The sequence below is a fragment of the Rhagoletis zephyria genome, unplaced genomic scaffold (assembly GCF_001687245.7).
Source record: "Rhagoletis zephyria isolate East Lansing unplaced genomic scaffold, Rhagoletis_zephyria_1.1 Rzeph_scaffold_02342, whole genome shotgun sequence".
Lineage (NCBI taxonomy): Eukaryota > Metazoa > Arthropoda > Insecta > Diptera > Tephritidae > Rhagoletis > Rhagoletis zephyria.
In genome coordinates, this window is record NW_016159426.1 from 1,153 (window position 1) to 65,259 (window position 64,107).

Below are 64,107 nucleotides of genomic sequence, written 5' to 3' on the forward strand. Positions count from 1 at the left end.
CATTCCGCCCCAGACAATGACCCTGAAATTGTTGAGCAGTGTAATTAGAGCGTAAAAACAAGTTACTCTATCACATGTGTTAAAAATGACGTCTGTCAAGTTAGCACTACTACACTTTTCGTAATTAGTTAACTATGACATTAATTGTAGCGTTTTTGTTGTAAATTTGTTATGGAAAAAAATTTCTAGCTTCGTTATTTAAGAAAAACTGGTATGTAGTATATGACACCATACACCTAGTCGATAGAATCGAGATATCCAATATGCCATTAATTAACGCTTTTGGCTTTAAAATTTGTTGTGAGAAGAAAAAATTTGTAGCTTTCGTTTTTCTTGAAAAAATTGAGGTGGCCTTTTCTCGAACAAAATTTAGTATGAGTGCTAACTTGACACCATGCACCATTTAAGACAGAATTGCGATATTGAAAAGGTTACAACGGAATTAATTGTAGATTTTTTGTTGTGGAAAAAAATTTTAGTTTTCGTTTTTTAAGAAAAAATGGTATGTAGTACTAACTTGACACCATACACCTAGTCAATAAAATTGAAATATTGAAAATGTTTCAACGGCATTAATGGTAGCTTTTTTGTTGTAAATTTGTTGTGGAAAGAAAAAATATGTAGCTTTAATTTTTTAAGAAAAAATGGTATGTATTGCTAACTTGACCCATACACCTAGTCGATAGAATTGAGATATCCAATATGTTATAATGCCATTAATTGTTTTGACTTGAAAATTTGTTGTGAAATGGAAAAATTTGGAGTTTTCGTTTTTCTGAAAAAGTTGAGTTGACCGTTTTTCGAACAAAATTTAGTATGTAGTGCTAACTTGACACCATGCCCCACTGTCGATTAAATTATGATAGCAAACATGGGATAACGGCATTTATTGTAGCCTGCTTGTCGTAAATTTGTTGTGGAAAGAAAACATTTGTAGCTTTCGTTTGTTAAGAAAAAAAAATGGCATGTAGTGCTAACTTGAGACCTAGTCGATTATCCAGCAATTATTTTTAAAATGGGTGACAGGTAATAAGATCAACGGAAATAAGGTCAATTGACTTTATTTTCCACCCTGGTGCGAAATAAAGTCAATTGACATTATTACCTTTTTAAAAACGAAATAAAATCCATTGCCATTATTTCTCTTTCAAACATTAAATTTGCTTAGCTTCGCGGCGGCCCCGTCAGCGCGCTACACCGCGCGACCGGCGCGCACACCACGTCACGCTACGCCGTGAGATTCTGACATAAAAATCCACCTAAGCTTTAACTGTCATCAGTGATATTAATGCTACCTTATATAACGACAGGTAATAAGTCCCAGATGGTTTCTAAAATCACAAATTAGTTTTTGTGCAAATTGCAGATAGAGGGTATTAATGAATTCAAGCCCTCGATATTTCACATTTTTATATTTGTAAGTTATTAGAAGCAGGGATGCCAACTTGGCTCAAACCGTGCCATTTGTCCCTATTTTACTTCAAATGGCACTTAATTTTTCAATTATTTGGCACAAAGTGCCAAAATGGCACTTTTGTAAAAAAATTACATTTCAATAAATTTTTGTGAAATCCTTTGCGTGCACTTCTTTTTCTCAACTAAAATTTTCTAATTTATAAAGGCTATTCAACTGGTTTATCTTATTTTATCATTGCACTTTTGTTTGGAAAATGTGGCTTTTTTTATTGCTAAATGTGAATGATTAAAAGGAATGACACCATTTTTGGCACTTTTATTTTTCTATTTGGCACATTTATAGAAAGGTTGGTTTCTTTTCCACCTTAGACATTCCGAATTCGTTCAAAATATGCTAATTTAAAACAGAATTCTTTCAGGGTTCCTCCGGGGTTTTTGGTCATGGACTGTTTCTTCAACATGTATTGCAAGTTATGGATCATTTCTACACTCTTTCTTCAAATATTTCTCGTGTTCCAGCTGTGCGTTTAGTTTTTCGCATCGTGTTTTTACATATTCGTAATTTAAATTGTTTTAATACAATCATTTTGTGGTAGTTCATGATTGTGTGTGGATTAATATCACAACACTGAGGATTTGGCAATAACCTTTTTCATTTATTCAAAAACAACACTTAAAGTGTTCTTACACGATATGTATTTGCGTGTGTACATGCCATTTTTTACATATGGAAATGCCAACATATCGTGTAAAGGCAAATTAGATTTGTTTCTGTAAAAAGCAGATGCAAGTACATACGAAATAGAAATGTTTCTATTTTCATCTGAAACTTAAATAGAATCATCTGAGTTCAGTTTATTTCGTTTTCAAAGAACGTATTTTTAAATAGTTAAATAAAGACTGCGAATTTGATAGACATTCGCAATTACATATGTATTGAAAAAGTCACATTACAGATGCAAATACATATTGTGTAAGAACACCTTTACGGGGCAATGTTTATTGTAAGAACAACATTTTTTTCTATGCATCGACATACTTTAAGCATTGTTGACGCTATTTCCATTTGAATGAGGAAATAGCGTCAATGACTTTATTTCAAAATTTTTGTTGACTTTATTTCGCTTTTGAAAAGGTAATAATGTCAATTGACTTTATTTCGCACCAGGGTGGGAAATAAAGTAAATTGACCATATTTCGCACCAGGGTGGGAAATAAAGTCAATTGACCTTATTTCCATTGACCTTATTACCTGTCACCATTTTAGAAGCAAGCGCAACAGCTGGTGGACCTAACAAAGTTGGTATTGCATTGACTGGAATGAGAACCAGTTATTCAGACATAGGAGGAGTTCTGGCTTGCGGTTCAACAATTCAACCAGAAGCTGACATAGATGCGGCCATGGTTACTATGCCCGACAGCTCCGCATATCATTGTGAAATCATTCCCATAACGCGCTCTTACTCCGCTGCTATAATTGCAAATGCTATAGAATCCATCGTTTCTTTCAAAACATGTAAAATCAAACAATGTTACTATAAATAAGCACTTGATGAGTGTTTTTTTAACTAAATTGTATTTCTCAATTTGATTTCTAGCATTGTTTATCATTTGAAACTAAACGTTTTCTCAAATTTTTATCAAACATTATTTATCAATTTAAGTTAAGAACGGTTTGCGAAACATTTGAGAAAAGTTTGTTAGCATTCCGTTCCGTTCCATCAATGTCAACTTGGCACAGATGTCGAAGTCCATCGGTAGTCTGCTACATCAGTCGCAAAATGGCTCTTTGACCACGCGGTCGCTGTTATTCGCAATTTGTGTAATTTAAAAAAAAAAAAAAAGTATGCAACAAATTGTTTACATCAACGGTATTTTTCTTTGTTAAACTAACTGAATAAATAAGCTATTAAATAAACTGTTAAACTGCACAAATAAAAATTACTTTCCTGTAAAAACTGTGTTTATCTTACATGTGTCATTGGCAACACTATACAAATGTTTCAATCGGTTTTACGTTTTTCGTAACGTAGCTACGAATTACGAATTTCGAAAATTCGGGTTCTAGAATAGGGGATATGAATAGACTTTTATAATATAATTCTGAAAATAAAAGTCTTTGAAGAGTTAAAAATATATGTATATCTTGCTGATAATTATTATCAAAAGACTTTTACTATATAAGTCTTAAAATAATAGTTATCGATGGCTTAAAAAAGTCTATCAAAATACTTTTATAATTCTTACGAAAATTTGGATGACTTTTTCAAAACTCCCCCATGAAATAATTATTATTCTAGGTCTCTGGTTATTTCACCTCAACTTACCTTACCCCACCTCAGCTCAACTCACGTCATTTATCTAAACTCACTTCACCTTCCACTTAAATTAACTTCACCTTACCTTAACTCAACTTAACTCAGTTGAACACACATGTATGAAAGTCTAAGTTCGGGCGGAGTCGAACATTAGACACCCGGCGCAAGTATTAAATATATGATTTTCACCTTTCTGAAAGCTACCGCTACATGGTAAGCCGGGGCGTATAAATTTTGAGTAAATCAGCGTCCTTAGTTTGAAGCGTTTCTGAATTTTACCGTTATATCAAAAGCGTTCAACGTTTTGCTTTTATGTGGTTACCGAGATACATATATGTGATCATAAGTGGGCGGTGCTACGCCCATTTTCCAAAATGTTATCATAAACGTATTTGTTGGTAAAGAATTGTTGAAAGCATCAATTTTGAATAAATTATCTTTAATATTTACTGATTTGTCCGAAGATTTCGTATTTCTCCAAATTACCGTTACATGGGATGTGGGCGTGGTTATTGTCCGATTTTAAAAAATTTCGGCCATTACATATATGTGATCATAAGTGGGCGGTGCCACGCCCATTTTCCAAAATTTTATCGTAAACGTATTTTTTGGTAAAGAATTGTTGCAAGCGTAAATTTTGAATAAATTAGCTTTAATATTTACTGATTTATCGAAGATTTCGTATTTCTCTAAGTTACCCTTATATGGAATGTGGGCGTGGTTATTGTCCGATTTTAAAAATTTTCGGCCATTTGGTATGCTGTAGCAAGGCTAACAACTGTGCCAAGTTTGGAAGAAATTGGCGCAGCGTTTACCAAGATATACACATGTAACCATAAGTAGGCGTGCCTACGCCCATTTTCCAAAAATTTATAGTATTCTTATTTTTCATCTAAAAATTATTGTAAATATCAATTTTGATTGAATAATCTTTAGTAGTTACTAAAATATTGCAGTTTTCGTATTTTTGAAAATTTCCGTTATATGGGAGGTAGGCGTGGTTGTTAGTCCGATTTTTCCTATTTTCAATACCATCCGACCCACGTCCGAAAGAAGTGCACGTACAAAGTTTCGTTAAGATATCTCAATTTTTACTTGAGTTATAATGTTCACCTAAACTAAAATATTCATCTTATTAGAGCTTTGAAATAAAGTCGATATTGATCGATATATATACATACATACATTCATAATTGCGTGTATTCTCTTCAGTTTTTTCTTGAGCAACATTTTTTATTTGTCTTAATTACACAAAAAAAAACAACACAACAAAATATCTAAATGTATTATTTTTGGGAATTATTTAATTTTTCAACAAATAGCTTTGCATACTGCATTAACTCAGATGACGAAGGTAACACTTCATCTGAAATACCAAGCATCACGGAGTCCGAGAATGGTGAAGAAGTTAGTACCAGCACAGACACAAATAAGTCCGAAGCAAAAGAGGACACATCTTCACAACTACCAGAAGTTTGTAATAATGAACTTGGCATATCAAATCAAACTACTGCATCAAAAGATAGTGCAGATGGCANTTTTTTATTTGAAAACATACGCATTTGTCTTGAAATACAATATGTCACAACAAAATATCTAAATGTATTATTTTTGGGAATTATTTAATTTTTCANTGTTCACCTAAACTAAAATATTCATCTTATTAGAGCTTTGAAATAAAGTCGATATTGATCGATATATATACATACATACATTCATAATTGCGTGTATTCTCTTCAGTTTTTTCTTGAGCAACATTTTTTATTTGTCTTAATTACACAAAAAAAAACAACACAACAAAATATCTAAATGTATTATTTTTGGGAATTATTTAATTTTTCAACAAATAGCTTTGCATACTGCATTAACTCAGATGACGAAGGTAACACTTCATCTGAAATACCAAGCATCACGGAGTCCGAGAATGGTGAAGAAGTTAGTACCAGCACAGACACAAATAAGTCCGAAGCAAAAGAGGACACATCTTCACAACTACCAGAAGTTTGTAATAATGAACTTGGCATATCAAATCAAACTACTGCATCAAAAGATAGTGCAGATGGCAAAATAAAAATAGAAACTTTGCCTAAGGAACGTCGAAGCGTTACACCAGAGCTACAGCGAAGTGCGCCAACCATTGCCAGTACACCGCTAATTAAGTTAGATTATACCCCGAAAGCGGATCTAATAAATTGTACACAAAACAAAGAAAATAAAAGTACTGAAAAGAAAAGGAGTCTTTTGTCGTTGTGCCACCAATCTGATGTTGTGATCACATCGTACTCACCCCGCGAAACCGGCGTTCGCATCGAAAAATCTTTTACAGCAGTTTGTAAGCCTTCAGCTACTTGTCTAGCCAGGACTCCCAGGAGCGTATACAGCACGCCGAAAAGCGTGCTCTCTGATTACAATGACGAAGGCAGTCGCGACTTTATTGATTTCACCACGCCGGCAACGTCGAAGAAAGCTTTCGGTTCACGTACGGCTGCCGGAAATTCCTCCATGCATTTAATTGATTTAACTACACCGAGCGTATTGGCACCAGCCAGCTCGCGTCGACGCCCTACTTTTAAATGCAATAAAACACTTCCCAGCGACGTCAAACTGTCTACCACTCCGCTCGCCTTTTCCAACGTAAAAGAAGGTCCAGAGGAAGAGGAGGGCGTTCATACGCTACCAGGGACTCCGTTAGTAGAGCCGTCGACCAGTAAATCCAATATAACACCACAAAGTGCTGAGTCAGTTATAAGTGTCGATGGTTCCACTGACTCATCTACTGCGGTAATTGAAATCTCGACAGAAGACTCGGCCACCCCCAGCACTAGTTCACCGTCCGTGCGTGCGGGTGCACCGTCGAAGACCCCACAGCGTGGTGGACATAAACAGGTAACTTCTACTCCACTGCGCACACCGCAGTCCCTAATGAAACGTGCCATATTGACCAGCGCCAAGAAGCAGATCAACACTCCACTACGTACGGCGCCCAGTAGCACCACGCCAATTCGACAACTACCCACCACACCTATGCGTAAAGTTAATATGGATGAAACTGGCGGATCAGCCCGTTCCACGCTTAAGGGACGCATCGCTATAGGATCTCCGAGTAACGTGGCTGCAGCACAGCGTCGCAGCTTCACGACAGGGCGCAGCTTGGCTGGTGCAAGCAGCACATCAACCCCCGCAAGGGAGCGTGCAATAACAACTTCCACTCCGCTGCAAATGGGTGCCACTCTAGGCAGGAAAGTGCCCGCTTCTGCATCGCGCGCAGCAGTAGCAAAGCGTACCTCACCACTACGAGGTGTGCGCAAATCATTCGGCAGCTCAACACTCACATCACATATTTCGAAACCACGGCGTTCGATTGTGCCTCCACGCAAACATTCACCAACATCCATCGGTGCTCAACTTGTGGCAAAAGCACGTAAGTCACTCTGCACCGCTAGCGCAAGCCGCAGTCAAGTAGCTTCGCGTGCGCGCAGCCTAGTTGCAGCTGCGATAAAGGGAAGCGGACAAAATGAAACTACAAATTTAGCATCGGAGAAAACAAAAAATGAGGACTTGCCTTCAGATACTCCAGGAAAAGAAGGGAAAGAGAATGTTTTAAGCGATAATGTTAAAAATGAAGTTAATGAGTTAAGCCGCACCTTCACTGTGGATGACTCGCTAGAGGAGGTGAATCTTAAAGCTGAAAATGCTTCTACTGCTCAAAATGTAATAGTTTCGCCGGTTAAACAAGATTCCATTAAACAAATGGACGCATCCATGTCACAAAATCAGGAAATTAATAAAACGTTTTCGCCAGAGAAATCAGTATCTGTGGTTGGGGCCGAGGCAGGGCCTGATATACCCGTTGATGTTGCAGAAACCATTGGGTTTGAAAAGCAAGAGAAGAGTGTGCAAGACTTCAAAGAAAATAAAGACAATAACGTGTCAGAACACATATCGGAAAGTTTCGCCGAAGTTGTCGAGTCGAGTGATAAACCAATAGAGACGACTAATCCACAAGAAGGGACAATAGCTAGTCAGCAACACCAGGAACGAAGTGTTAGGACTGAGCAATTATTAGGTACGAGTGCAACTACTTTGGAAACGGATCAGCAAGATATCTCTGCAGATTCTAACCGGATCAAAGAAATAGTAAACACTGCGGAAGCTGAAACGCAAGAGACTTCAAAAGAGTCCAACGATAGAGTTCTCGAGACCTTAGATGCAGATGAGGTAAGCAGTAGCGTCATGGTTGCACAACTAGATGCCAACGAAGCCGAAACCATTCTGGTCACTCCAGTGCCTACCGAAGGCCTTGAAGACGAAGGCGCTCCAAAAGCCACCGGGGAATCTCAAGGCACAGCGGAACTGCTGGAAGAGATCGATTATGTTCTGAATAAATCTGATGAATTGCAACAGCAGTTGGGCAAAGACATACATAACACGAGCAGTGGAAATGAGGACGCCGTTGAATTGGAAGCAGCGATTTCTGCGAACGTAGGCGAGAAAATCGAAGAGCTTGTTGCTAAGGATAATACCAACGTTTCACATAGTACGGCAATAGAAGGTGCTTTGACTGCTGAACAAGAAACAAATACCAACAAATTGGAAGCTGATGTGGAAGACTTTACAATCAGCGACCAGAACGCCGACAATGCTGTCTCGGAAGATCCAAATTCAAGTAAGATGGCCCCCGACGCTAAACCAGGCGTGAATGAGGATGTATCATCGACTGATTCTGATATATTGCCATCAACATCTGAGATCGTGTCCACCGGCTCGAATGCTAGTTCAGTGAAAACGGAAATGGTATCGATTACATCGATAACCACGCCCAGTGAGTTTGATGTGTCCACTACTGAAAGTAGCTCTGTAGAAAAGACAATAACATCAGAAGAGCAAGAAGGGGCCTCCAAACAACCGATAATCATAAGTGAAGTTGATCAAATTACAAATAACCCTACAGAACCAGAAATGAAGATGCTCGAAATAACTACTGCCGAAGTAAATACTTCTAATGCGCCAGAGTCTACAAAAGGCGACCTTGAAGAGAAGCCGGTAGATCATAGTGAAGGTGCTCCAAATGAGCTTGCGGATGAAACAAAAGCCACTAAAACCGAACCAAAATCAGATGATATTGCCTCGGAGGCTGCTGTGGTGGAGTCTGTACAAATTGAACTGATAGAAAATGAAGAAACCGAAATATTTGAAGAAAATATATTGTTTACCGATGATGAAGTAGAGCAACAAACTTCAGTGACCGACAAAGATATACATGCAACACCAGCAGATTGCGAAGCGAAATCGTTAACGATTGCTGTCCCGAATTCGAATAAATTCGGAAAAGTAGAGACAGATAAGTCTTTTATTGGCAATACGATGGCAGAGCCGGTTAAGGCAATTGAAGAATCTGTTTCAGAACTCAAGGGGTCTTCAGTGGACTCCGGGAAACCTGCAGTAAACCCCACATCAATCGAAAACGACTCCAACGAAGTGTCGGAAGCAACTAAAAAGCCAACGCAGGCTTCCAATGAATTTGCGACTATGTCAATTGACACCAACACAACTGTTATTGAGGTACATGAAAACGTCAAAACAGTTGAAGCAGTCACTAACGAGGAGGAGGAGGAGAAGAAAATCATTGCCGCCGATGAGGATAACAAATCCATTGACATCGCCACTGAAACTGGTGCCTCTGCGTTGGAGGGGCCCAAAACACCAAATCTCCGTGGTATACGTGAAATGCTGCGCACCCCAAAGCAATCACAAACCTCCACACCCCGTTTTATTGGCTTGCGTAATCTAATGCGCACTCCGAAGGCATCCACCAGCGCAGCAGCGGCGTCTGCTGCAGTTGAAGGTGACGAGGAGGAGCTGATAGGCATACAGACATTATTGAAAACGCCGCTTCAAAGCAGAATGAACGCACAAACTCCACAACTGGCAATTGATAGCAGCACTTATACGCCTCGACGCAGTGCTAGACGCAGAGCTTCAGCAAATGAGGATCTCACGCCGACTCGTTGTATAACACCAACTCTGGAAGTCGTCACCGAAGCTGGTACACCGCGCCGCTCCACGCGTCGTCGGGCTTCGGCATCAGCTGAGGTGAGTTACACGCCACATCGTATCACAAGGCGACGTTCATCGCTGTCGTTGGACAATGAGGAGGCCGTTGCTGCCTCATTGACCCCGCATAAACGTGGTGGTTTGCGCGCCAGACTAACGACTATATTGACAGAATGTTCAGTAGCCGAAGATATGGGTGCGATTATTGAAGAAGAATTCAAAGAAGCTGCACAGGAGTCCATTGGTGAGTGCTCTATATATACGCTCGCACCACTATATCTGCGTTCACCCTTGTTTTATTAAATATTCACAATGTTTTGCAAGCTATACTTTTTTTTTATTATTTTTGTACAAAAATATGGTTGATGCAATTAACAAAACCATTTATCAAGGTATCAAACTGTATACAATTTAAGGAAAATTTAATGAATTTTCATACAAATTTTAAATTTTTTACTCAGGTTTTTTACGAAAATTTCTGGTATGCAGTTTTATAGCCGATTGAAATTAGTATAACAATGTACAAATTTCAAGTGGGTCAGAAATCGCGTTGATTTTGAATAATTTTTTTGCTTACAGCTCTAGGCATTTTTCTCCATACAAGGTATGAGTGAATGTTTTGTTCTATGGAGAAAAATGCCTAGAGTCGTAAGCAAAAATAAAATATTAAAAATCAACGCGATTTCTCAGCCGCTTCAAATTTTTACATTGTTATACTAAATTCAATGAGATATAAAACTGCATACCAGAAATTTTCGTAAAAAACCCGAGTAAAAAATTTAAAATTTTTATGAAAATTCATTAAATTTTCCTTAAATTGTATACCATACCAGAAATTTTCGTAAAAAACCCTGACTAAAAAGTTTAAAATTTTGATGAAAATTCATTAAATTTTCCTAAATATTGTATACAGTTTGAAACCTTGATTGATATGGTTTTGTTTATAGCATGAATAATGTGACCAACCGTACATCTTTTTCGCTCTTGTACTTCCTACTTCGAAGTACAGTCAAATGTACTTCTTTGCGATATTTTGTACTTCAGGAGGGAGATTCTGTAACCAGTTAGCGACAATTTTCGGACCGCTATCGCACTTTTTGACGCATGATATAAATGTTTTTTTGTTTGCGCCGAAAAGTGCTACAGCGATTCGAAAATTGTCGCTAACTGGTTACGGAATCTCCCCCCAGGTCCTGTCCTTCTCCGATCTTCTGGACGGTCATCACATGGCCTGGGCGATAAATTCGTTCAAACCATTAAAGTCGCGGGGGACAAATGGCATCATACCTGCGCAGCTGCAAAGAGGTCTGAAGGTGTCGTACAATTGGTTGGATCCTATTTATGCGAACTGCGTGAGGACCGGGTACATCCTTAAGCTTGGAGGGTAGTCAGTGTTGCGTTCATCCCGAATGCCCCTGTTTCCCCTAGGAATTTTAAGCCTATCAGTCTCTTTGTTTTTGCTAAACACGCTTTTGCTAAACACGCTAGAGAGACTGATAGAACTTTACATAAGAAACGCGATTCCTCGTGACTGTCAGTGGTCAGAGGAAGCCTTCGCGCATGAAGATTATACAGTAGGGGTATTCTTTGATATCGAGGGGGCCTTCAACAATGTCACTCCAGAGGCAATAGTTAAGTATATTCATAATATGGGGGTGGAAACCAATCTAATAAGGCTTATATACAGCTTACTTGGTGACAGAACTGCCGGGCGGAGTGGGCGAGCGTCTGCACTCAGTGCAGAGTCAATAGGAGCAATCCACAAGGTGGTGTTCTCTCTCCCTTGCTCTGGATAGCGGTTGTAAACGACCTTCTAGAGGAGCTGGAAAAAGTGGGCTGTCGGGTGATCGCCTATGTAGATGATGTGGAACTTTTGATTAAGGAACGATTTCTATACACCCTGTTTGATCCGGCTCAAGGTTACCTGAACCAGGTAACTAGGTGGGTGATTAACGGCGGCTATCGTTGAAGCCGTGAGGAAAGGTGTCGGTGCCTTGTACTGCTATCAGTAAATGGTGGGGTCCCTCGTCTAAATGCATTCATAAGCTCTGGGAAACCAGATTTAAGCCTATAATTTTTCAAGGAGCCCTTGTCTGGTAGAACTCACTAGAGAAAGCTAGACTTGTAAAACAAGAATTAGCGGAGCATTAAGAACCACACTTACACTGAAGCTTAACATACATATGTTGAACACGGCGTCTGCGGATATTGCAAACAAAATTGTCGCAGCACGAACTGCTATTAGGATAAGGAAAACCGGGTCTTTTTGTGCCTAAAAAAAAGAAAAGAAGACGTTTCTCTGCTGCAGAATATGTTTTTATAGGGCACTTTAAAACACGTTACCTCAAGGGCTAGTGATGAAGGTTCTGACAGGCCATTGTGCGATTTGTATTCATGCGGTGAGACTTAGTATTTCAATTCATCCTTTTGATTCAGCTGTCAAGAAGAGGATGAAGTGGAATCATCTCCACACTTTCCTTTAGACTGTCCAACCTTCGCGAGGTTAAGATGGAAGCATTTCGGACGGCACTTCTGAACAAACACTGAGCTCGCAGGGATCGAAATTAGCCCCATTCGAAATTCCATAATGGGATCGCGGCGTTAATTTAACTCAACCTAAGCTGTACTTCTTTGAGCTATGAAATAGTTGGTCACATTAAGCATGAACCATATTTTTGTACAAAAATAACAAAAAAAATATTGTGAATATTTAAAAAAACAAAGGTGAACGCAGATATAGTAGAGCGAGTGAATATATTTCGATAAGTTTATATTTTTGTAAGGCATTTCTTTTATTTCTAGACATTCAACAACACAATTTGGAAGCTGATAAGCATTCTGTTGGTGAAATTTCGGAAGCAACTGGTAGGTTTAATGAAAGCTACGATATATTTGAAGGAAACTTCCCTCACTCTCTTCTTTCTGAGATTAGTAATTTGCCATTTTTGTATTATAAATTCGTATCATCTTTTCATTAAAAAAAAAACAAAAAATTTTCAATCATAGCATAAAAAGTCAGAACATAATTTAAAAAATTAATTATTCGGGGGGAGCAAGGCGAATTTATATAAGGTAGTGTTACTAGCTCAGCTGATTTTGTGTATGTGTTTCGCCGCACGGCTTCTGATATCAAATTGAAAAATTTTGTTTAAATTTCTACACACACTCTTACAGATTTTGACAGTTTATGCCGCCAAAGCAAAAACAAAATACATGTAAATTTTTGTTTTTGTACTCCTGCTATCACCTTATATTAATTCGCCTTGGGGGGGAAGTTTCACTTCTGTTGTGTTGCCTAGGCGCACTCATTTTGTTGTTAAAATTAAACTCTCATTGGTATGTTTCCATTTTTCCACGCCTTCAGAGCCTAACTTAGCGAAAGTGATTGAGGAGAGCATTTGTGAAGAAGTTAACACCAAAACGCAGCAGGACGTGGAAATAAACCCAGCAACATTTGAAGTAGTAAATGTAGAAAATGAAGAAAATTCGAATGTAATTAATGAAGGTAAGTTAAACGCATATATGTATAAATATTTTTAATATGTTTATATATGTATGTATATGACTGAAAAATCTTCTAATTGTAGTGCGAAGTGAACAAGCGTGTGAACTGCCTGACGATAATATAAAGTCTACTGACACAGAGTCTGAATGTAATATTTTGTTATAGAATTTTTTCGAATGTATTTCAAATTAACCGCACATTACTTTTAGGTCATCCGGATTCTTCATTCAACGAACTTCAAACAGATGAAAAAGACATCGTCCATAATACCTCAGATAGTACAGCTAATGCAAAGGGTATTGTTTGGTCCAATAACGTTATTGAGTTTATGCTTTAATCTTGAAATTTCTTCCATAGCGATAGCAACCAATGACGGAGCAGAAGAGCTGTCTGAAATTGACGCTTTAGTAACGGTAAAAACTAATGAATCCGATGAAATTCTAGATGAATCCGATTATGAATATGGCAAAGAAGTTAAAGAAGAAGCCAGAGGTTTGTATTTGCTATTTTTAGTAGAAAAAATAATAATCATCCATAGAGAGCAGAGATTTTTCACATGGTGTGGGTCCATATACAAGATATTTGTATATATGTACATATACATATCTTTACTTTTGGGCACCGAAGGAGATTCGTTTTAGTCTCATTGCTTTTTTTCCAAGCAGTTAACTTTTTGTAAAGATCTATCTAAGACATTCGATGCATGCTGTTCTGCTTTTTAGCCGGAGTTAGGACAACTTAAAATAACGATAAGTAAACTCTTCAGCATGGCCAAATATCGACAACGTGGGGAGAATTAGAAAAGGCTAATATATAATTGAGAATTCTTGTATGTAATGGGTAGACTTCAATACAGATAATAGTTCTGTTCGCCAAAAAGTCCAGCAGGAATTTTCTATTACTCAACATCATAAATTTGTTTGATTTTGACATAAAAGGAAGGAAGAACTCGTATCTGTGGCTAAAAAAATATAAATAGATCTAATCTGGTCACAGCCGCACGAGTGCTAACTACTAGCTGGTATTAACGGTTGCATTTCAAACATAATCAATTTATATGAAATTTTTTTTATTTATTTTTACCATTTGCAAATTATTGTTGTTCTCATTAAAAACGGCATCAAGCTGAATTGTCATTATATGTACCAAAAATAAAACCAGCTTCTTTCAGGCAGATTATTCATTCTTATTCTGACTTCCTTTACTTTGTCGTAGTAACCATCAGTTTCCTACATACATATGGCGACTAGTTCATTTAAAAATATGTATTATTATTCATTATATTATTTTTTAGTACCTAGCTAAAGTTTATTAATTTTTAGATTTAGCTAGTTGGTTCCATTCAAGTTATTGTCGATAAAAACGGATCCAAGTGTGTACAAATTATTTTCTCGGTGAACAAAACTAATTTACCCTAGCTAGCTTCCTAGACTTTGATGGTGCTTTCAACAACGACAAGACAGAAGCTATCAGTAAGCTACTGGTCAGACACGTCATCCAGCAGCCTACGTAAACGCTGTAGGCACGGTGCTTAAGGAGGCTAAGCACAATGTGTATATCGAATTTGGTCGAGATCGGCTTGAGTTTTTGGTTAAGAGCCATTGCATATATAAATTTTCAATAAATATTGATGAGCTCCTTAGCCATACTGCTCAACAAATCTGACCGTCCGGTACACACATATAAATTCAAGGCCGTCTTTTTGCTTAAATTGCTCCACTTCGACAATTTTTATTCAATTACATTAGGTGATATATCAATTTCTTCGAAAATAAATAGGGGTATTCTCGAAGTCTTGCACGATGCACGGATTGCACGAAATGCAAAAATACTATTCCAAATTTGGAAGAGTACGAGAGCATCCCATTGCAAAGTGGTAGCATGGATAGGTAGCAAGCAGCGAAATTCTGTATCAAATACAATAACAAGAGACAGCGAAAAAATGAAGCGAGCGGAATGAGAGAAAAATGTAGCAATTCCAACAACAAAACAACTAGCACAGGGTCGTATTTATTTTGCTATAATTTTTTGCAAAATATATACATTTGTTTCAACGTTGCATATTTTGCAGCGGTGGGAAATGTTGTTTCCCATGTATTTTGTTGATAGGTGTTTGCAAATTATGCAATCCGTGCAATCCGTGCTACGTGCAACGGCTTTGCAAGATTTCGAGAATACCCCTAATGTTCTCTTTGGTAAATACACCATATTTGGCAACTTTTATGGTCAACGTTGAAAAACTTAAGAAAAATAGGGTCTAATTAAAGTTTAACCGATGAAAACTCCCAACAAGCTTCGTATGTATTACAATATATTGCTATACACCATTTTAAAGGTCCATAAATCCTCTACGGAAGAAAAATAGTCAAGCTGTTAATAGATACCCAGCAAACACAGTTTCTAACATTAGGATATAACGACTTGAAGAAGTACATGATTGGTCAGAATGATGAAAAAATCAAAACATTGGCAGATCATAGGTCAGAGAAAAAAAATTTCCTCGCAAACATGGTAGGTTATTTCATGTATAGATCGCATAAAAAAAATATGAAGCCAATTGAAATTGTAATCCAGATTTGGTGTCCGATATGAAAAAGAATGTCTCATATACAGAATAGTAACTACCTTTTCATTTTCTTTACTGTTCACCGTTTTAACAGAATCTGCTATACAATTAATTCTCAAACTTTTTTTTAATTTTCAGCAAATTCTGACGCTGATATGCCGCCAAAAACTCCTAAGAGACATCGTAAATCCGTAAAGATTCTAGACACAGCTACAGAAACGCCGAAAACGCCCAAACCATGCGCCGATGCTCCAAAACTTATTGGTGTACGAGATTTAGGACGCACGTCCAAATCAACAGTTGAGACAGCTGCAGCGGACTTGACTGATGATGAAGAACGCTTTTCAGGACTAGCTGATTTAGTGAAGACCCCTACAGCCATAACCAGAGTAACAAAGAAAGCACATGAAGAGGAGGTTGTTTGGGGCAAAAAAGAAGAACAAGAAGAGCCTTCGAGTTCTAACGCAACACACGAAACATTTGTTGGTATGCGTGAGCTGTTGAAAACTCCCAAACACACCAGTACGCCACAATATCGTGGTATGCGGGAACTATTACGCACACCTAAAGCGTGTAGTACACCCCAATTGGGCGGGCTGGACGAGCTTATGCAAACTCCAAAGCGCTCTAAACTTAACGCGCAATATGACGATGAAGATGTAGAGCTCGATCAGTTCTTTAAAACGCCACGTGCTAAAGATGTTATGATACCTGGCGAACCAGCAAGCGCTGTTTTGGAACCCAGTGCGGATACCATGCTCGATATTATGACTGCCACAACTGAATATGAACTACATAGCAATAGCCAGCGGCCGCTGGAAGATATCTACAAAACGCCCGTAAGTACACGTTTGACTAGTGTTGATACTACTATTACAGAGGATGTTGAAGAAAACACGGAAAAGGAAAGTAAGGAGGAGGAAGATAAAAACGTCGTAACTTCTACAACTGGTGAAAGTGATATCGAATTAATCGTACCCGAAACACCCGCAGCGAAAACTACAACCAAACGAAACCTCTCCGCCGAAGAAGTATTCGAAGAATTAGTAGGTGAGCGCACTACGCTCGATGAAACGCCACCACAAAAAGTTTACGAACGCAAACGTCGATCAGTTGTAGCAACAGATTCCCTACTTTCACCTTTCTCAGCAACAGATATTATATCCGATTTGCCTAAAACCGATATACAAGAATGGGTAGATAATTTGGATGAAAATGCTGAGCTGGAAGAAGAGGAACAAGAAGTTACTGTTTCGGCTTCATTATTAGAATCCTCGAAAGAAAAACAAGATCCTTTTGCAACATCGGCTTGCAAGACAAGTGTCATTGGTGTGAACAAAGACACAACCGAAGAATTACTTGCAGATATAAGTGCCGTGTCCTCAATGGCAGATCCATTGCTCCCAAGTGCATCGAAGAGCTCCAAATCAGTGCATAAGGTAGTAGCTGATGAAAACGATACATTGCGTCCAACAACACCCATTGAATCAGAAATTAGTGGTATTAACTTGCTTGATCAAACCAACGAATCCGTGTTCTCAGAGCCACTGATAGTAAGCGATTCCGAGTCGATGCAAGACAAGGGGGAAAATGATGCGAAAGAAAAAGAAAAGACCGACGTAAAATCAAATAAATCGGGAAATGATATTGCGTCAACAGGCGCTAATAAGTCAATGGGCGAGGAAGAATTTCCTGTAATGTTTGTAGACAGTAGCGATTCTGAAGCAGAATATGCTGACGGAATTGACACAAATGACGACAGGACGAAACCGGCTGAGAGCACAACTCAAACAGAAACACCCGCAGTTGAAGAAACAATTAAAAGTGCACATAACACTGAGATCATCGACCTCGACGATTCTAGTGCATCCGAATCCATTGAATCCACAGTGCTCAGTAACTCAAAAGCGTTTAAAAAGACTAAAGTAAGTGATATTCATACTGAGTTTAGCAACTTTCAGCCACACAAAAACCTTGCCAGCCAGCAAATGCGCGCATCCACTCCTAACCGTTGCAGTAAGGTACGGCAACCACAATATACGAGAGGACGTCGGCAGAGCATGGGCGCCGAGAAGTTGCTTGCTAGCAGTTCCATTGACTTAACGCTTGAAAAATCCCGTTTAGCTGGGGAAAGAGCGAATTCTGTTGCGCTCGTAGATAAATGTATAATAGAGATTGATGAAGAGTCCGTGGATCTGTCGTCCGTATCTGAGATAGTGACTAATTTCGCTGAAGAAGCGGACAATACGGCTAAGATGGAGAATAATGATCAAAATAAAAAAGTAAATGCATCAAAACCAAATGAAGAGTTTGACACAGAATTCAGTAATTTCCAGGCACATAAAACAATCACCAGTCAAGGTAGACGGGCCGCCACACCTGATCAAGTCAATAAAACGCGTGCGCAGAAAATATTACAAGCTCCTCGTCGTTTAACACTGGGCGCTGAGCAGCGCCTATCGGACGTAACCGTTGATTTCATTGAAGAAAAAGCAAAACTAGAAAAATGCAAGCAAAAACCAACGCTTATTGATGAATGTATACAAGAGGTAGACGACTCTGATAAGGAGTGTGATACCAACGCCGAGGTAGCTCAAAATTATATCAGTGCATCGGAAAAAACAGCTAAGGTAGAAAATTCGAACGATGTATCAAAGGAGGAAACATTGAAGCCTGTACAGGTGATGGAGGAGAAACTAGCGATTGCAACTGTTGGATTATCGGAGCAAGTAGATAAAGTTAAACCTGCAGACGAGACAACTGCTAGTGAAGGACAAGAATTTGCCGAAACTTCTGACGAACCTACAGAACAGGCAGTTGAAACTGAGGAGGCAGAAATAAACTCTACAGCTACTGCTGACGATGTTGATGATGTACAAAGAATACAAGATGCAACCGAAATCTCAGCACTTGAAGTGAAACATACCGAGCCTATTGAACAGAAATTGGTTGAACCTGATATCAAAGCTATAAAAGATGTTACAATCGCAAAACCTTCAGCAGAAGATGTTATACTTGAAAATGAAAATCAGCCAGAAGTTTCGCTCAGTGCAGAAGCTTCAATTGAAAAAGATAATGCAACAGATAAACCTGTAGCCAAAGAAGTTAAATTACAAGAAAATGAGGCGGTAATACCATCAAACGTTGAGTCTTCAATCGGTATAGACACCACAACTAAAGGATCTTTAGGTAAGGAATTTAGAATTCAAGAAAATAATTCCGAAATTCCTTCAACTACAAAGTCTTCAACCGTCAAAAATGATAGTGGTCAGAAGCTCGAGTCAGCTGGCGATGTAGCTATAAATGTTGTTCCAGGCGAAGGCTCAGAAAACGCGTCACCCATCGAAAATGAGTTCAATGAGAGTGATATATTTGATTTATGCGATGAGCTGCCAAAGAAACCGCTAACAGTTAACACAACTCAAGGAGTTATATTTGATTTAACCGAAGAGGAAGCAGATGAAGAAAGTGTCGAAAAGAAAATTGAGGAAATTGCAACTCAGGACGTTAGCTCTTCCAGTCAACAAATTGCAAAGACGAAGTCGGAAAATGCATCAGATGAAGTCAAAGCTGGAGAAATGGAAACTGTAGTCGCAACTGAATTGAAAAATACAGAGGTGGCCTTGAAAATTGCCGTTGATGAAAGCATAGTCAATGTTGTGAGTTCAAAGCAAATATACACTGAAAGCAAGGATCACTTCACTATCACAACAGAAAATGGTGCCCCAACTCCTATAATTGAGCTGAACATTTCTCAAGAAAGTACTGACCTAACCTCCGCTGTTGTGGAAGAAGACGTATCGGCGAACATGGACGTTTCAACAGTAAATCAAAAAGATAAACAAGAAGCTGAAACAAAAATAATTGGACAACTAGAAGCTACAGCGGTTGAGCAGCAATCTCAGCCAGATGCTGTAGCCGAAGCTTATATCGATACCGAAGTTAACGCTGATGTGCAATCACTTGAGGAGGATGAAATGCTCGTTTTGGCAGTTTCTGTGGAGTCTACAGCTGATGCTGATATTATCGAAGATGCTGCAGAGACTTCACAAGCTGCGGTAGAAATACCAAATGAATCACAGGTGTACACTGCCACTGAGGAAGTGCCAAAGCTAATTAGAGATACTAGCGATGAAATGGAATTAAATAATGCAAATAGTGAAACAGCTCCGATAATTGCAGACACTGATGTGCTTGTTGAAGTTGAAGCTGGTACAAATATTATCATAACTGAGGAAAAGGCTGAAACCCTAAACGGTGAAAATGCGCCGGTATTACAAGTGGACGATTCAGTGATTCAGCTGGATAGTGATGTTGAAGAAATTGCAGAAGAACCACTATCAAATACCGTTAACAAGCAGAAAACTGCTATCGAAATAGACATAACGCCTGCAACAATTGAAATTAAAGCAAAGGAAGAAATGGAAACTGTAACCGTTAAAGAAATAAACTCGGAAAAAATTGTCACTGCGACGCCAGCAATTATTGGAGCAGAAGTAAGCGAACATGTAATAAGCGAAAAATCAGAAGATGATGTGAAAGAAAAAGTGATAGAAGTGAAGGCACAGTCAAACGCTGCAGAAAACATCGCAGAAACAACACACACGCGTGAAGAAAGCCCAGTGAAAACGAGTGAATTAGTAGCAATAGAGGAAACGAAGGACGCTGGTCAACAAAATAAAACAGAAGCTTCGGTACAACAAATAAAACAACCTGATGAAGGGGGTGAGTTAGATGAACCAGCACCATCCAATAGAGCGCATCAAGCAGCGAAGTGTACTGATCACAAGCCACGGCGATCTGAACAAACGACCGCAGAAATAGATGAATTAGCTGCCGAGAGCATGAGTATAGCTGATCAGACAGAAGCTTCGGTGCAGCAAGCATCAATGTCGGGAGAAGATCTAGATGCACCAAACCTATCCGATAGAGCGCACCAACCAACGAAGCGTACTGGTCGGAAACCATCGCGATCTAAACCACAGGGCGCAAAAGAAAGTGAGCCTACTTCTAAAGCAGCCACCGAGATCAAGAGTGTATCTGAGAAACCTGCAGCAATTATTAAGGAGCCATACTTAGATACAACAGCGAAACTTGTTGAGGAGAAAGTACAATTAGAACCACTACCACGTACTGAAACCATTGGAGAGTCGAAATCACAAGAACAGGACGTTGAAAAGAACACAGATAAGCCAATACCATCATCTTTAAATGCTGACCGTGATAATAATGAAGAAATAGTCGATGCCACTTCATCGGAGGGGAAACAAGAACCGGCTAAACGAAGACTTAGCAACCCATCACGCTCTAAGAAAACCGCCGCAGAGGAAAAAGTTCAATCTAAAGCTGAAAAACTTACTGAAGGTGAAATAGTGGTTATGAATGTTGATCTGCCCGAACAAAAGTTACAGCTGGATACAAAATTACCCGAACATAAAGAAGAGTCTGAAAATAAATCAGAAGAAATAGTGCCAGAAACACCCACAGAAGATATGTCCGTGGAATCTTCTATGCAGGTAGCCGAAGTAGAAAGCAGTGAACCGCTAGTGAAAAGAAGAGGTCGAAAGCCATCACAATCGAAACAAACAGCGCCAGAAAAGTGTGAAGAAATCTGCAAGGCAACTATTGAGAATGTAGCGTTGGAAGAAGACGAGCGTGAAACAATAAAAGAAAAGCATTATTTGGAAAAAACTGAGGAAAATATACTCAATACTGAGACAGAAATGCCAAAGTCGGAGTTAGAAGAAGCTGATAAGGTATANGTGAAACAATAAAAGAAAAGCATTATTTGGAAAAAACTGAGGAAAATATATTCAATACTGAGACAGAAATGCCAAAGTCGGAGTTAGAAGAAGCTGATAAGGTATGTACACCAGAAACTTCAACTAAGACCACGGAAAATGTGGCAAAGGAAGAGAAGGTGCACGAAGAGACAACTTCCAATGGAAAACAACAACCAAATAAGCGTAAAGGACGTAAACAATCGCAATCAAAACAAACAACCGAAGCAATTGAAGAACCAATTTCTGAGGCGATCATTGAAAATAAAGCTCTGGTTGAGGAAATTGAAATGAATGCTAAAAATGCTAATAAATCATCAATCTCAAAGGCAAACATTGAAAGCAAAACATTGGTAGAAGAATCTGCACCATTTAATGAACAGATAGCCGAGAAAAAAGCAGAGTTGCAAACATACATAAAGGCAAGCTATGAGGTGCTCTTCAAGAGCACTTCTGAAACAGCCAATATCGCCGAGGATGACAAGCCCATAGGGGGCGCATATCCATTGCCAAGCTCCAGCGAAAAATCAAAAATTGAAAATAAACCAGCTACCTTGATCACTAGCGAACACGAAGATAAAGCTGTGACAACTACAACTGAGCCGACTAGTGAAGCTCGGAGAGACATTTCTTCAAGCACAGAAACCATTGCAGAAACCGAACCTGATAAACATNAAGCTCCAGCGAAAAATCAAAAATTGAAAATAAACCAGCTACCTTGATCATTAGCGAACACGAAGATAAAGCTGTGAAAACTACAACTGAGCCGACTAGTGAAGCTCGGAGAGACATTTCTTCAAGCACAGAAACCATTGCAGAAACCGAACCTGATAAACACGAGGATTCACATGCACAGAGGCCAACACGACGCAATCGAAAAGGCTCACAATCAAGCCAATGCTCTACTCAAGATGAAGATCATCTGCCAACAACAACCAGGCGGCGTGGTGGGCGTCGACGTGCTGAAACGCCCGTCGAGCTCAGCACAGAGGAGGCCACATCATCTGATGCACCAACAAGTAAACGGCGACGAGGTCCAGGGAAAATAAAAGGNCCAACAACAACCAGGCGGCGTGGTGGGCGTCGACGTGCTGAAACGCCCGTCGAGCTCAGCACAGATGAGGCCACATCATCTGATGCACCAACAAGTAAACGGCGACGAGGTCCAGGAAAAATAAAAGAGGATGTACAATTGGAAGATATAAAAGAGGTGCAAAATGATGAACCCGAAATTACAACTGAGGAACAGCATCCAATCAAAACTGCTGAAGTAAAGTACAAAAAGAAGTTGGAGACTGAAGTCACGACTGATGATAACAATAGTGAGAAGAAATTTGACAAGATTGATGACGTATGTGGCGGTACTCCCGGCGCAGAAGAGGTGATACAAGAAGTCGATGAGGTAGCAACGAAGGATACAGACACATTAACAAAACGAGGTACGAGCAGGCGGCGACATGGAGTTGCTGCGGAAGCGGCCGAAAACGAGGAGAAAATTTCTACTTCGAAAATAAATACTGAAATTACATATGAACATCACATTGATGTCGAAGTACCAGTTACTTCGGCTATTATAACTGTTGCTAAACGCGGCAAACGCAAGCAGACCGTCTCCGAATCGAGTCAAACTTCGAACAAAGAGGAGCATATTGAGTCGCATCCAACTCATCGACATCGCCGCGGGCGTAGGCCAACTAATGAGGAGCCGGAAGTAGTTGAAACCTCCGAGACGAGCAAAGAAGAGGATGCTGCTGCTATTGCCGCGGTGCTTCCAACACTTATTGAAGTCACCGAGGTTGTGTCTTCAAATGTTCCCGAAGAAGGAATTGATAAAGTCGGGGACGCAATAAAAACAGAGAGAGAAAATGAAGAGTGTGAGCACCACTCTACAGCAGAGACTTCGAAACGTGCACTGACACGTAACAAGCGTACACTCAAGTCTTCACAAACAACCAAAGGCAGTCCGCAATTGTCCGAGGCATCAGAGGACCTCAAAGTGGAACCGAATAAAGAGACGCCACTACTAAAAGAAGAGGAGCCAGTAACAAAGGCTGCCAATGATGGTCGAACCCGCGTGAATCGAAGAAAGAAAGCAGAAACAGATGAAGAGCATGAACGCAAGACAGAAGCTGTTGATGAAGCTCAAAATGTGGATGAATCCGCTGGCACGGATCCTGTGGCTAAAACATCTGAAAACGCAGAACCTACCGTTGAGCAACTGTCGAACGCGGCTTCGGAATCAGTAGGTGGGCGACGAGGACGCCGAGGAGCGGCCGCTGCTGCCACAGTAGCAATCAATGAAGTTTCATCAGCTCACAAACGCGGTGCGCCGAGAGGAAAGACCCACCAGAATAAGCCACAGACAGCACAACAACAAGAAGAAATGAAAAAAGAAATCGGTGAAGACATTCATGCTGAAGATGGCGGGGAAGTGAAAGTGGTAGAGGATAAGAAACCACATAAGGCGATACGTAAACGACGTGGATCCACAGCTGAAGGTCAGTCGGCTCATGCAGATGGTGCTGAAAAATCCGAAACAGAAGAAAAAGAATCGACAAAGGCCGCGGCTAAGCGCGTTCGCAGACGCCGTGAGTCACATCATGAAGACGAATCGCAGAGTACCAATAAACAAGGACCCCAGGAGGAAGCTACTACTAGTTCGGCACCGAAGAAGTCTCCCATTGCGGTATCATCAAAGCAGCGCAGCGGACGTAAGCGCAAGGACTCCCTCAATAGCGTGGAAGGGACAGCGGCTGGCGACGGCGGAGGTGAACCGCCAAAGAAGCGTCCACTCAGTCGGAAGCGACGCGATTCTTCGCTCGATAGTAGCATACATGAAGGTACTGGTGGCGATGCAGATAACAACGCTGGAGGCAACACTTCGTCATCATCGACGACGCCACAACGCTCGCGTAATATACCAAGACGAGCTGCTGCCGCACAAGACCGCAACTACGACGAGAGCTCAGATGCGGAAGCACAGGTTGATCTGAAACGACGTATCGAAAAAGCAGCGCTGCCTAAAATAAATACCATTAGCGCTACAATAGCAGCGAACGCTGCTCCGAAACAATGGAGCCCAAGCGCGACTAAAACGAGCCCACCGGAAACGACACCGGCGACTGTGAAAGAAATCGCGTCTAAAGCCGTGAGCACTCCCATCTTATCGGCGGTCGCAACCACAAGTCGTGGTGGTCGGCAACGCAAACCCACCGCACGCGTACAACAGTACCTTGAGGAGGAGCGAGCTAAAGCTGAAACTCCGAAGAAGCGGCTGCTACTCAATTTAGCCGCTGGTGCCGAAACGCCTACATCACAAGCGCGCGGCACCCCAGTCAGACGCGGCCGAAAAGCCTCCGCTATTGAAACTGAGGCGCCTGTAAAATCACACACCCCGGTGCGTGGACGGGCGCGCACTGAAAAAGCCGTCATTGCTGTTGCGGTGACTTCAGAGGAATCGCGTTCGGAATTAGAACACACACATTCTGAGCTAGAAACGACCCACAGCAGCAGTCATGCGGAAGAAAAAGAGTTGAAAACAACTGCTCAAGTTATTAAACGGCCCGGGCGACGTGGCAAGCATGCTGAAGCAAACATTCCCCTAGAAAGTGATTTGAATGAAGCACACCACACATCGGCCGCAATGGTTTCCACGCCGACGCCGCAGGCACATACTGCCAGTGGCCGAAGTGGAAGAGCTGCCAAAGCCGCGGCAGCAGCGGCACTTATAACTGACGAGCCAACTGGTTCACACACAAAAGCGCGTGTTGGACGCGGGCGACGAGGCGCTCATGCCACCGAGGAGGAGCAACACACTGATGTCGAAACAAAGGGAACACGCGCCCAGGCAGCAACGCCTTCAATTGAAACCCAAAAACCAACTAAGCAGGCACGAACAGCCACAGCTGCTGGGCGCGGAGTACGCGGAGGACGGCGCAATAAACAGCTAGATGACGATGACGACGCTCGTTCCTATACCTCACAAAACGTCTTACAAGAAGATAGTGAAGCCAGCAGTAGTGGTGGGCCCCAGTTATCGCTAGCTGTCGATGCCGACGATGAGCATGAGGAAGACGAGGAAGCGCTAACGATTACGGAAGAAGTAGAAGACAAGCCACTTGCAACGGTTAAGGGAGGGAAGGCAGCAGATAAAAAACGTACGGTAACAACGCGTAAACCAGCTACCAGGGCTACCGAATCCCCTGCGCCGAAACGCGGACGTCGTCGCGCTGTCGCCGAACAAGATGACGCCACACACATAGATACAGCCTCAGAGAGCACAGGTAGCAGTCGGAGCCGCAAAGTAGTTCGATTCGATGCCGCTACGCCTTCAAGCACCACCAGTGCCGAAATGCCAGCGGAAGCTGTTGCCGTTGAAATGCCAGCAGAGAAAACAGCGCCGGCCAAACGTGCAACGCGTTCGCGCCGGAAGTGAACGATAGAAGAGCAACAGAAAAGATAATATGAGTAACGGGTGTAGTTGCGCTTAGTTTTTTTAAGCATTTACAATTTTTTATCAGCAACCTTACAATTTTTGTTATCAGCTAATGCATTCACAATGGGATAACAGTGCTAGCTATTAGAATCATACATCTACTAACCATCTCTCATTCATTCAAGCCACATCTTCGGCCTTTTCCCCAAGAAGTTTAATGAGCAGAAATCTTTATTTAATGAGCAGAAATCTTTATTTTGTCTTTTAATGAATAACCATTGATTTGTTTTTTTTTCTCGATTAAATTTACGGAATTGTTCTGAGTTATCCTGTATTTAAATTAGTTCGCATGAACGCGCAGACATATTTCATTATCTTGTGTTCGATTAAAAAAAATTAAAAAAGACAAAATAAATAATGATGAATTGCATATGCATTTTATTTCGCCTTTGGCATATAGAGTAGTAGTTATACATACATACATACATATTCTACCCAAATACAACAAACTACTAATACTACCAACATACTATATTGTACTTTTATGTCTATAAAACAAAAAATAAAATAAAAATAATCGTATGTCGATTTTATAAGATGTTCTTTTCATTCGATTTATGTAAATATACATTGATTCACAAAGACCCTAACCAACACTTTTTTGAAACTGCGTTTTTCACAGATTTTGGTAGGAGGTATTCGAGTACACCTTAAATAAAAATTGTAAAGTGTTAGTACCAAACACACCGGAGTTACATGCCACTTTTTAAAAAGTCCTACACTGCCGGCAAAAAGTATTGGCACAGCTGCTTTTTTACAATATATGCAACAGTTCTTACTGCAATATTTTTCCGATAATTTTTTATAAAAATATGGTTCAATCCACAACAAAAAACATAAAAATATAATTTCTAAACTTTGTGCAAAACTCATTTCAAAACTTCATACAAATTTTAAAGTGTTTAATCTGATTTGTTAGAATTTTTTAGGGTATGCAGATTTGTAGCCCAATCAATTTTATTGTAATGAAGTAGAAGTTCCAAGTAGCTACGAATAACCATTGATTTTTGGAAATTTTTTTTCACTCAGTCTTCCATACAAAAAAAATTTTAGAAAATACTTTAAATGGCGAAAATGCAAAACACGTTCAACAAAAAAAAAATATATTTTTTATACTAGAATTTAATTGGCAACAAAATTGCCTACTCAAGAAAGTTCGAGAAAATCGAATAAAAAAGTTGAAAATTTGAATGAAAATTCATTGAATTTTCGCGAATTTTACACAAAGTTTAGAAATTATATTTTTGTGTTCGTTGTTTTAGAATGAGCCATATTTAAAAAAAAAAATTGGCGAAAAAATATTAGGATAGAAATTGGCGCATATTTTGTGCGAAATTCGCTGTGCCAATACTTTTTGCCGGCAGTGTACCTGTTTTTGATACTCCTTTTTAAAATGTTTTTTTTTTGCTTCTCCTGTGATTAGGGCCTTTATGAATTAAGATAAGATAACGGTGGCAGCAGAGGAAGAGGGAGGCCCTGCGACTGCGATGGAAAGACCAGGGCTCTAATCGTAACACCCGTTCACGGATCGAAAACCATACGAATGAAAATTACGTGATACGTCAGTCGTATAAGCCGAATGGGATAAAGAGTACGTTCACGTATGTCATAATCTGAAAAAATCTAATTCCCCTAATATATAGCTAGCTTTGTGTTTTTTGAACTACCGTTACGTTGGTGGAACTCGTAGTTTTTGTCCGATTTCAAAAATTTTCAATGTGGCGCTTAAGAAGCTTAATCGCAATACCACATTTGGTTGAGATCGATCAAGTAGCTTTTGAGATACGCATATATGATATAAGTGGGCGGAGCCATCACCAGTTTCGTAAAAATTCCTGAAAATCCACTTCTTTGCTAAAGAACGATTGTATATGTTTATAAATTTTGAATAAATATTGATGAATTCCTTAGCCACACTGGTCAAAAAATCTGAAAGTCCAGTACATAATTAATATAAATTCAAGGCCGTATTTAAGAAAACGCTTCTAAATTCGACAATTTTAATGCGATTGAAATTAATGGGGTATCAGTTCATTTGAAAATAGATTTAATTTTAGACAGATGACATTCGATCTTTGAAATCGAGTCAAAAATAGTCATCCAAAAACTCATAAATCTACAGCCGTATTTTTTTAACCTAAATCGACAGGTCGCGACCTCTTAATGACCGTTAAAATATCTATAAAAATAGGCAATAATAATTCTCATAAAAACGAATAAAATTAGGGGGTTGGGTCTTGAAATTTACAAAAACCACATTTTCGATGAGCACCCTAATGTACATATGTGCGAATGCACCATGCGAATGCACATAAATCATTTTTTTGTACCTGCGTTTGAAAATATATAAAGGGAGTTCAAGATTTGTAGCATTTTAAAATGCGCCAGAAAGTTTGACGAATATTTGAGACCATGCTGTGACAGAACTGTTTAAAAGTGAGCAGTCAAATCAACAGAACAGAAAAACCAAAAAACACTTTTCAGTTATCCTGGAGGTTAACACTTGACATTGACGCAGTAAAGCTAAGCGTCAAAAGTTAAAAAGAAATGCTTTCCCAGCACAGCAACAGGAGTTTTTAGTGTACTTTTTTTCTTTTTCAAACACTGTTTAGTACTGTAGTAGAGTTTAATTTTATTTGCCAAAAGATTAAATTTATTTGCCAAAAGTTTAACTTAATGTGTTAATGCTATAATAGACTAAAATGCGAAAACCACTATATCTCTAAAACCAATTATGCTGGGGAACTGAAACTTAGCACAGATGCATATACATATGTATTGTCAATACCCTACTTAGACTATGTTCAAACAGGCACCTAATTGGCAATTAAGAACCTTATGTGTTACCCAATTTATCATACAAAAATTCTAATTATTAATTGCCAATTAATTAATTGGCAATCAATTTGTGTCAGATTCTCTATGGAGCCCTGCTAGGTATGTGTAATTTTGACTTGGAGGTATGTTTCATCTTATTACATTAAACGAGCAATTCTTGTATATATATATATATATCCATAAGGTGCTCGGAAACGGCTCTAACGATTTTGATGAAATTTTGTACACAGATAATGTTTTGGATTCTAAGGTTATCTGAATAGACATTATCTCTGAGAAGACTCGTACGAGCTTGCCACCTATTCGAAATTAAAATTTAGTTAAAACATCATAATATGGGTATCAAATGGAAGGTATTTTAAAGATCCCTAATCCAAAAAGATTTTTTAAGGTTGCCACCTATTTTGAATCGCATATTTATTTAATTTTTTGTTTACAAAAAAAAAGTTAAAATATTACTATTCATGGGTACCAAAAGAAGGTTCTTAAACAATGCTTTCTCTATATATAAAATGTTATCTCTTAGGATAATAGTGTAAGGTTGCCACTTATTTCCGATTATACACAATTTATCTAAAATATCGCAATATGGGTATCAAATGGAAGGTATTGTTGAGAACTTTGGTCAGAAAATATTTTCCATCAGGATTGCCAGGGTTCTATGTAATACAAATTTTTATTTTGTTAATTTCAATCGACATTTTTTTATGTATACACAGTACACATATGCTCAAGATATGTACCTTTCATTCCAGCGTATTTCGGAATAGGGTTTCCACCTAAATTTTAGAGTAGAGAGGAATTTACTTCATAGATATCGAAAACCTATTTTTTGTTTATTTCCAAAATTTTTTTTGAAAGCTATCCAAATCTTGAAAACTTTAAAAAGTACATATCGATGGCTGAGTGGAAGATCGACCTATCTCGGCAGCCAGTTCGAAAACGCTCTATCTCAAAAAACTTTTCAAGAACGCCTTATTTCAGAATTTAATTGAAAAATTCCCTATCTCAAAATTCGGTTCAAAAACGCCCTATCTCATTTCAAAATGTGTTGAAAATATGCTGATATAGGGCGTTTTGGAATCGGTAGCTGAGATAGGGCGTTTTTGAAACGAATTCTGAAATAGGGCGTTCTTGACAAGATTTTTGAGATAGGGCGTTTTCGAACTGGCTGCTCAGATAGGTCGATCTTCCACTCAGCAGTCGATATATGCACTCCGGGCAAAGCTCGATCAACCTGGTACTGATACAAAAAAGAAGGTAGTTTCTTTTAATGACATTCGTAGTTTTTGTTAAGCATTCGTCTTTTAATAAAATTATGACATTTCATCAAATTCATGCTACCTGATCACTTGAAGAAATATTTTTTTTTTTTAGGTAGAAGATTTTATTTTATGGACTTGAAAATTATGCCGGCTACATAATTTGACGACTAGGTTTCAGAACGCATGAAGAAAGTGTCATACATATCGTCGTTTAAAATACAAAACCGCGTATCTTTGTGCAAAACCGCGTAACTGACATTTTTTGCCAAAAATTCGACTTGCTCACACAAGCTCTTGGGTCAAGCCTTATCCATTCGTCCTGAAATACGATTTCTTTGTAAAAAAGAGAACCATTTTTAAATATGAGTGTTTTTACTCTCTAGAAAATAATTTATGCAACCTCACATACGCGGTTTTGCATTTTACATTAAAAATATGTGCAAGTTAATGGTGATACGCTAATCATAAAGCCTAGTTTTTTTTCAAAATCTGATGAGAAATTTAAAATTAAATTTGAACCAAAATATAAAAAGGTTTTCGCAAGATTGCATTCAAAATAAAAAGATAATGCTCGCATGTTTTTTATTATAAAATAAAAATAACAATTACGATGACGTCTTCTTAAATAGATTATATTTTATATAGTTTAAATAAAGATAGTGCGAGCTACGTAAGTAAATAAAATACCAAGCACGGATAATGGTTTTTGATTTGAAATATTACATTGGTATGAATATGCGAAAGAATTTATGAAACTTGTTTATTGAAACTACCTTCTTTTTTATCATGTATCTGTTTATCAGAAGTTAGTGGGCCAAATTTTTATGCATCTGTACTATCNAAGTAAATAAAATACCAAGCACGGATAATGGTTTTTGATTTGAAATATTATTACATTGGTATGAATATGCGAAATAATTTAGGAAACTTGTTTTTTGAAACTACCTTCTTTTTTTTATCATGTATCTGTTTATCAGAAGTTAGTGGGCCAAATTTTTATGCATCTGTACTATACATTTTTATTGGCTTTTGTATATTATTAAGGTTAATTACACTCCGGTGCATATGGTCTTGCCCATGCATATCCCAGTGATTTTTAATTTTATTGTTGTATTGTGCACGTTTACAACAATAGCGGTACTCACTTTCCGTAGCATTTTAGGTGTAAAGTTGTTACGTGGCAATCTAGCACGCATTTTGTTGTTGGAAGAGCAACAAAACATGTGGTAGATTGCTACGTAGCAACTTTACACCTAAAATGCTACTCAACGTGAGCTCCCCTAATAAAATTTGCAAATGTACCGAAATATGCACATGCAATACCATATGCGCCGGATTGTGAATACAATGAATTATGTTATATGTAACTTCGACCGCTCTACGACTTGTACGAAAGTTTGCAATTGCAAAATATGGTATTTTTCAACTAAATGAAAAGGTTTTGTCCGGAAAAGGTTGCCACCTTTTTATAACTACCTAAAAGTAATTGTTCCAATATGGATATCAAATAAACGATTTTTTTACAGCTTTAACGTACTTATACGTACATATTTGTTTAAACTTGTTTATCAAAAGGAAGTTATAAATTTAAAATGGACAAAATAAGTCAATTAAATATATTTTCATATTTCAAACCATATTTTTGCTATGATCAGATCTGATAATATCTGAAATAAGTTTACAAGGAAAATGCGGTAAAATTAAAAAAATTTGAGCTTGATGCGATGAATCCGCTTAAAGCGCCACAGACCGAATTACTTAATGAAACTTATACTTCGCACAGACTAGTACCGGTCTTGACTGCAGTTTATTCTTAACGTAAATTGTTTGTCTAAAACTAATTGAGTAAAGTATTTCAGATTCCATCATATTAAAAAATAGTTCAAAAGTTCGATACTAATTGCTCTGAACTATATTTACTTCTATGTATCCTTATTAATATAAAGGCCTTTTAGTGTTCTTTTTGAGCCACTCCCTCAGCAGCCGAACAGAATCTTAGGTGGCTGTTTTTAAAGCCTTTGATCCGTAAAAATGTAATAATTTTTGTGAATTCTTATTTTTATATTAAACTGTAATTAAAATAGGTTATAAAATGTTTAAAACTTTCTGGTGCCTTATGTCAAAACTCGTATAATTTGGTAGCTTCTACGTTTCTTTTTATAAATTTGAAGCTTGTTTTTTTTCTGGAAACAAAATAGAGTTGCATCGGAACAAAAATATTATGAGAAAGAAACAACTTTAGAATCCTTATGTGAGTATTGAAAAATCGTAAAAATGTGCCTAATACTTGCAACTTTATTTATGTTTAATAAAAATTTCTCTAGAGAATGTATTCTCTCGGAAAACTTATGAAAACGAATATTGTAAAATAACTTTAAAATTTCGACGGGTCGGCAACCCGAAAATATGTCTATGCTAAAATATTTCCGATAACCTTTCACTGGACACCCATATTGTCATCTTTTTTTAATTTAACGGATAGTGTATCTTATCCATTTCTTGTGACCATACGTTAGGCTATAATTCCGGTACCGGAAGAGGTATCGAAATGAGTTTTAGTTTCAAATGTGCCCCTTCTAAAGCAGATTAATATGTTTGTCATTTGGGAAAAATCGGTCACGATTTAAATGTGAGCTCTGAACCACTGTGTGTCGTACCAAAAAAATGCTCATACAAAATTTGTAGAATAAAATTCTCTACAACTTTGTTGCTAAAATATGCTACGTTTTTTCAACAGAAATTGTTGAAAAATGGCGAAAACCGTGACAATGTAAAATTTGTCCACAGTTTTTGCTAATTATTTACAATAAAAGTGTTTTTTTTTAACCTTTTATATAAGAAATGTGGAAAATTAAATTTCATTCGAAGTTTGTATTGAACCATTTTTTAAGAAAAATGCAAAATAAGCTTACAAATTGCAAAAGAAAAAACCCTAAAATCAAAAATGGCGGAGTGTTTCCTTATGAAATTTAGGGGAAAGACTGTGGATCCACGTGTCAAACGGAAGAAAACTGCAGCAAAAAATCGCTGTAACAAATTTTTTTTTGAGAAAAAGTCTAATTTTACTGGGCTAAGATGAGAATATGATGAAATATGATAACAATTCAATTCTATGTTTCGATACAGGTCAATCAAATTTTATTTACTTAATAGCTTCTTGACATATACATACATGCATAGATATTTAATTAATTGCTGTGATACGTACATATGTACGTACATATAACGTTTATATTTTATAAATGAACAAATCAAATGCCGGCATGCATCTTAAGCTTTTTTGTGTTTTCGTTATTGCTTTCTTATCGAATTGTTGTTGTGGAACAGCATAAGCCACAAGTTGTTTGTTGGTTAGCAAAAAAGCGCAAAAAACGCAGTTATACAATAGAAAATATACATGTCGATAATTTACTTATTAAAATAAATACATATACTGGTGGCAGAAATAGTAAACTCACCTTATTTTGATCATATTTTTTAAGAAAAAAAAATCAATGGTATTTTGTAGCTATAAGTTTTAAATTTTAGGTGAAAATTTACTGAATTTTCATAATTTTTGTACAAAGTTTGAAATGTTGATATATATGGTGTTTGTTGTATAACTAGCTAGACTTTTATTTTAAAAAAATATTAAATATTAAATAAACCAAAGAATTATAGCAAAAATTTGTCAAAATAAGGCGAGTCTATTATTGCTGCCACCAGTGTACATGAATACATGTGTAGGCTAAACTAAAGTATTTAACAAAAGTAAATATACAAATAAAAATAATAATACAATTTAAAAGCGAAAATTCTTTAAAGAATGTCCTATTCTGTAAAGCGTGTCCTATTTAGAACAACGTAAAGCATTTCTTATTTGATATTCGGTTGATACTTACATAAGCATATGACGTCACCATAAAAACAAAAGGCCCTATTCGGCAAATTTCGAAATTTTACAGAAGTGAAAAACTGTTTAAATTTACATAGTGCAGACATATTTACATAGAAAATGCTTACAGAGCTATTCTAAATATCCTAATAAATCTCGTGTACTGCCTTGAATTTTTGTGCTTGCGAGCCAATTGGATTTCTAAAACAGCATTCCTGAAAAATATGCCCTTTTGCACTGATGATGACAATGGGCCTATGAATATAAAATAAGCAATTGCTTTTTCTTAAAATTTCAGACCTTTCACCTGTTCAAAGAAATTTAAGTAAAAGGTCTGAAATTTTAAGAAAAAGCAATTGCTTATTATTCATAAGGCCTAATATGTATTAAAACCTCAAAATTACCATAAGTTTTCCCTTCTGAAAAGTCGTTTTTTCAATAACTTAGAAAAACAATACAATAAAAAATAAATAATAGTAATAATTTGACCAGTTTTGACTATTTTTCTTTTGTTTGTTTAATGTTTATTATTATTTTTTTTTTATGCAGCTCATCTAACAAAAACCATAGGGTTATGTATGCGAGTCTACATTTCGAACGTTGTAGAAAAATTCAACAATATTTTTATAAATATTCTAGGTATGCAGTTTTATAGGCCATAGCTTAAATTTGTAAATGTAAGTTTCACGTGACTAAGAATTCGAGCTGATTTTTAATATTTTTTTTAACGGTGTCACGCATTTTTTTCCATACAAAGTGTGTTCTAGAAATTTTTTTGGATGGAAAAAATAATGACACCATCGGCAAAAAAATTTTCAAAAACCAACGCGAATTCTTAGCCACTTAAAACTGGCTAGAATTTAATGGGCTATAAAACTGCACACTTAGAATTTTTTTAAAAATTCGCAATAAAAAGTTTTACGTTGTAAATTTTTTTTCTACTAGATTTAAATTTAGACTCATATTGTTTTAGTTAGAAAACGAGCTCCTTTTTTATTTAAAAATAATAATGAACATTAAACAAAGAAAAGAGGAATAGCCGAAACCGGTCAAAATGTCGTCGCCCTATTATTTTTCTCATGACTGTATATTTCCATTTTCAATAATATCATTATAATTTATTTAAATGTGCGCAACTGTAGATTATTGACAACACCACTTATGTCACCTTGTCAAGTTTCAGTCTCGCTGGGTGTTAGAGAAATATGTCTGCATTAACAAAGTTAAATCCACCCATTGATGGCCGCATTATCGTTCACTGTTCATTTTTTTCTTGAAATGAAAATTACCACTCGACTCAAATTTTTCATGTATTTGAACAGGAGTTGACAAAGATCAAAAAGTAATGAATTCAATTAAATTATTTTGTCGAAAATCCGTCGAAATGTGTTACGTAAAAGATTTCATTATTTTGTCGTTCGATTTAAAAGTATTTTGTACGCTATACATGGGAACAGCTTCTTAAATGATGAGTTTATGTTACATTATTCAGACTTGCGTAGAGCATAAAAATCACCGTAGAGGTAATAATATTGAGTTAATCTATACTACTAAAAGCACTTTCTAAGCCTTACATACAAAACACTAAAAAAGAAATATATTTCGTGGTAAAACCTATACGTCAATTTAAATGCACAATGGTAAAATAAATTTGAGTTTCATGTAGAATTTGTGCCAGCAGCAAAGAAATTAAAAAAAAAAAATATGTATAGCTGCATTAGTGTAATATATAAATGTAGGGACGGTGTGTAGTTTGTATCCAGAAAACATTTGGTTGCAAAAAATAGATGAAGTACACAAACATAGACGTACAATGTACATGCAAAGCCAATTATTTCTTAACTAAGCCTTCATAAGAAGATGTGGTTCGGAGCGTAATGAATCAGTTAAATATTGCGTTTTCATTGTTTTCTGAAAGTAGCGTTTTTCGTTGGGTGAGTTTACATTGTATACCAGTGGCCGTACGCCAACATTACGCCAAAGTTCAGCGATATGGCTGGAAATAGTTAAAGAATTAAAAATAAACATATATAAAAACTAATTAAACCCTCTATTATGAGTTTCCATGTGATAGACGATAAACGCTTGCCAGCCTATCGTATGAAATTAGTTTTCGTTTATTCTTTTCATATGCTCAACAGATGTATTAATTTGAATGTCTGTGGTTTTTGTTCACTTCTTATCGGTAACCAACACAAATCAGTTACGCTAACTATCGGATTTGCTGCAACAAACATCGATTCGTAATAGGGGACAACAGAATGCAAGCGTTTATCGTGCATCGTACGAATTCATAATAGGGGGTAAATCCTGATTAATTGCTATGCTTACAGATTGAATTCCTCTTTGTTTACAAAAACAACACTAATACCAATAACTGGTGCTATAATATTGCGAAACAATGCGCCATAAATCGATGTGATCAGTGTTGAGGCCTTAAGTATGGCCAAGGACAGTGATTTCTCAGTCCAAAGGCCGCAAATCAACTCTGGATACAATTTACGTAACTGAAAAATGGTTTTTAAAGTATTAGCTTTACGTTTAAATAAAACATAAAATCAAGGGCTTATATTCAATACGACCTATCTGCAGTTTATACAAAAACTACTTTCTGATGTTAGAATCCATGGTTAGAACCCATCGGAGGCTTAACTGTCATCACTGGTTGCAATTTTAATTTTGAAATTCAATACTAAATTTTTCTAACAAGCGATATATAAGGTCAACATTAGCCTTATCGATGACAGTTAAGTCAAAGGTCGATTCTTATATAGGAATCTTAATTTTGTAAACACTGCATTTAGGTCATATTGAATATAAACCCTCGATAGCAAGAGATAACCATGTACATCAAAATCAAAATACCTGATAAATAGCGTAGGGGGAGCGACTGATGAGTATCATACGAGAGGTAAATTGTGCATTGGCCTCTATTGCAGCTTTCAACCTTTCTAGCATTCGTACGTTATTATCCAGAATGTGCAAGAAGACGGTTATCCTTTGTTGCTCCTCCAAGAATTGCATTAACTGTGCAAGCGTGAGTATTTGTTCAGCCTCAAACTGTGAGCTGAAGGGAAGGAAAAATACATATGTATGTGTAGTTAAACGATTATTTATTTTTTATTTATTTATGTTTCTAAAACTTGTAAATTAATTTATAAGCTATTTAAAATATAGGGCACCTGGTTTCAAAAACCATCTTGTTCCCTGTTTGCAATTAATATTATTTTGATATGTAGTATTTAGTAGTAGTATATCGTACACCGTCTTCAAAAGAGTCAAAACTCAAAATAATACGTTCGTCAGAAAATGCGAACAACTATTTCGTAGCACATGCTAATCATATGGGAAATGGCCACATTACCTTAGGTTTTTTTTTTAACAAATCATAGAAGAAATTTGCTCCAGTTTTTGCTGAAAGGTGAATAAAAGCTCTGTACATTTTTAGCGCATAATTTCAAAAATGCCAAATTTTGAGTTGTGACTCTTTTGAAGACGGTGTGCGATATGTTGCACCGTTAATGTGGTGCGCCAGTTAGAACACTTCTTCGTGTTGTTTACGTTGTAATAGTGTGCGGCATCGAAGATAGTGGCATTTGCCCTCATTCTAGCAATTTTAAAAGCTCAAACAGTCAACGACGTAGCGTAGACATAGGTTGACGCAGACACGATCTACCTTATGGGATTCGCGTGGTAACGAAAACTCACCACCGAATGGCGCGCTGACGTTGCTGTTGTTTCTCTCTCTCTATCAACAGTAAATTTGGTACTGCGCTTTTATGCATTCTTCCCGAGTTAAGTTTTTACAATAGTTGGGACGTTTCGAGAGTTCATTGTGCATTCGCAGAAATTATTTTGACTCCTTCCATTTCTTTTGGTTGTCTTCTTTCATGTTGGAGCAAAAGTTGGTTATAATAGAACTTAGGCAGGGAACTTTTGTTGTTAATGGAAGCGACAAAGCCTCAGCGGCTTTGCTGTCAGCCATGTCGTTTGCTTTTATTCCGACATGTCCTGGCAGCCACAATAGTTTTGTTATAGGGCCTTGGTCTTTAAGTACATGCTGAATTAAATTGCTGTTTCTGGTAGATTGAAGATGTTTAGCAACGCTTAAGCTACCGGAACATATTAAAGCTTTGATATTTGTTGATGCTGCGTGTTTGATAGCTTGCTATATTGCGCACAATACAGAGTGCGGCGGTAACAGCGCTTGAATGAAGGTTTTGAACGAGTTCGTTGCCGTTTGTTGAACTACAGCGTATGTAGTTATACCCCTTTACTGAGAACCATCTGTAAATATAGTTAGTTGCGGACAGAAATAGTTCACTATTTATTGCTTGTACATTGCTCCGGTAGTATTGCTCTTTTTAAATTTCAATAGACTTTCTAATACATTGCTGCTGCCTTTTGGTTTAACTGGTATTGGTGCTTTATTTTCTGTTAGGAGCCTTATAATGTTTTCTACAGCACTAGTCCTGATTTCTCTTTAAGTATTTGTGTTGCTAATTAAACTTCAAAATATTTCGTGCAGAGAGTGATTTTTCAACGTTAGAGCTTTTGCGGCAAGGTTGACAGACCTACGTTGCAATATCCAGTCAAACTCGTGATAACGCGCTTCTATCCTGAGGGCCTCCAGGGGTGTACCAGGGAGTAGTCCTGACGCTGTCCAGAAGCATCTGTTCAAGGCAGCGTTGATTTTGCTTTTGTTTTTTTTCGGAAGTCTACCCGTATATAGTCAGCCCATGTTGAATTATGCCCTCCGTAATAGTTCGATGGGGTATAGTCGTTGTGCTGGGTATGCAGTAACAGTTGCACAGCTGTACTCAATCCCGACTCTTGCGGCCATGTTTGCGCACTCTGGGCAATGTGAGCAACCCATGTGCGAGATGTGGTAACCAATCCGAGTAGAGCCTTGGGTCACGGCAGAAAGAAAGAGAGCTTCGGTGGCGTTCCCACGTCAGTCGGGTCTACGTAACCGGAACGACCCAGATTTATATCTGGCCAAGGACTGTTACTCCAGCAACACTCCCCAAAAAGTCTTTGGGGAATTTGTATGCTGCTACAACAACAACAAGAGCTTCGGTGGGGCCACTCCGACTTATTCGGTTTAAAGGCTCAGCGAAGCCTGCAGTGTCTGTTCACCAGTAGGTGCGGCTGCAAGCGGGTGTCTGTCTTGGACCAAGCGGATCGCTATGTAAACCTGTATTTGGTTGCGAAACCACCCCGTCGTAGCAATGGGTTGTGCGCTGGGTTTGGGACAGTCACTTAAAAACCCCTTCCAGCGGAGAAGCGAAGTAAAGCCTCGAATGAGACCCCCTTATGATGACGACCATTTGAAGGCATGCATTGTGCCTCTGCCCGGCTGTTGATGTCCTCGTAAGAACAAAAGGCGACATCACCGCCATCCAAGAAATGCGTTGGATGGCGCAAGGCAAGCAATGTGTGGGGCCTGGCGACGTATACTACAGCTGCCATGTAAAGGAGCGCGAATTCGTTATTGGATTTGTGGTGGGAGAGAGACTCCGTCGCCGAGTACTGATCACCCAAATATGCAAGGAAAGCTTAACGTCGAAAAGTTGCAGTTACAACAGACAGCCAATGGATTCGCTACTCGACTCTCACACCTGCTCATTAAGTACCGCCGTCGAAGAAGTAGTCGGATTTCAACGAGCCCGAAAGAACAACTGGTACGATGAGGAGTGTCAGGAAGCTGCCGAGAAAAAAGATGCCGCATACAGGGCCAAGCTGCGATCGGACGCAACGCGTACTATGTGGGACCACTATAGGGATCTGAAGAGGGAAGCGAAACGCATTTGCCGCAATAAGAAGAGAGATGCCGGGAAGAATGCCCGAAAATTTTACCAGAGAGTTAGGCGACTTACGGAAGGTTTCAAGACCAGGGCGTACTCCTGTAAGAACAACAATGGCGACCTAGTTACAATTGTTCAGAACGTACATAAATTACGGAGGGACCACTTTTCCACCCTTCTGAATGGTAGCAGCACGGAAAGTTGTGGAGAAGAACCCGAGCCCTCAGTCAATGATAACCTAGTCGATGTTCCTCCGCCTGACTATGACGAGGCACGAATAGCAATAACGCGTCTGAAAAACAACAATGCTGCTGGAGCTGACAGCCTGCCAGCTGAGCTGTTCAAGTATGGTGGGGTAAGTTGATAAGGTGCATGCATCAACTCTTATGCAGAATATGGTCAGATGAATGCATGCCCGACGACTGGAATTTAAGTGTACTCTGCCCAATCCACAAGAAAGGTGACCCCGCCATTCGCGCCAACTACCGCGGGATCAGCCTTCTAAGCATAGGTTACAAGGTCTTATCAAGCGTATTGCGTGAAAGACTGAAGCCCAACGTCAATGAGGACTGGCAAATCCACCATAGACCAGGTATTCACAATACGCCAAATCTTGGAAAAGACTCGCGAAAAAAGAATCGAACCTCATCGCCTATTTGTCGACTTTAAAGCCGCTTTCTGCAGCACTAAAAGGAGTTGCCTATACGCCGCTATGTCTTAATTTGGCATCCTGACACGGCTGTGTAAAATAACGTTGAGCAATACCAACAGCTCCGTCAGAATTGGGAAAAACTTCCGAGCCGTTCGCCACCAAACGGGGTTTCAGGCAGGGCGACTCCCTTTCATGTGACTTCTTTAATCTGATGTTAGAGAAGATAATATGAGCTGCAGAACTGAACCGCCCAGGAACAATTTACTACAAGAGGGTGCAATTGGTGGCTTATGCCGATGACATCGACATAATCGGTAACAAAAACCGCGAAGCCTGTTCTGCCTTTTCCAAGTTGGATAAGGAAGCAAAGGGAATGGGTCTGGTGCTAAACGAGGACAAGACGAAATATCTCCTGTCATCAAAGAAACAGTCAGCACATTAACGCCTTGGCACCCACGTCACTGTTGACAGTTATAATTTCGAGAAAGTGGAGAATTTCGATTACTTGGGAACCAGAATTAACACCGATAATAATGTCAGCATGAAAATCCAACGCAGAACTACTCCTGCCAACAAAAGCTACTTTGGTTATAATTTTGGGCTAAATACTTTGGACTGAGTAGACAATTCAGCAGTAAACGAAAACCTCACTCATTATGCCCGTGCTGGTATATGGCGCAGAAGCATCGAAAATCCAATGAGGCGGCTCTTGGAGCATTCTAGGGAGAGATTTTGCGGAAGATTTACGGGCTTTTAGGCGTTGGCGACGGCGAGTACCGCAGACGATGGAACGATAAGCTGTATAAGCTTTACAGCGACATGTACATAGGGCAACGAATTAACTTAAGCTGATGCCAGATAAAACTTTGTAGCTTTGCGTGACATTTATAACTTTGCCAGCAAAGCGCCAGACGCAAAAGGTATGCCACAATGAACGCCAAGAAATCAATTTTTTACTCGTCAAAATTGCTGTGGATTTTAGATATTTTGCTTTAAAATTATCAGCAATGTAATTGAGTTTTATGTTTCAGCATGAATACCCGAATTTGGACGAAACAAAATAAATATTAAACCGGCTGATTGTCAAAGCGCGCAAAAAGATGGGAGTTGGCCATCTTTTCGCTTCGCGCTGCAGCTTCAATGATCTATGTGGCATGCTTTGTGCATTTTCATACAATTCATCTTAGCTGTCAAAGCGAATCTGTCACGTAAAGCGAAGCAAACGTTTTATGTGGCATCAGCTTTACAGCGGCTCCGCTGGCTTGGCCATGTCGAACACCGACACTCCAGTTTTGAAAGTATTCAACTCGGAACCCGCTGGTGGTAGCAGATGAAGAGGGAGGCCCGCACTGTGATGGAAAGACCAGGTGGAGAATGACTTGGCTTCAATTGGCATTTCCAGTTGTCGTCAGCTGGCACAGAAGAGAATCGACTGGCGTGCTTTGTTGAACTCGGCCAAAAAGGCGGTTACAGCGCCAAAGAAAAAGAAGAAGAATAACTCTACAGATGGATATTGTTGTTTCTATGTGTGGTCCTTTCTTTCAGGTGCAAAAGATTTTTAGGAGATTAGGAGGCAAAACGAATCGAGACAGATATAGACAAATGTATACATAAATTATCAGAATGAAAAGATATNGGGCTAAATACTTTGGACTGAGTAGACAATTCAGCAGTAAACGAAAACCTCACTCATTATGCCCGTGCTGGTATATGGCGCAGAAGCATCGAAAATCCAATGAGGCGGCTCTTGGAGCATTCTAGGGAGAGATTTTGCGGAAGATTTACGGGCTTTTAGGCGTTGGCGACGGCGAGTACCGCAGACGATGGAACGATAAGCTGTATAAGCTTTACAGCGACATGTACATAGGGCAACGAATTAAATTAAGCTGATGCCAGATAAAACTTTGTAGCTTTGCGTGACATTTATAACTTTGCCAGCAAAGCGCCAGACGCAAAAGGTATGCCACAATGAACGCCAAGAAATCAATTTTTTACTCGTCAAAATTGCTGTGGATTTTAGATATTTTGCTTTAAAATTATCAGCAATGTAATTGAGTTTTATGTTTCAGCATGAATACCCGAATTTGGACGAAACAAAATAAATATTAAACCGGCTGATTGTCAAAGCGCGCAAAAAGATGGGAGTTGGCCATCTTTTCGCTTCGCGCTGCAGCTTCAATGATCTATGTGGCATGCTTTGTGCATTTTCATACAATTCATCTTAGCTGTCAAAGCGAATCTGTCACGTAAAGCGAAGCAAACGTTTTATGTGGCATCAGCTTTACAGCGGCTCCGCTGGCTTGGCCATGTCGAACACCGACACTCCAGTTTTGAAAGTATTCAACTCGGAACCCGCTGGTGGTAGCAGATGAAGAGGGAGGCCCGCACTGTGATGGAAAGACCAGGTGGAGAATGACTTGGCTTCAATTGGCATTTCCAGTTGTCGTCAGCTGGCACAGAAGAGAATCGACTGGCGTGCTTTGTTGAACTCGGCCAAAAAGGCGGTTACAGCGCCAAAGAAAAAGAAGAAGAATAACTCTACAGATGGATATTGTTGTTTCTATGTGTGGTCCTTTCTTTCAGGTGCAAAAGATTTTTAGGAGATTAGGAGGCAAAACGAATCGAGACAGATATAGACAAATGTATACATAAATTATCAGAATGAAAAGATATATCCATTAAGCGGTGACTGTCTGTCCGTCCGTCCGTCTGTGCACACGATAACTCGAGTAAAAATTTATATATCTTAACGAAACTTGGTACGTGCACTTCTGTCAGGTNGGCTCTTGGAGCATTCTAGGGAGAGATTTTGCGGAAGATTTACGGGCTTTTAGGCGTTGGCGACGGCGAGTACCGCAGACGATGGAACGATAAGCTGTATAAGCTTTACAGCGACATGTACATAGGGCAACGAATTAAATTAAGCTGATGCCAGATAAAACTTTGTAGCTTTGCGTGACATTTATAACTTTGCCAGCAAAGCGCCAGACGCAAAAGGTATGCCACAATGAACGCCAAGAAATCAATTTTTTACTCGTCAAAATTGCTGTGGATTTTAGATATTTTGCTTTAAAATTATCAGCAATGTAATTGAGTTTTATGTTTCAGCATGAATACCCGAATTTGGACGAAACAAAATAAATATTAAACCGGCTGATTGTCAAAGCGCGCAAAAAGATGGGAGTTGGCCATCTTTTCGCTTCGCGCTGCAGCTTCAATGATCTATGTGGCATGCTTTGTGCATTTTCATACAATTCATCTTAGCTGTCAAAGCGAATCTGTCACGTAAAGCGAAGCAAACGTTTTATGTGGCATCAGCTTTATAGCGGCTCCGCTGGCTTGGCCATGTCGAACACCGACACTCCAGTTTTGAAAGTATTCAACTCGGAACCCGCTGGTGGTAGCAGATGAAGAGGGAGGCCCGCACTGTGATGGAAAGACCAGGTGGAGAATGACTTGGCTTCAATTGGCATTTCCAGTTGTCGTCAGCTGGCACAGAAGAGAATCGACTGGCGTGCTTTGTTGAACTCGGCCAAAAAGGCGGTTACAGCGCCAAAGAAAAAGAAGAAGAATAACTCTACAGATGGATATTGTTGTTTCTATGTGTGGTCCTTTCTTTCAGGTGCAAAAGATTTTTAGGAGATTAGGAGGCAAAACGAATCGAGACAGATATAGACAAATGTATACATAAATTATCAGAATGAAAAGATATATCCATTAAGCGGTGACTGTCTGTCCGTCCGTCCGTCTGTGCACACGATAACTCGAGTAAAAATTTATATATCTTAACGAAACTTGGTACGTGCACTTCTGTCAGGTGTAGGACGGATGGTATTGAAAATGGGCAAAATCGGGCAATAACCACGCCTACCTTCCATATAACAGTAATCTTTAGAAATAAGAAAACTGCGATATTTTAGTAACTTCTGAAGATTATTCACTCAAAATTGATATTTACAATAATATTTAGACGAAAAACATGAATATTATAAATTTTTGGAAAATGGGCGTAGCCACGCCCACTTATGGTTACATGTGTATATCTTGGTAACTGCTGCATTAATTTCTTCCAAACTTGGCACGTTTGTTGGCCTTGGAACAACATACCAAAAGGCCGAAAATTTTTAAAATCAGACAATAATCACGCCAAGAATACGTTACTGATAAAATTTTGGAATTTTGATCACATATATGTATCTCGGTAACCGTTCTACCAATTTGTAGCAAACTCGGTATGGTTATTGTGCTTGCCACATAAAAGCAAGACGTTGAAAATTATTGAAATCGGACAAAAATTACGGCCGATTTTCATATAACGGTAAATTTCAGAAATGCTTGAAACTTCATATTTCGAAATTTAAGGACGCTAATTTACTCAAAATTGATGCACCCCGGCTTACCATGTAGGGATACTTGTGCCGGGTATTTAATGTTCGGCTCCGCCCGAACTTAGACTTTCTTGCTTGTTTTATATATTTTAGTTAAATGCAGATCAGTCAGTCGCTGCATGGTTAAGGAATGGTCCAGTACATTGTTGTTGGAAACTTTGTGGTTAGATACACTTAAAGTGTAAAGTAAAAAGCTACTCCTGATTTAGCATATGATATGATGAAAAACTTTGTAATGTGGGAGATTTAAGTGTAGGTTTTTTTGAATAATGTAAGTTTCTTGTAGCATTATGATGTCCGGCTTATGTCTGGAAACCAATAATTCCATGTTCCATTCCAATAATGTTTGTTGTTGATAAATCCTTGTATACTCCACTTTAGTATTACATACAAAGATTAAGTGGAGATTTTGATTGTTTCTTATTAGGAAACTAAGTGTTCTGTGTCGTTTGTTTATGTAGGAATATAATAGTTACTCTCTGTACTAAGACATGTTAAGGGGGATACATCTCTATGAGTTTCTGTCGAGTGGTTTGTTTCATTGTTATTATTGTAGTCAATTGATGATGCTGTATTTGAGTTTTTGTTTGTAGTAGTTGTGGTGGGAGATGAGTATCCCCATAGCGAGTTTCATGCGTTAGTCACTTTAGTGTCTAGTACGGCCATGTTAAGTCTTCAATGCCTTTGGGCTACGTTCAAGCGACAATGTCCTGCAATGAATTTTTATAAGTGACCGCGGCAAGTCATTGCCTGTTATAAGTATTTGATAGGAGTACACTTGCATGACATTTTCACCAAAGTCGTTGTCAGCTATATGTCGTTTAGGATTCACAGCAAGTGCGAGGATATCACTAAATCCTCATTAGTGACGACGTCACCAGTAAACCATTTTCGCTACTGGGATATATTTGATGAAAGTAAATACATATGTGTTTGTAATTGAAGTAATGAATGTTGTGTATGTGGTTTAGTGTCCGCTGTATGTGATGTACATATCATCCCGTTTTTCGCTTGAGTAATTTTTTTTTTGGTCTGAGTTATGTTGTAATATCGGGGAATGGTACCAGTGCTTTTTTATAAGGTTATTTTTATATTATTGTTATCTTTGTCTGGTTCCTTTGATTGAAGGTTTGTGCTTGATGTTTTAGTTAAACGATAAACGATTTAATATATCGCATAAGATCTTCAAAAGTGACACAACTCAAAATTACACGTTAGTCAGAAATTGCAAAAAACTATTTCGTAGCACATGCTAATCATATGGGCAAGGGAAACTACCTTAGGTTTTTCAACAAATTATAACAAAAATTTTCTCCAGCTTTTGCTCATTTTTAGTGCATTATTTTAAAAATGCCAAATTTTGAGTTGTATCACTTTTGAAGATCGTGTGCGGTATGTAAGCTTTTTTACCCTAATGGATGCAGCTCAGTTATATTCAGTTTGCGCAATTCCTCCAGCGTATACCGCGCAGTTCCACCCATTAAGCCGCCACGTTCCAGCGTAGGTCGATTTACGATCACTATCTCCCCGTCCGCAGTTAACCCGGCTTCCAGCAGCACATTTCTATAGCCACGTGCAGCACACTGAAACACAAACATATTTGAATATCCGTACGCATGTTTAACAAAGGACAAAAGCCGGCAAGTATTGATTTTTCAAGACTCTTATGATATGACGTCACATTTTGATTATAGAAATTACCTTCTTTATTGCAGCTCTAGAGTTTTCGGGCGCATCATAGCCAGCACCACGATTAGCTATGGGCCAATATGTTAGTTCTTCCGGTGCACAACCGCCCAGCAAACTAAATAAGCGTTTTTCATTGGGGCTTCGCAACTTTGCAAATTTGGAAGCCACACAAGCGACCAGCAATACTAATGTCAACCAGGGAATACACGCTGAAGCGAGATTACAGGCGAACCAGAAAACATTAAAGAGCACTGAGAGTAGGCGCGCCAGACACCAAAGCAATTGGTAGAGCATTTTCAGCAGAATCCACAGTACGTTTAAAATTCTCATTCAGCTGCGCTGTAAAGTTTTTTAGTTTACATTTTTAAAATTTACTTTTTTTTAACTTACCTGCTACACACAAAATTTTGCTAACGCTGCCAAAATTCTTTCTAAAATGGGGCAGAGTAAACTCGCCACTTCCACTAACACCCGGTCGATCGTTGCGCTGCCAACTTCAAACCACCCAATTCTTCCCACCTCTTTATCTTAATTTTTCTGCTTTTTGTTGTTGTTAATAGCTACATATGTATGTATGTATGCATTCGTACCCCTTAAATTCACGAAAATTGTGCAACTTTTAATATCGTCAATAAAGCATGAAAGCTATTATTATGTTTCCTATCTAGGATATTCCGCTCAGTGAAGGCTTTCCGCGCACACCTCGCCCACATTTACCTACGCGGGAGTAAAAAAAATTTAGATAGTAAAATTTTGTGTTGTTGTTTTCAAAGTTTGAATCGTCTAATAAGAACTGAATATCTTGCGAACAGACATGGCAAACGGGTCTAATAAGAACGTACTAGGATACGAAAAGAAATTGCTCGATAAAGATATCTAAAGTATAAACATATGATTTTTTCGCTTGGCGCCCATTAGTAGGGTGTATTTGTTTTTTAGGTGCATAATTATTAATTACTCCTCTGGATCGTAATCCATATTAATGGACTGATGAATCGGGCACGAATCACAGTTGCCACTTGTTAAAAAAATAACCAACCAAAATCTGAAGAAAACCCCATCAAATTGAAAAATAATAGGCAATTTACATGATTCAAATTTCGCAGGCGATTAGTTAAACCAAAAGTTGAAGGAAAGTAGGCAGCCGACCAACTTCATTGAAAGCGATTAGTTGAAAGGCCGTTTACACCAGGCGATTGTTGCTTTCAACTAAAAATCGCCTGAAAAATCGCCTCATGTAAATTCCGTACAAACAACCAAACTTGTCATCGGGTCTGTTCGAGGCACGTAATAAAAGCGGCATTACTGCCGCACTGATGAAAATTTGCAACACTACGTTCTTCGTCGCTTCTTATACATTTACGTTCTTTGTCGCTTATACATTTACGTTCTTTGTAATTCTTCAACCAAAGTGTAAGTGTACCTTTATTGTACAGTACGGTTTGAACAAATATTTGATAACGACAAGAATGAGAAGCAAAACCTGCTCAGCTGTGAAGTTGTCGCTAAATTATAAGCGAATGATAAGGATCACTATAAAAACAACTCCGAAACAGCTGAATGGGAAGCGCCTTGCAAGAAACTGTGATAAAGCAGAATACAAAAGAAAATTGTGCACAACCGTAGTTGTAATTTTTTTGGAGAAGTTCATGGGTGAAGTAATGAATTTATAAGAACGCAATTAATGGAAAAGAGTCTCTTTCTTTAATCAAATAAATAAATAAACACGTAATTTGGTTTAAGTTTTAGGAAAACTACAACTATAATCATCAAAATGCCACTCAAGGAACGCAATATCGCCATGATGGGCTACAGCTCTGTTGGTAGGACGTCAGGGTCACACACTGCTAAATTTTGCAAAGAGCTTTAATATATATAAAAAAAAAAGATAAATAAAATTACATAAATTTTAGTACATTTGCATGCATGATTCAATAATAATTATTATTATTGAATCATGATCTGCATGTACGTCCTTAAATAAATTATCGAAATCTGCACGATATGTGTACACTCTTGGAGTCAAATTGCCCATCTATGTACATACATACATCACCTTTGCAAACTGTGGGGTTTTAATTCATACTTGTAGATTTCATATATTGTCTTTAATTGTACTTGATTTTCACGTTGAATNTAAAAAAAAAAGATAAATAAAATTACATAAATTTTAGTACATTTGCATGCATGATTCAATAATAATTATTATTATTGAATCATGATCTGCATGTACGTCCTTAAATAAATTATCGAAATCTGCACGATATGTGTACACTCTTGAAGTCAAATTGCCCATCTATGTACATACATACATCACCTTTGCAAACTGTGGGGTTTTAATTCATACTTGTAGATTTCATATATTATCTTTAATTGTACTTGATTTTCACGTTGAATTTTGTGCTAATAATCGATGTCTAATATGTTTTTCTTTTGGTTGTTATTGAAGGCAAATCATCACTATGTATACAATTTGTTGAGGGTCAGTTTGTGGACTCGTACGATCCAACAATTGAAAATAGTAAGTATGAATAAGCTAGTAAATAATTAAAAGGTTAGAGTTGAGTGGACAAATAAGTTGGTACTAAAAGTAAACGTATACATATAGGTATGTGTATACATATATACATATGTTATTTGCTATTAAACGCGTCTTATTATGCAAATCNAAGAAAGTCAGAACAACAAGAAATATACATGTATATCCTGTTTTTGGCCATCCGAAAGAATTTTAAAAATTCTATAAAAATTTTTTATGTTTGAAATGCAACCGTGGACGCCAGCTGGCAGCGAAACTTGCAAATTCCTGCAAATTTGCGTTCGTGCAGAAATTTGCAAGTTTCTCAACATGAGAGAGAATTTGAGAGAATTTTTTCTTACTCTCTGATATTTTGAGTGTTGGATAATTCTTGCTGGATTTTCGACGAACAAACCTATATACATATGTTATTTGATATTAAACGCGTCTTATTACGCAAATCTCTTTTTATTCAATTTCTAGTGTTATCGCTAGTACTAGTAACCTCAACAATGTGTAAATGAAATAGGCGCGCTAACGCTAACNGGACAAATAAGTTGGTACTAAAAGTAAACGTATACATATAGGTATGTGTATACATATATACATATGTTATTTGCTATTAAACGCGTCTTATTATGCAAATCTCTTTTTATTAAATTTCTAGTGTTATCGCTAGTACTACTAACCTCAACAATGTGTAAATGAAATAGGCGCGCTAACGCTAAAATACGATTAGCTCTAATAACTAGTGATATACCTGATATACCAAGTCACATAGTACCGATGACAATTAGGTATACATACGCATTTAAATGACTTCATCGGTTTTGTGAATTTCGGGGTTTTTGGTAAACATGATTCCTACATATAATGTTGATTATGTTTGCCAAGCATGTATGATCACTCATGAGTCATGAGAGACCATATCAGAATTTCTCCGCCAGTGGCCGTTTTACTTTCAAGCGACAATTTCTCAAAGTCTGCATACAAAAACATATTACGCAGTTTTGTGATTAATCGGCCCTATTATGGTTGTCGATATTCGCATTCGCATCAAATGATACGAATGTTTGCGATTGCCAGCGTTTACATGGGCAGAGAGTCTTCTCTAATCTATATATAAATACGCCACAAAAAAATTTTAACTGTTTTTAGGGCACCGTTCGCTCGATTTCAATAAAACATATACCGATTTAAAGCATATAACTTTTCCTAATTTAGAAATGGTATTCCCGTTACGTAGGGGGCGTGGCATCTGACATACAGGCTAAAATGTGAAAACCTATATATCTCTAAAGAAAGTTACGCTGGGGAACTGAAACTTGACAAGAATGCGTAAATTGGAAATACCCTACTTATGGCGAAATGTAGTATATTTTGTGGCACCTCCTCAAACTGAAATTCGTACATCGCATCATATGTTATCAATACCGCACTTACGGCGAAAAGTGCCGGATTTTGGAAAAGGGGGCATAGCACCTCTGCTATAAACTGAAACTCTCACATAATTTATCTCAGGAACCGCTATGTTAGGGTCATTAAATTTGCCACAGCATCATACGTTATCAATGCCGTAGTTACGGCAAAAAGTGGCAGAATTTTAGAAAGGGGGCGCGTCATCGCCCATATAAACTGAAATTCTCATATCATTTATCTCTGAAACCACTTATGTTAACGTCCTGAAATTTGCCACAGCATCATACGTTATCAATACCGTACTTACGGCGAAAAGTGGTAGGTAATGGAATGGGGGACTTGGCACTGCCAATACAAACTGAAATTTTTATATCGCCTATCTCTGGAACTGCTTATGCTAACGTCCTGAAATTCGACACAGCAACATATCGCACACCGTCTTCAAAAGAGTCACAACTCAAAATAATACATTTGTCAGAAAATGCGAAAAACTATTTCTTAGCACATGATAATCATATGGGCAAGGGCGACTTTACCTTAGTTTTTTTTTTATCAAATTATAACAAAGATTTGCTTCAGCTTTTGCTCAAAGGTAAATAAAAGCTCGGTGTACATTTTTAGCGCATAATAATTTTGAGTTGTGACTTTTGAAGACGTTGTGCGATATGTTATTAGTACCGTACTTTCGGCGAAAAGATGTGAATTTTGGAAGAGGGGGCGTGACACTTCCCATACAAACTGAAGTTCTCATATCGCTTTTCTCTTGACCCGCTTATGCAAACATCCCGAAATTTGTCACAGCTAAGTAGGTATTTATGATATTAATAATGTACTTATGATGGAAAGTGGCAGGAATTTAAAAAGGTAGCGAGGAACTTCTATTCACACTGAACTTCTCATATCGCTTACCTGCAGGTACATGTGTAACCGCTTATGCTAACGCGCTGAAATTTGATACAGCTGCATATATGTTATCATTACAGAACTTATTGCGAAAAGTGAAGTGTGTTCGAAAGGGGAATGAGGCATCTCCTATACAAAACGCAATTTGCATACCGCTTTTATCTGGAACCACTTATTCTAAGGTGATGGAATTTGATACACCTTCATCTATTTACATATAATATATAATAACAAGAATCATTCAATTGGGAACCATTTTGTACCAGATTTCTATATCGCATTGAATGATTACAATTTTGTTCAATGGCTTTTAAAAGGATCAGTGTGTTTGTCTTTCGCTTGGTGCAACAATCTTGACAAAACCTCGATTTAAGCCGCCGTTAGAGAAGGAAATATTATATTTTTCAGTTTCAGTTTTTTTTTTTTTATATAGATAGCATGCAGGACTACATTTAAATACATTTGAAGTCAAAAATCGAAATTTTAAGANCGTTAGAGAAGGAAATATTATATTTTTCAGTTTCAGTTTTTTTTTTTTTAATATAGATAGCATGCATGACTACATTTAAATACATTTGAAGTCAAAAATCGAAATTTTAAGGTAGTTTGTTTATATAATCTACAGTACATCTACTTTTCCCTACATATTTACATGTCTTTTATTTTTATTTATTTAGTTTTTGTTTCTTTTTTCCTTAGCATGTTTTTTCGACTGTTATTGTTTTAAAAATATAGTTTGCTGCTAAAACTTTCTGTCTATTTGTACTTAGTGCATAAAGTTAATTTATGCTTCCAAATATTTTGTATCTTTACTTCCTAATAGGCAGTTTAAATAATTGAATTTTTTAAAGAGGACATAAGGGTTCCTTTACTTTATCAAAATGTGCGCATTCAAAAATAACATGGTTTGTTAACATAAATTGTTCAACACATTGGAGCAAAGTTGCCAATTACTTGGGAAAAATTCTAGTCAAAAAAGTATATTCGGATGTTTTCTGCGCTTTTCTGTATATTGAGATTAATCGCTATACATAATACTGGTAGCCATGGCTACTAGACCAGCAACTAGACCCCAGTTGCCATACATAAGAGGGCCATTAAAGAAAAACGAACGCACCTCGGTGGAAATCCTCTCGATTGGTGGAAAACTAAACCAAAATACGACAAATTGACAGATATGTAGCTCGTTTCTGTAAAACTTCTCTACCAAGGCGAATTGAGATATGAATTTGCCGCCCTGTTCTCTACTCTTTAACTTGATACCCATATTGTAACAATTCATTAATTTTATAAATATAATTGAGTTTAAAAATTTTTAAAATAGGTGGCAACCCTTCAAATTTTTGCGATGTCATTGGTTCTGGTATTAGGTTCATTCCTTATCTTTTTGGACTAAAATCTGAAAAGTGTCAAAATGCCAGAGCGTAAGCAAAATGCGCTCACTAAAAGAGAATAACAGGAAAAGTAAAGGAAGGCAAAAATCCAAACTTTTAGTGCAAAGAATGGCAACAACAAAACTAACATCAAATAAGAATGGAAATGTTTGTACAAAACACATTCACACAAGCACTTGCTATATCAATTATTTTTTTGCCTACTTCCAATTTCAATTCACTTTTTTTACTTTTTAGATTATTCTCACTTTTTGCGTATTTTTTAATTTCCGTTAATTTAAATTCAGTTGAGTTTGACACTTTTCTGGATTTTGCCAGAAAAAATTCTTCTGACTAAATCTGACTACTTCGGACTGAAGAGTCACTCTTATTGAGTGTTGCTCTCTCATTTTTGCTGTCATTAGGTTCGTTCGCGTAGCTGTTAATTGTTCATGTTTAACCAAAACTTACAAGTTTTTGCGTTCGCGTACGCAAAAAACTTGCAAAGTAGGGGAAATTGAGAGAGCAAAGTGACATTTCATTTTGAGGGGAAGCTGCTGGTTTCTGCTGGAAAAATTTTTGCCAACAGCAATTTGCCAACAGGAAAACAGCTGATCAAAAACAGCTGGTTGGCATTTACGCAAATCACAAAATTGAATTTGATAGTTTGGAAGTTAAAAATTACAAAATGCGACTAATTAAACTTGTAAGAAATAAGTAGTTATTTGTTTAATCAATAAACTGTGTCAGTATAACACTTTGCGATGACTTTTCGTACGTTTTAAATTTTACACTTTTGTATGTAAACAAAAATTATATCAGCTGTTCGTCTAACTTGCAAGTTTCTGCAAATTTTCTGTTCGCGTACTATTTTGGATATTTCTCTCTTGTGAGCGAACAGATGACATTTCGCCGGAATTTGGCAGTTGGTTGGTTTCTGCTGGAGATTTTAAACGAACGCACCTATTTTCGAGTTAAGGAACGCTTTTTGGACTAAATCTGACTACTTCGAACTTGTTCTGACTATTTCTGGGAGATAAGGAACGCAACTGTTATACCGAATAATAAAAAAATATATTCAAATCGGTTCAGCCGTTCTCGAGTTTTGATGACCGTGACAACACATACATAGAAGATGTCCAATGTGTGCTCTCGATTTTAATCTTTGACCACACCAAAAATTCCACATTGTACATTCATGAATGAACTTTCAGTTTCTCGATTAACTTTACAATTCCTTTGAGTAATTGTAAAAACTAAAGTACTCTTGCAATTCCAGGTAATGGAATTGAACAAAAAAATCAATTTTACTTTCAATTCCTTTCAAAGGAATTGGAAAAAAAATTACATTACTAGCAAGTAATTTATTCCAATTACAATATGAAATTCCTTGTAATGGAATTAAAAAAAAAAAAAAAAATANAATTTATTCCAATTACAATATGAAATTCCTTGTAATGGAATTAAAAAAAATAAATAAAATAACTTTTGNAAATAACATTTGAAATTACTTCAAGGAATTGAGAAAGTAATCGATTCCTTTGCTGTGGACTGAAGGAATTGATTCCTAATTACAATTCCTTGTAATTTGTAATTGGGAGTAATTTAATTCCTAAAGGAATCATTACGACCCAGCTCTGGTTCCAAGTGAGCAATTTTTCAGTGCAGCCGGCCTTATATACGAGCCTCTAAGAAATCGGCTCAGGTGGGAAAAGGCAGCAAAATTACATTATTTTGAAATATCATATGCCCCTTTTGAACTTTGACCTCTAGACTTAATCACTGTGCGTAACCTAGCACTCGATCAATGTTCTAATACTCATTTACAAAATTTTTAAGTAATAAAAACGATGACTTAAGTTGATTATAGCTTTTTTAATATTATTCCTAACATTCGCATTCGCACAATCGCATTCCGAAAGTTCGCATTCGCGAATGTGAAAAATATGACATTCGAAACATCCTTAATGTACATACTTAAGAACATATGGCAAATTTACTAAAAAAAAACTATCGCAACCCAAAAACTTGATTTTGCAGATGTTTTGTCTATTAATCTTTTAATATTTAACTTTTTCTTTTATTTTTATAAAAATATAGTTCATTCTATAACAAAAAACATAAAACTCCAGGTTCCAAACTGCGAAGAGATGTTTCGAGTCGTGAGGGGTCTTTCCGCATGCCGGACATTCATTCGGCACATCCGCATTTAGCCTACTCAGGTAGGAGTTTAGCCTGCTGCAATAGCCAGAGCGAAGTTGGGCTATTGTTGTTCTGGTCTCCCGAGGCAGATGGAGCTCCGTCGCGTCAATGACCGGTGTTTGTGTGCCTAGAACGGCATTCACAGGTCTAGAGTCTACATAACTCGAGACTGCGTCCCTGTGAATGCCGTTCAGGGCCTGTCTGTGAGAGCTAACTTTGTTGTTGCTTTCACATGCAAAATTCTTCTTTAGGTGCATTCTTTTGCAACCGAGCTACAAAAAAAAACACTCGCTTAAATNTAATAATAATAATAGATTGGCGCTTACACATATGTTAGTGTTTGGCCGAGCTTCTCCTCCGATTTGTGGCGTGCGCCTTGATGTTGTCACACAAAGCGGAGGGACCTACAGTTTTACGCCGACTCCGAACGGCGATTGTATTTTTATGAGAAGCTGTTTTTCATGGCAGAAATACACTCGGAGGTTTGCCATTGTCTGCCGAGGGACAACCGCTGTTAAGAAAAAACCTTTTTCTATATTTTTTGGGATGTTGCTTTGACCAGGGCTTGAACCCAGGTGCTGATGTGTGAAAGTGCGCACTGCTTACCACTACACCACAGCGGCCGTATACAGTATTATAGACTAGAAATTAGGCTAAGTAGTATCACAAAATTAATAAAATGTAGAGTGGATACAATTATGAAAAATAAGTTCCGAGGGATGACTTAATAAAACTTCTAGGAAGCGAAAAATCGGTAACTAAGTCTTTGAGATGTTATTATTATATTCTGCAAGGCTTCTTAAAGTAGTCGCAAATAAGTTAATAGTAAAAAAAATATTTTTGAATAAAAGCTTCCTAAATATGAACGAAATTGGACCATAAATACTGGTTTACCGAATATCTCGATGTTGCACCATGTATGGGCAAAATTTTTTTATGGAGTTATTGCTTTTCTTCTAATTAATAAACGCTCTAAATCGGATTACAAATACGGAGTTTTCAACTATCTCGACTCCTGCGCCAACTATCGGATTTAGTCATCTTTCGTATTGCATTGTCATCGGGTTCTTAGCCAACTGTGAAGTCTCTAGGTCATCCAAACAAACAAACAAACATACATACAGAGCAAGTCAAATAAAAATAAAAATTAGGGAAAATGAATTAGCAACAAGAGTTTACGGGATGTACATAGCTCAGTGGTTAACGCTTCTGACTTTGAACATCGAATTCGCAGGTTCGATCCCTGCTGAAGTCTAGAAAAAGAAGTCTGATGAGGAGATGTGGTGATCTCCGAAATAGTGCTATAACTTCTACCGCTTAGACTTTGTTGCTTTTTCAATTTTTCCTAATAAACAATCGTGGTACAAAGCTCAATAAAAATATTAAAAAAATAAAATGTTAACAAGCCACAATAACATTGACAAATAAAAATTAGTAATTAGAATGATTTCAACCCATATTTAAGAATCTATGGATAAGTATTAGAGTGTTCCGGTGTATTTAAAATTTGGTTTTAATTTTCAGCATTTACAAAAGTTGCGCGCGTCAATTCGCAGGACTACGACGTAAAAGTGGTCGACACAGCTGGTCAGGATGAGTACAGTATATTTCCTGTGCAATATAGCATGGACTTTCACGGCTATGTGCTTGTCTATTCCATAACTAGCCAAAAGTCGTTTGAAGTCATTAAAATCATCTACGAAAAGTTATTGGATGTAATGGGGAAAAAATAGTAAGCAAAGCAATACAAAAATCAACTTATTAGATAGTATATTAAATAAGTACTTAAAATATTTTTACTAAACACATTTTTGCATAGTGTACCTGTTGTATTAGTTGGAAACAAAACCGATTTACACCAGGAGCGCACAGTGACAACGGAAGAGGGACGAAAACTGGCTGAATCTTGGCGGGCAATATTTTTGGAAACGTCAGCTAAGCAGAATGAGGTAAAATAATGAACCGTTAGTTTAACTGAAATCATTAATATCTTTCCAATTCCAGTCTGTTGCAGACATCTTTCATCGGTTATTAGTATCAATTGAGAACGAGAATGGCAATCCACAGGAGAAGAGTAATTGTATTATCTCGTGAGAATCCAATGTAGACGTAAGCTACCGGCCACATCCACAACAACAAAAACGGTTTTTACCAATTGAAGCATCAACACACAATGAAACGCCAACAACTGTTGCACATCTAAACCTAGAGATATCGCAGCTGTTTTATCCGTACGAATTATGGAACAAACGATGCATGAAACAGCTGGTGCAGTGTTTTGTAGGCGTGGTCGTGGTAATGTTCGCTTGGATGTGTATGTGTGAATTAAATGAATGCATAGGTGAAAGTGTTTGTGCGAATTTTTCTTATATCCCCAGAAAGTAGTTTTCAAATTAATCAGCCTTATCATGAGTTTCATTTTCGCCGCAAATCATTAGTTGCGTTCCAGCAGTAGTACGAATAGCAGGTTTTGCAGGATTTACAGGAGCAGCTGTTTTCGCCATTAATAAACCTTATGTAAGGTGTCATGCGGGAACAGCTTCCTGTAAAATCCTGTAAATTCCTGCTATTCGTACTGCTGCTGGAACGCAACTATTAACTTTTCTCTTTTCGCTCATGTGTATTCACTACGAGTGAATGAAACAATTTGGGGCGAATTCGTTTTTAGCGAAACTCAGGATAAGGCTGAATGTGTCAGCAAGCGCATTGATAAGTTTCGTTTAATGAACATTTAGCGTACCTTCCTAGAATATCACAATTTAAAAATTCAAATTATTCCTGAAAAACTATAATTTTTACCTTCCTTTTATTAGCGCGGGATGTAACGATTTCTATTCTCAAGTTACATACCTGATGACAGTACGAATGGCAATTATAATAGGGAGGTTTTAGTTTTTTAGACTATAATTTTTTTTTATTTAAGCAAAGGTTGGGCGAAATAATTCACTTTGATTTGATTTTAAAGAATATTTACAACTTTTTGTTGTTTTTCTTTTCAACTGTGAGCTGGTTTCCATTAATTCTACTGTGGATAAAAATTTAACTTATCATTGTTTTGATATGCTGTTTTCGCTGGATTATTTTTTATTTAAGTAATTAGTCTTTTGTAAAAATGTGTTACGGATGTAAACCAGTCAGCCATTATAAAAAAGCTATTCGGGAGTAATTTGATTTTAGTTACAAAGGAAGTTGAAGTTAAGCATAGAAATACATAAATAAGCATTATAATGAATCTAAGAAGGACATAAATAAAACAAAAACAATAATAAAGCTTTTGTTTCAATTGCAATACTTAGCTATAATTCTCTTACATACAATTTTAGCATTGGATTAGTAAATGTGAACCCTTTAGAAATACTTCGATGTATACATTCGTTGGTTGAGAAAAAGTTACCTCACTTCCCGTCAGGATTATGCGAAATTTCAAACATTTAGCGCAGTTTCACACGCTCCGGCTAACCGGCAGGCGGTTCGCAGGCACAATATATTTTCGAAGGGTTTATGTAAACATTTAAGCATATTTAATTTCTTTTTGGTAACAATAAAAATAAAATATTGGCACAATTAATTGTTACTAATGTAAAAAAATAATAAAGTATAATAACCCTAGACTCTTCGAGCTTTGTTGTTGTTGTTGTATCAGCATACAAATTCCGAATACAGGGTTTTTAGGGAATGGTGATGGGGTGACTTAGGCCCCTATTATGGTTCACAACTCAACTTAGTTGAGTTGTGTCTGAGACAACTCAACTCGTATTCTATTTAATTACTTGGCTAATTGGATTCTAATGAATTTGAAAGTATTTTTGGTTATTTAAATGTGTGAGCTGAGTGTGTTTACATACAAAATAAGCAAAAATTTACAACCAAAATTTGGAGGTTATGTTGAAGTTGACAGAAGTTACCATTTTTTACTAGAAAGCGATCCCGTCTTTTCAATGTTACTCTCTCGCTCTGAGCGAATTTTTATTTTTTGACAGTTTTACTACACCGTTTCCAACAGTATTTAAGAAAAACACAAATGTATTTCAGAAAAGCACAAATGTATTTCAGAAAAGCATAACTGTATTCTAAAATTATTTTTCTGAAATACATTTGTGCTTTTATGAAATACATTTGCCCTTTTCTGATATACATTTGCGTTTTTCTGAAAATAATTTGAACTTTTCCGAAAAACAATTGTGTTTTTTTGAATTTCATTTGGCTTTTTCAGAAATACATTTCCTTTTCTGAAATACATTTGAGGTTTTCTGAATAAAAAACATAACATAAAAGCAAAAATTGAGCTGTTTCCTGTTAAAATACTTGTAAATATGTACTTGAATGTAAAATAGCCTATTTTCTAAATTTTTTAAGCCATTAAATATGGCAAAAATACATTTTCAAAGCTATCTTACAAATGCTTATATCAAGATATAAAGAGCCCACACAAATATTGCTACAGATATAACTTATATCTAGCCACCAAAATGACAGCTGGGCAGCAATAAATTTAATCACGTGGAGACGGCCCATGAACGAAAGACACAAGATCACGCGGGAAGGAAAGAACGAAAAAAGTTATTTTCTAGCTGCCGAAATCTCGACGCCATCTTTGTTGTAAGAAGTAAACAACGAAGAGAACGGAGAAAACCGCGAAATTGTTGAACGCATGAAAAATCATTTTTATTATGCAAATTCTTCTATAAATCATGCCGTTGTGTTAAATTATTCTTTATCTTATGTGTACACACGTTGTCACAAGCGAAAATTAAGAAAATTGCAGTAAAAAGCCACCACCAAATTGTAAACAACGAAGAAATGTAAACAAACGGCTAATGTCAAAATCGTTAAACTTTTTTCCTAAATGCGAATCTAACGGGCTACTCTCCTGCCCGCGTGATCTTGTCTTTTTGGTTCATGGAGACGGCCAGTAACGATTCGAGCCCGGATTGTTGCGGAGCGGAATGCGGAAACGTAATCGAAATGTAGAATAGGGATGCTTACATGAACGAAAGACACAAGATCACGTAAGAACAAGAAAGTGAAAAAGTCGATTTTTTAGCGGGTTCTACGCCATCTTGTTTCACTGGAAAACGAGCGAAAAGTAAACAAAGCAAAGAAAACAACGAAAACCAAAATTAGCCAAAATTATTGTCAGCCACTTTAAACGCACAATTTAGGTAAAATGATGCAACAAAATGCTTTAAAATGTGTTGTCATGTTGAATTAACTCTTCTTTACGTGATGTAAACAAACGCTCAGCTGACGAACCCGCATTCGCAAACTTCTCAAAACCAGTTACAAATACAACGTCGCGTTCTTACGTGATCTTGTATTTTTGGTTCATGGGATGCTTATATCAAATTCCGGACAGAATGGTTGCTTCCATAATTCAGGTACTTGGTAGCTCTAACAGATGACTCATAATTAATTTTCATTCGTACTGTGTTTTTAACTGTCATTCTGCACAAAGCGCAACACAAATATATAGCGCTCTCTTTTTTTCGCATTATTTATTTCCCACTAGGCAGTATATCCGCTATGCTTGCACCCACCACAAGCCTTGCCAAAAGAGAGAAGTTGGCGAAATTTTAAAAAAAAATGCAATTTTCGAACGTACATAGACGAAAGTGCTGGCGTAGGGAAGTGTAAAAAGGCTTGACAAGAGTGATCAAAAACATTTATCAACCTAACAAATAAAAAATTAATAAATTACATTCGGACTACAAAGCAGCTTGTCATTAGTTAAAATATAAACGCGTATAAATATACTAAATGCGAGTCGAAGTTGCTTTGGTCTTTGTTTTTTATGCTGGCCAAATACGAGTATCGTTAAAAGGGCTAAACTTTTTCTATTGTTTGTTGGAAATTCAGTTATGAGTATTTAAGTTTTTGCGCAGTGCAAACGTTAGCGCTGGATTCGATGAGCAATTCCAAAAAAGTGTAAAAGAGTTGTATACCTATATATCTATATTAAAAAAAGTGTCAATAGTTAAGTGCAAAGTACCTGCGCCAGTGTTTCATCAATTACCGTCGATTTTTTTGCCTCTGTCCTGGAGCAATATCGGCTGCAGTTGCTCTCAAGTTTTTCAGCGTTAAGGCGTTCGGGTAAAGAATCGGTTTAATCGTGAACTTAGTCGAGTCTGTCTTCCAAACCAGTCAACTAAATAGGGTTAAACGGCTTAGCACTCGTTGTAAGCGAAATACGCGCGGGCGGCGAGTTTTGTCTATTTTGAAGGAGTTTTTAAGTACTACCAGCGGGGCGAATACATCACCATTGACAGGAAATTTATTAGGTATGTAAAATCTGTATATTAAATATATCAAAACTTCCTTAACGGCCGATCGTTTTGTGCCTGGTGGGCGGAGCGGTAGGGTCGTGGCTCCTCCCACACCCCATTTTAGGGAGGGCATGAGCTGCCGTTTTAAAAAATGTAACTCCCAAATGATTACGCCCCTTATAGGTCTCTAGGGAGCCTTTACAAAAATTGTCAAAAAACACAATATTTACTTGCGTTTTTGCATGTTTAGAGTTGTTGATTTGGGCCTTTCCGTGTTGCCTGACAAGACGGGACCTCCAAGGGTATATAACATTTCTTGTGCAAAAAGGCGAAGACCCCAGGATCCAGAGGCTTCTATTGAAAAAGTTAATTCTGCTTAGGCGGCCTTCGGCCGCACTTAGGGATTGTAACCCTTACTATGTAGAATTCTCCTTTCTGTGTTGCTGAGGAAATTGGGCGCAACACCTTTTGCACAGAACACATTTATACGTTGCCGGCCTTCAGGAATTATATCCCTTACTAAAAGGAATTCTCCTTTCTGTTAGTTAATATTAAATATTTTATTTATTTTATTTTATGTTATAAACTTATTTGCACAATAATGAATATTCTACAAATATATTGCAATTCGCAGCACTGGCATCGGTGGCCTTCAGCTGTCCTTATTATCCTGTGAGTGGGCGTTTGCTTTTATGTTACTATAAAATTATTATTATAGAATTCGTCTAACTAAATCTACGTATTTAAGGAAGTTATACATTGCTTGAACATTGTTGAAAATGGATTTTTTTTGCAACTCGATAGGGTTGGCGGATTCTAATATTTCTTGTCGGCGAGTGGCTGCTGTTTGGCAGAGTAAAATGTGGTTAAGCGATACGAGTTACTCACAGAATGGAGTTACATGCCAGCTTAATCCGACTCAACTAACACCCCTCTCCATCTGGTCCGAACCCATCGAAACAGCTCGTTTCCTGGTCCTCCCGTTAGTTGAGCTTGACGACAATGACTGAACGTAGATCCGAAAAAGGCGGGGCTTAGTAGTGCCGCTACAACAACAACAACAACTCACAGAATGGACAGGTGTTGAGTGAAGCTTGTTGTAATAGAGGAGCATGAGGCGTGTATAGGGTCTCAATACGCGCAGGGGTATGTTTGGGTCGTTTGATTGTTGTATAGTGATGGGAGTACATTCTCCAGGCGTTACTACACGATGTTAGGTGTTGTCTCGTTATTTCGGCACAGATGTCTTGCTTTGACACAGTGTGGTACATAAATGATGGCAGGAGTGCGACGTTTTTGGCTGCAGCGTTCGGGGTTAAACTGAGTGCCAGTCAGCGGCGGATCCTCGGGGGTGTTTTAATATGGCGCATATGTATTTATAATATGGCGTCTGTATTAAAACACCCCCGTGGGTCAGCCTCTGACTGACAGGTAGTTTACCCCCCCCAACCCCGCCTAGATCGGTTGTTATCTCAGTCGTTGTCGTCGAGTTCCACTAACGGCAGCCCCAAGAAGCGTTCAGCCTCTATGGGGTAGGTCCACAGGGACGACGCCGTTAGGGTTTTAGGGATTTCCGGGTATGCGAAGAGATGTTTCGAGTCGTGAGGGGTCTTTCCGCATGCCGGACATTCATTCGGCACATCCGCATTTAGCCTACTCAGGTAGGAGTTTAGCCTGCTGCAATAGCCAGAGCGAAGTTGGGCTATTGTTGTTCTGGTCTCCCGAGGCAGATGGAGCTCCTTCGCGTCAATGTCCGGTGTTTGTGTCCCTAGAACGGCATTCACAGGTCTAGAGTCTACATAACTCGAGACTGCGTCCCTGTGAATGCCGTTCAGGGCCTGTCTGTAAGCTGACGGGTCCAGAGGCTGCTTAATGAACCTCTGGACTTCGTCCGTCAGTTCATATACCCAGCAAACACGGTCTCTAACGTTAGAGAAATTTGGATTTCTACATTCGATGACGGAAGTTAGAGAACTATATTAGAATTCGATTCGAGAACGATTAGAGAAAAAACGAAAATTAAAATAAATGTAAATAAGCAATATTCTAAATGAATGATAATTTTTTTTTTAAGTTCAAATTCATTATTATTTTATTGCAAATACATTTAATAAAAATTTTACAAACACAGCGTTTTATTTAATAAAGCAAAATTNTATTTTACAAAGCGTTTTATTTAGTAAAGCAAAATAGCAGTTTGAAATTCAAATTCGAATCCCATTAGAGATCAACATTAGAATTCGATTAGATAATTAATATTTTCTCGAGTCAAGAACTATGTCCCATTTTTGTTGAGATCGCTATGATTCTCGATAGTTTTTCGAGTCGATCTCAAACGTTAGAGATTGGAGAATGTGGCTAGTTCTCCAATCATTATATAATCGATAACTAACCTCAATGTCTGCTGGGTAGATGTCTCCTGACGTGCCTTGGCGAGGATTCCTCTGCAAGCAGCTGTCTGCTTGGGTGGCCACTTCTGTGGCTCCCGATCAGGAACTGCTTGCAGAGCATTATATTGTGCTACTTTACAGGGAGCATTTGCGCCTCGCCGTGCAGGTGGTGGTCAGGCGTCATCAAGAGGCATCCTGTCGCTGTCCTTAGTGCGGTGTTCTGTACAGTCTGTAGCTTCGTCCACTGCGTCCTACTAGTCCCTGGCGACCACACTGGCGCTGCGTAGTTCAAAACCGGCCGGCCTATTGCCTTGTATGTTGCCAGCAACGTTTCTTTGTCTTTGCCCCAAGTACTGCCGGCTAGCGACTTGAGGACCTTGTTGCGGCTCTGT

At 37.9% G+C, this 64,107-nt stretch overlaps 3 protein-coding genes across 7 annotated transcripts; 2 read left to right on the forward strand and 1 right to left on the reverse strand.

The window, feature by feature from the left end:
- The first annotated feature begins 4,994 nt into the window (after positions 1-4,994).
- LOC108366610 (mucin-17) lies at positions 4,995-26,460 on the forward strand. Of its 3 annotated transcripts, XM_017621058.1 has the most exons (11): positions 4,995-5,256; positions 5,785-10,032; positions 12,591-12,653; positions 13,153-13,293; positions 13,376-13,441; positions 13,503-13,589; positions 13,651-13,785; positions 15,998-21,615; positions 21,723-22,165; positions 22,330-22,578; positions 22,708-26,460. In XM_017621058.1, the coding sequence occupies exons 1-11, from the start codon at positions 5,016-5,018 to the stop codon at positions 26,072-26,074; spliced, it is 14,658 nt and encodes a 4,885-aa protein (XP_017476547.1). In that variant the 5' UTR covers positions 4,995-5,015; the 3' UTR covers positions 26,075-26,460. The 3 variants fall into 3 exon arrangements, with proteins under 3 accessions (XP_017476547.1, XP_017476546.1, XP_017476549.1); XM_017621057.1 differs by lacking the exon at positions 4,995-5,256 and having other exon boundaries at positions 5,389-10,032; XM_017621060.1 differs by lacking the exons at positions 4,995-5,256; positions 12,591-12,653 and having other exon boundaries at positions 5,389-10,032.
- A 9,362-nt stretch (positions 26,461-35,822) lies between these two features.
- LOC108366611 (glycerophosphodiester phosphodiesterase 1) lies at positions 35,823-47,667 on the reverse strand. Of its 3 annotated transcripts, XM_017621062.1 has the most exons (7): positions 47,490-47,667; positions 47,038-47,364; positions 46,660-46,986; positions 46,369-46,541; positions 36,977-37,178; positions 36,443-36,618; positions 35,823-36,107 (listed from the first exon to the last, which is right to left on the reverse strand). In XM_017621062.1, the coding sequence occupies exons 3-7, from the start codon at positions 46,975-46,977 to the stop codon at positions 35,954-35,956; spliced, it is 1,023 nt and encodes a 340-aa protein (XP_017476551.1). In that variant the 5' UTR covers positions 46,978-46,986; positions 47,038-47,364; positions 47,490-47,667; the 3' UTR covers positions 35,823-35,953. The 3 variants fall into 3 exon arrangements, with proteins under 3 accessions (XP_017476551.1, XP_017476552.1, XP_017476550.1); XM_017621063.1 differs by lacking the exon at positions 47,490-47,667 and having other exon boundaries at positions 46,660-46,981; positions 47,038-47,483; XM_017621061.1 differs by lacking the exon at positions 47,490-47,667 and having other exon boundaries at positions 47,038-47,483.
- A 454-nt stretch (positions 47,668-48,121) lies between these two features.
- On the forward strand, positions 48,122-57,531 carry Rheb (Ras homolog enriched in brain). Its single transcript, XM_017621064.1, has 6 exons — positions 48,122-48,305; positions 48,391-48,470; positions 49,097-49,168; positions 56,587-56,794; positions 56,882-57,011; positions 57,067-57,531. Exons 2-6 carry the CDS (start codon positions 48,422-48,424, stop codon positions 57,154-57,156), a joined length of 549 nt encoding a protein of 182 aa, XP_017476553.1. The 5' UTR covers positions 48,122-48,305; positions 48,391-48,421; the 3' UTR covers positions 57,157-57,531.
- Positions 57,532-64,107: the final 6,576 nt, after the last annotated feature.

Excerpts from the sequence above, each read along its gene's own strand:
- LOC108366610 (XM_017621058.1), top strand. The coding sequence starts at position 5,016 with ATGTATTATTTTTGGGAATTATTTAATTTTTCAACAAATAGCTTTGCA. Across the intron at positions 13,442-13,502 it reads TACTGACACAGAGTCTGAAT|GTCATCCGGATTCTTCATTC; the intron begins GTAATATTTTGT and ends CATTACTTTTAG. Across the intron at positions 13,590-13,650 it reads TAGTACAGCTAATGCAAAGG|CGATAGCAACCAATGACGGA; the intron begins GTATTGTTTGGT and ends TTTCTTCCATAG.
- LOC108366611 (XM_017621062.1), bottom strand. The coding sequence starts at position 46,977 with ATGAGAATTTTAAACGTACTGTGGATTCTGCTGAAAATGCTCTACCAA. Across the intron at positions 46,542-46,659 it reads CTAGAGCTGCAATAAAGAAG|TGTGCTGCACGTGGCTATAG; the intron begins GTAATTTCTATA and ends TTTGTGTTTCAG. Across the intron at positions 36,619-36,976 it reads CCCCCTACGCTATTTATCAG|TTACGTAAATTGTATCCAGA; the intron begins GTATTTTGATTT and ends ACCATTTTTCAG.
- Rheb (XM_017621064.1), top strand. The coding sequence starts at position 48,422 with ATGCCACTCAAGGAACGCAATATCGCCATGATGGGCTACAGCTCTGTT. Across the intron at positions 48,471-49,096 it reads GATGGGCTACAGCTCTGTTG|GCAAATCATCACTATGTATA; the intron begins GTAGGACGTCAG and ends TTGTTATTGAAG. Across the intron at positions 57,012-57,066 it reads CGTCAGCTAAGCAGAATGAG|TCTGTTGCAGACATCTTTCA; the intron begins GTAAAATAATGA and ends TTCCAATTCCAG.